The 72,089-nt window shown below is 36.7% G+C and overlaps 1 protein-coding gene and 1 long non-coding RNA gene across 2 annotated transcripts in view; one reads left to right on the top strand and one right to left on the bottom strand.

Moving 5' to 3' along the window:
- Window positions 1-7,517, top strand: part of LOC131076983 (uncharacterized) — an 8,491-nt gene extending 974 nt beyond the window's left edge. Inside the window, exons 2-3 of the long non-coding RNA XR_009113508.2 lie at window positions 2,304-3,033; window positions 7,307-7,517. This is a non-coding gene — a long non-coding RNA (uncharacterized LOC131076983). The remainder of the gene's footprint in view (window positions 1-2,303; window positions 3,034-7,306) is intronic.
- A 5,541-nt stretch (window positions 7,518-13,058) lies between these two features.
- LOC131076984 (tRNA A64-2'-O-ribosylphosphate transferase) lies at window positions 13,059-70,535 on the bottom strand. Its single transcript, XM_058014337.2, has 7 exons — window positions 70,078-70,535; window positions 46,197-46,385; window positions 45,309-46,094; window positions 44,895-45,001; window positions 44,196-44,304; window positions 44,022-44,081; window positions 13,059-13,398 (listed from the first exon to the last, which is right to left on the bottom strand). Exons 1-7 carry the CDS (start codon window positions 70,364-70,366, stop codon window positions 13,247-13,249), a joined length of 1,692 nt encoding a protein of 563 aa, XP_057870320.2. The 5' UTR covers window positions 70,367-70,535; the 3' UTR covers window positions 13,059-13,246.
- Window positions 70,536-72,089: the final 1,554 nt, after the last annotated feature.

Here is a 72,089-nt window from a genome sequence, read left to right as displayed (position 1 = left end):
ACCTACCTTCCAACTTACCAATTGATCTTTATATGCTTGCAACTATCTAAAACTCCTCCAGACTACCATGACTACCCTCTCCCTGATTTCAGGTCATATGAGAAGCGACTTGAAGGTGATCAAATACCTTAAGAGGGTGTAGGAGATTCTCTAATACTAGTAGCTACCAGTTGTTTGATTCACTAAAGCATCTTTCTCTCATGTTTTATGCATATCTTGTTCATCTGATTCCCTACGAGGTCTCTGTCAAGTTCAGTCATCTATTAGGTCTGTCATCTGTATCCTGCAAACACCGACAATCATTCATGAGAACTTTAGTGACTATTATAGCACCTCACTATTGCATGTTGTATGGTCTTTTCATATTTACCATCCTACTGTCATGCCTCTACCATGTATTTTTGTCATTTAGTCCAGATTTTGTCAAAATGCCATGCCCTTGTCCTAGAATCTCTAATTTACAAATTAGTTCACTGTCACGAAGCTCTACTACCATCTAGGATTCTGATTGCTTTTGATTTCTAACTTTCTTTCCACTTTCCCTTGTGCTTATTTTATGATCCTTGGACTATTATGCACTGGTATTTATTACTGTCATCCACATGGCCATTATTTCACTTGGTTTAATTTATCACATTGTCATATAATCTGTCAATGGCCCTGTCATATGCACTAAACCACCTCTACCTATAGTATTTTGACTCATATTTCTCATACCTTCATAGCAGTTTTGTTCACTATCATGATTCATTTAACAATGTCTTCCAACCATGCATACCGTATCAATATTCATCATTTTGGTGTTCACTCAGACAGAGGAATTCTAAGGAGAATTTCGATAGTGGTACTTGCTATCTTTTCTCTTTGTATTCTATGCTCTTATTGATTATTGAAAGCTTTGACCCCTGTCATACATCTTTCATGATGCACTCCACAAGTCCCAGTACACTGTCACTGATTCTTTGTCCTACTTAACCTTTTCAACTCTGTCATTGTCTAGATCATGCTCTCATGATTTCAATGTATCATGATGGATATACAATTTCAGTCAAGGCATGCAAGTTTAGTGAACTGGGCATGGCAGACTTCTTACTTTAGGATTTTCAAGGATAACAATTCTTGCAAAGACTATCACCCTTTTCTTTTATGGATATTTCAAGGAATGAACTGTACTGTAAAAATGAAATGCCAAATCAATGAAATCATCCATCTAGAAAGTTTGCCCACTATTATTTGACATGAGGATTGTCATCACTAGGACTATTATCTTTGTGCGTTTGTTTATTGAAGATGTTCATGACTTATTCATAGTTCACCCTATGATGTTGTGTTCACAGCTTGATACTGCCCCTCTAAAATTTATCAAAGCATTATAATCGTACTTATGAAATTCATGACCTACCATTCTACTATTCATGTAGTAAAGTCAACCTCTTCCTTTTCACCGTTGCATAGTCTCTTTCATTGACAATAAAGCAAAACTCAACATAAATATTCATAGAAGATTTTTATAGTTGACAGAGGCAAAAAAATGATCACAAGGGTTTTAAATTTATAATAATCCTAATATGAGGTTTAACAGTATTAAGGACTTCACTCAAACCCTATTTCTATCTTTCGTACCCTTTTTTATGGAGTTTTTTCTTAGCTAGGGTTTGGCCAAGTTTTGAAGTTTACAAAAGGCTCTCCTCGTCTCAACACCACTATACCATAGAGAACAATGACGACCCCAAACTCATTCAAGGAGCATGTGGGAACTTGACATTCTGTAGATTACCATCTTATGGGTTTACTCATTGAGGGGCCTATGCATGACTTTTTAAATGTCCTCTTGAATTATGCTATGCTACCTTGCTTCCTGTAAGCTTTGTCATAGGTGACTTCTTTGAACCCTTCTTCAAAACTAATATTGTTAGAACCCCTTCTTTAAACATATTAGATCGTCAAGCAACCAATCTTAGCACCTATCTTCCTAATGATCAAGCCACATGTCCTTCTCTTACTTATCTTTATATCAGAGATCTACCAACCAAAACAATGCATATTATGGAGTTTTCTTCATAATGATGATACAAGATCTTTGATTACAGGACTCTTGACCAAACTTTGGATAGGTGTATTTCGTACATTATTTATCACATGGTTTGAATGTTCATAATAACAAAGATTCTGTCACACCCTTAAGACCTCATGGGAAATATATCTTAAGCTCAAAGGAGGGGCAATGTACATTTGAAATTTTGATTATTATCTGTATAGAAATATTGTGGCTAAAATGATTTAAATTTTTTTTTGTCTAACAGGACTGATTTTGGAAAGGAGAACCAGTATGTATATTAGCTTATTATGGTATCCGTGGACCAACAAAATTTGCAGAGGTAGAAGAATGCTCAACCAATATAAGGGAGGACAGAAACCATATTACTGAAGCTTAAATGGAAGCATGTTGCACGCATTGCTGGAGATGGTGTAGCTCCAGGAAGACAGCAATGATGTGGATAATATAAAGCAGGCATTTAGCAAATGGCTACTTATGCTAAAAGTGGAGTGAATTTTAAAGTAAATTAAAATTTGTTGTGAACTTGAATTTATATATATTTAATAATAATGTTAATATACAAATTTTTTGTTTCATTCACATTGATGTTAACAGTTTGATTGTTGAAGTCAGATTCACTTCAGTGACTTAATGAATGTTTAGAAAGTTCTGTTTACATCAGATTCTGTTTTGTTGGTTTCTTTGTTCATCATTCTATGTTTTTTGTTTTTTTTCTTAGCTTTCATTCTGTTTTTGTTTGGCATGGCCATGCCGCCTCTGTTTTTATTGTCTGTAAGTTTTACTCTAATATGTTTGGTATGTGTTTTTCTTTTGTATTTTTATGTGTAGATTGTTTTCAAAAAAGCTTTTTTGGTATTTTGCATTTGTCTTTTTTCGTGGGTGGTGATTTTTCAGGCAGCAGTGATGATGAGGAGGAGGAGGAGGAGGAAAAATGAAGCAGAACTGCATATCACAAGCACCAGGGAATACAACAGGTACGAACATTTGAATTTGCATTTGATTATAGATTTATATTTTGCCAGCCTTTTGTCTCTGGCATATAATATGTAAAGTCTTTTCAAACCTGAACTAGAATATCAATTTTGAGCAATTGCAGAACTCAAGTCCACAGTTTAGCTGAGTATTAATTTGTAAGTGTCCATAGTTTAACTGAGTATAAGTTTGTAAGTATACAGTTTAACTATCTACGTCACAGGGATTATTCAGTTTCCCTGCACCTTACTTTTTGAACGATCACAACTTAATGGAGTTAGGAATGCTCAACATTCCTTGCTAAAAAGTAAAAAAAAAACCATTTCACTAGAGTATGTTTTCAATGTCAATTTTTTTGTAAACTAGCTAAAGAAATTTAATATTTGCCAATGAATAAATCATTGGATTCTGCAAATTAAGCCATGTGATCAGTAGGATATAGATTTTGTAGGACTGTTAGAGATTGGGATATTGGTTTTGTAGAAGCACATGTTTTGGCAAAACATTCTTAGGTAGGATACATTGGTTTTATCAAATCTACTACAGTGCTGTTTACTGTGTGGGTAGAAGACCAATTTGTAAATATAAAATCTCATTTTTACAGCTATTTTATTAAGAAGTTTTAGATGTCCTTTACATTTAACCCGAGCGACAAACTTTGGGAACAAATGCTGTGCAGTTCTTATGATGGACTCTTCAATAGAATAATATCATGGATCTATTCTTCTCGTAGCAAATGACCAATCAAACATTTAATAAGATTCTCAGTTTTTAACATGGGATAAAGACATGGGATCAGGAAGGTCTATTGCTATGTCCTTGAAAAAGTTCTTTGCCATGCCAAAAATATATTGATTCTTTGCTTGAGAAGTTCTTTACATGAATAACTTGTGTTCAGGTTACTTTAAGGACCAATATAGGTTGAAAACCTATCATAAAATATTTAAAGAGATCTATAATTAAGTTGTCAGGTAGAATTCGATGTAGATTGGCATGCTCAAGTTGCAAAGAAAGGCCTCTAAGTCATGTATCATCCAGAACTGCAACTTGTTTCAAGTTTTGAATTGTTTGATGTAATGGGAGAATATATTCGTATTATTGGCAGCACTAGAATCTATACTCGGAGTGTAGAAGCTGACTATTTTTCATGAAATATAGTTGACATTGGGATTCTCAACTTTATGACATACAATTATTTAAGACCCAAACCATAAATTTGTCGTTATCATTTTATTGGATCGAATGGAATGAGGAAAATCTCTTTTAGTATGTTGGATTGCCATAGGCCTCACTGGAGCACTCCAGTTGCTTGGCAAGGCATCCAATATAGTAGATTATGTGAAACAAGCTGAAGAACCAGGATGGATAAAGTAGAAAATCATTGAGTTTGAATATGGGAGTTGAAGGTTTTTGCTAGTAAGAGGCAATCCTTAAACGGAGAAAAAGAACATATGTTTCATCAAGAGGATTAGACCTACATTAAATCATTGTATAGCTAGGCTGAAAGGTAAAATTTGAATGAAAGACTTTTGCATGCTTTCAAATATTTTGGACCTTGCTATATAATTTCAAGCTATGGAATGGGTGAAAAATTACAACAATGATATTAAAGGAAAGTTTATGTTCCAGTTGTTCTTGAGGGTGATTTTTCTAGCAAAAGTCACACTACTGTTTGGAATGTCATGTCCCCTTAATACATTTGGAAGTCATTCATTACCTAGGATCCATATGATTGAAAAACTTGAAACCATTTTGTATCCCCATAATAAATTACACTAGACGTAGACAAATCCAAAATAAATTGGTTTCAGTCTCATGTGTGATGCATAATATGGGGATCATATCGTGGCTTGTTGAAGTATCTGAGGCCCCAATTGTTGTGAAGGAGTTTTTTATGTTTGATTTCTCATTATGGAAGACATATCTTAGCAATCGAGTATCAAGTACAAGGATCATGAGTTTTGGTTCTAATGTGCATATGAGAGAGGTTAATGAACATCTTTGTAAAACGAGAGAATGTGAAAAACACATTATAAATTATCTCTTAGCCGTTTTTGGTATTACAAATATTTTTTACCATTTTACGCTAAATCTTGTGTTCAATCTTTACAGTAAAATTGTAATACTACAATTTGTTTTTGTACATATTTACTAGAAAACATTAAGCACAATTTTAGTTTTATTTCCAATTTTTGACTTACTATCTCTCAATATCTAAGCAATCTTTGTGATATTTTTTCTTCTTTTGGGTCTGCATAATTTTTTTTTCCGAAGTATTTTGATTTGGATCCAATCTTTATTTTATTTTTTTTAACTGAAGTTCTTGTCTTATCTTTTTGTTTTCACTATTGCAATATTGATGATAAGGAGGATGATGAGGAAATAGCCAAGCAGTCAGCGAAAGCTATAAAAGTTTGTTTATCTGAAGTCCCAAATAAACAATATGTACCCTTTTCTATTTGCTGAAGAAGTTGATAAGTTTGCTTATTAATCTCATGTTAAGCCACCACTTTGAAATTACTGCGAAATCTGGGAAGAAAATTTAAAAGAATATTTGAAAGGAAGACATTCATGCTTATCTCAGAATACTTAGCATAAAAGTAGTAAGTAAATAACTGTAAGATTTTATCTGCTTGGTGCACCTTAAAAAATAGTATACTGCATTCCCTAGTTGCTAATATTTAGATGCACTACTTGAAATCAAAGGCCATTCAAGTATGCCTGACATCAAAAGAAAACAATTCTACCTCTCTTCTTTACTACTTAGTTTTGTACTTATTCAAGAAGATTGTTTACAAGTTGCTTTCAATACGTAGTTGACACATGTAATGCCAAATCTCAATTTGTATGGTCTTCAAATTAACATATCTCAGAATGCAGTAAGAATTGTTGCTATGTATGCAATTCTGTATACACATGAGATAATTTATAACAACTTAATGCTAAAGGGTGTCAAATTCTGTACTTCTTGAGGGGTGGGGGTGCTGATGGTGAAGGCATGTGTTCTCCACATTGGAGGTCATTAGTTTGAAACCAATGGTGGATAGGGCTATAGACCTAGTTGAACAATATATTTTGCAAATGGAAAAGCAATTCCCATGTGGATACCACAAGTGATCTGTCAGTCACGAATTGGTGTTTCACTTAGCAGTGACATGAAAAACTATGATTCCCAAACGTGGTTATTGTTTGCAGATTAAATGCTCTCTTTCTCTCTTACAATTATAGTCTTTACTTTTCCATCAATCCCTACTTTAGTCCAACCCAACTTCATTCCATTCACAAAAAAATCAGGTCTTAAATAGAGTTGTACCACAATGAATTGAGCTATTCTTTACACAAGACATTTGGCTTCAGAATCTCATCTTAGACTTAAAGTTACTACAAACACGGGCATTGGGCCATTTTCAGTTCAAATCAGTATTTTAGCTCCCAATATTTTCTCCAAACCAAGATGCCTACCAACTACATTCCAAAATTAATGAGATGAGTAAAGGCTCTGTTATGAACTTTTTAGTCTGTGCCAACATTAAGTGTTGGGTAGTGGACCTATCACACTCTGTTTATGTAATTATGAAATCTTTGGGATGTGGGATTTAGCCCACTCTGTTTATGTAATTAGGAAATCTTTAGGAAATCTTTGGGATGAGTAAAGGCTTTGTTATGAACTTTTTAGTCTGTGCCAACATTAAGTGTTGGGTAGTGGACCTATCACACTCTATTTATGTAATTATGAAATCTTTGGGATGTGGGACTTAGCCCACTCTGTTTATGTAATTAGGAAATCTTTGGGATGTCGGACCTAGCTCACTCAGTGTGACCTAGCCCACTCTTTTTATGTAATTAGGGAATATTTGGGACATGGGACCTAGCTCACTCTGTTTATGGTAACTCATACTCAGATATGTACAGTTGTTTGCTAACACCTTTTTATCAATAAAAAACAACTTTGCCTTCTCTAATCTATTCTTTTGTGCAAAAGAATATATCACGTCACAGATAAGTGATGTGATTTTCTGTGATTTGTATGCAAATCCTCAATATATGCCACATTTTCTATAGCAACTTTATAAAGAAGTAACATGTATTACACAGGTTATAGTTTGTGTATGGATTTGAGTCATTTTGGGGTTGTGAAACTTTTATTTTTCCTTCCATAGAGTGTTAAAATATAACCTTGCTATGAAATGTTGATGTATTGACATGTCAAAACCTGAGTTGTGTGAAATAAAACTTGTTTATTAGGGTGTTAATAAATTTTCTTTGTGATTTCAGGAGAGCAGCAACATTAGTTAATGTTTGGATTTGGTTCAAGCAGTTGATGTGGCAGAAGCAGTTGGCATTCATTGATTACTATAATGATAAATAACTTTGCCATGTATGTAGAATGAGTACAAAGTGATGCCTAGAGTTTCTCAATTGTTATTGATATCAATGCAAGACAATTTTTAATATTACTATTGCACTTTTGCATCATTTTCTGAAATCGTTCAACTTATTTGTAAATGAATATGTAAATAGATTTGTTGTTTAATAAATTTTTTGGGGGGAGGGGTTGAATTTGCCCCCTCCTCAAGGTTGAAGAGAATGGTCATTGGTCATGGCCATTTTTGTCAACTTGGTGTTTCTACATTGTTTTTTTATTTTTATTTTTTATTGCGTAATTTTTTACTTTTTTTTTCTAATTTTATATTAAAGCAAGATATATGTGAAGTGTATGTTTGAACAAGATGTGTGAGCTGCAATAATGCTACATGAAATGTTTTTTAACTTTCACATTCACTTATCTCAGTATTTAAACTTTAGCATTTATTTTGAATATGTGAAACAAACAAACTATATGTGAAATGTGTTTTAACTTTGACAACCACTTTCTTGTGTTTGTAATTTAGTACGTGTGTAAATTTGAATTTTTATGTTCACCTTATATTAAGAATATTGTATGTTTGAACTCTGGCATTCACATTTTTTGTACTTGTACTTAGTGTTTACCATTTGTGTGGTTGAACTGACTTTTTGCAAAACCTATTCAAATTAGGCATATGTTCACATTTGTGTGTTTGTATTTTGGTATATGTTTGAACTTTGGGTATATTTAAACATTAGCATCTAGTTTGTATACGCGTGAAGTGTGTTTGAACAACTATGTGTTAAATGAATAAACATTGTGTAACTTTGGGATTCACTTTGTGTGTGTTTGAAGTATTTTTTTGTGAAATGTGTTACATTTGGTATGCTTGAATACACTCCATGTGTTTGAAAAAATCTGCATGTTTATTTTATTTGTGGTTAAACTTTGTCATTCGTTCGCTTTTTGTTGGTGTGAAATAAGTTGTAACTTCAAAATTCATTTTATATGAATTGTGTTGTGTTTGAAATTTAATTTTGATAATTTACTTAATGTGATTTGAGCTTTCATTGATGTTAACTTTGTTTTTGTGTGTTTGAGCAAGGTCCATGTGTTTTGTTTCCATTTGTGTGTGTGCGTGTTTGAGCAACGTCCATGTGTTTTGTTTCCATTTGTGTGCTTGAAAGATAATTTTGACATTACCTTTAGTGTTGTGTGTATTTTAATTAGTTTTGGAATTCACTTTGTGTGTTGTTTGCATTTTAACTAATTTTGGAATTCACTGTGTGATGGCTTTTCTATTTTAACTAATTTTGGAATTCAACTTTGTGTGGTTTGTGTTTTAACTTCGTGTTTGAGAAAATTATATGATGTTTTATAAATTTAGCATTTAGTTTACGTTTGTGGTTATACTTGGTGTTTTGTTCTAACTTTAGCAACCATTGTGTGTGTGTGTGTGTGTTTCGATTAAGTTTGGACTGTATGAAAGAACTTTAATTTATACTTGGTGTTGAATCTGTATAGAACAGATTGAATAATGGTCAGTTTGTGTGGATGAATGCATGTGTAATTGCATTATGTATGAAAGTTAAATTTATGTGGTGTGTATGTGTTTGAACTAACTTTGACATTCACTTTGTGTTGTGTGTTTAAACTAAATTGATATTCACTTTGGGTCACATGTGTGCTTCATGTTTGTGTATGAAAGTTTAATTTATGTGGAGTTTATGTGTGTATGCGTATGTGTATGAAAGAACTTTAATTTACACTTTGTGTTGAGTGTGTACAAAAAAGATTCAATAATGTTCACTACTTTGTGAGGATGAATGCATGTTGTGTTTTATTCATGATATGTATTTGCATTTATATGTATGAAAGTTAAATTTAAGTGGTATGTATGTGTTTGAACTTTGCCATTCACTTTATGTTGTGTGTTTAAACTAAATTTGATATTCACTTTGGGTTGCATGTATGCTTTATGTTTGTCATGTTTGAATGCACTCCATTTTTTGTATGTTTGTACTTTAGCATGATTTATGACTTCAATGTTCACTCTGTGTTTGTATTTTGGCATATTTGAACTAAATTTGATATTCACTTTGGGTTGCATGCGTGTTTCATGTTTATGAATGAAAGTTAAATTTCTGTGGAGTGTATGTGTGTATGAAAGAACTTTAATTTACACTATGGATGAATTTGTGTAATTGTAGTCATTGTATGTATTTGCATGTAAATGTATGAAACATAAATTTATGTGGTGTGTTCGTGTTTGAACTAACTTTCGCATTGTTTAAAATAAATTTGATACTCATTTTGGATTGCATGTGTGCTTTAAGTTCGTCATGTTTGAATGCACTTCGTGTGTAGTATGTTTGTACTTTAGCATGTTTTATGTGTAATTGTGCATTCATTGTATATATGTATGAAAGCTAAATTTATGTGGTGTGTGTGTGTTTGAACTAACTTTGGCATTCACTGAGTTTTGAGTGTTTGAATTGAATTTGATATTCACTATGGGTTGCATGTGTGTTTTATGTTTGTCATGTTTGAATGCACTCCATGTGTAGAATGTTGTACTTTAGCATGTGTTCAAATAAATTTTCCCATTTCCCTTTATGTTGTGCATGTGTTGTGTTTTGTAAGCAATTACATGATAGATATGAAAATGATAAATTGAAAATACAATTTACTCTTATCATTAACAAAATAAATTCATATTTAACGATTTTGAATCCACTTTATGTGCAATAATTGTGGGTGGTGCACTCTCACACATCTATGTGTTTTAAACTAAAGTAGGATTCACTTTGTGTGGATTGTGTTCAAATAATTTTTCCATTTCGCTTTATATTGTGCGTGTTTGTTTTATTAAATAATAAGTTTGAAAATAATAAATTGATAACACATTTTACTCTTAGCATTTATTACAAAATAAATGCCTATTTAAAAATCATTGTAAATCTAAAAAAGATGTTGATTTCTCTTGTTGGAATATGGATGCAACTTTAATTGTATAGCATTAAATTTGATTGAGGATGGATTTTGATAGTCTATTTGCATTAGTTCGATTAAAGGACAAATGATGGACATGATTGAATTTGTAGAATTTTGGAGCAAAAGTCAATTGAGAGATGAGGAAGATCCGAGTTAACTAAAATGATTGTAGAGTAAACTTGAGAAAAATTGAAGTTTCCCATTTCAAAATGATGAGAAAATAATAAATTATCTAATTTCATTGATGGATAATTGTCAAGAACAAGTTTCTATTTGAAGATGAAACTATAGATTGATGACTAACAAAAGAAGTTCCTAAAATGAGACAAAATCAACTAATCTGAAGGAGTTGGCTAACTTAAAGATGCAGTTAACTATTAAGATAGAAAAAGGAATTAAATAGTTATAAATCATTTAAGAAAATAAATAAATGATTGTTTTTTTGTTATTTGAGAGGTGTCATCGAGACTTGGCCTATAACCCTGTTGTCGAATCAGTCAAGGTCAGGCAAGATTAATCCTTTGGGCCACATGATGATCCGCAAGGGACCCACCCTGGTTGTAGCTAGGTAAGTTGGCTTTCTCGTTTGGACGAGGTTTGAATGTGTGTCGATATTCCATGTCTTTCAATGGCTTGACCAACCGGTCTACACCTCAAGGTCAATTAGTTTATGTATATTAAATTTAATAATATATATAAAATATGCCTAAATATATCTTTCTTGAGGCGCCTATTAGAGTTTAGGGTGAAAAATAATAAAAATAGGTGCCTCTAATAGGGTTCAAGGTGAAGGTAGGGTTTTATTATGGTTAGATTAGGGTTAGCTACAGTTAGGGTGTGATTATGGTTAGGGTTTAATTATAATGAGATTAGGGTTAAAATTGGAGGTAGGGTTTACTTCCAGCATTAAAGTTAAGTTTAGGGTTAGGTTATGGTTAGGTTTCAATTATGATAAGATTAGGTATAGGGAAGGCTACAATTAGGATTATTATTCTTGGACAATGGTTGGGGTAAGGATTGAGGTTCAATTACAATCAGCATATGGTTAGGGCTAGGGTTCAATTAGAATCAAGGTTAGTAATACAATTAAATTAGGGTTCAATTAGGGTTAGAGTTAATGTTAGGGTTTAAGGATAAAGAATTGTGTTAGGGTTATGGTTCTATAATAAAGCTTGGTTTCAAGGTTAGTATTAAGGTGTAATTAGAGTTATGGGTTATGTAAGAAATTGCACCCATTTCAACCATAACCAAATAACATACTCAATAAAACTTCAAGGGCTGAAATGTATGAAATTGTACCCATTTCAATTCCAATGTCACTTAAGCTCCTCCATTCAAAGCTTATAAAAACCCATTTATTGTGAACTGAAAAAGTGTATCTCCAAATGTCTTGATCCAGCGTATGAATTAAGTGCAAGTAAGCATATGTAGAGCACATTGTCGAGTTGCTTGCAAGTGTTTCAAAAATAGTCCACTATTAATTGCCTTTGTAATGCTGTGAAGGCAAACTTGTACAATTGGATGAAAATGATAAACAATTCTCGTGTGTATTTTCTAATCTTCTTTCAATTCATGTTCTTTATTTGATGCTTCTGAATAGCTACGCTTCAAGCTCAACACTTAGGCTCTTGTTTTATAATATTAAGATTGTCTGTCTTCTTGAACAATTTTCAAAAGAGGCAATGAATTAAACAATCAAGTTGGTAGTTAAATGATACAAGATTTGTGTAGATCAAAAATGGCCACAACTCAAACTAAATGATCCTATTGACAACATTTAATCATGCATATTAAAATAAAACTTTTTGGACATGTTAAAACAATTGAAACCACTTAATGCAGCTTATCATGAAGTTTCAAGCTTCATCTTACAACTAAGTAATAAGAATGTCTTTCATGCCAAAAGATTTTATAAAAATATGTTAAAAATCCTAGATTAGCTAACATGTTTTATCCATCTGAAAGCATTATCATGTAAGCTTCCTTAAAATACCAAATTTAAAATTACAATATTATTTTCCTCCTTCCAAAATGTTTACGATAAGTTATGCCCCTTCAAATTCCACTTTTGAGTTTTTAAAATTTTAAGAAAGCAAAATCTAGGTGTAAATATCATTCTATAATACCTCTCAAATTAAAAAGAATGATTACATATCAGGAAAGGTCAATATATTATTTTAGTTCCTCAATACATCTCCCTATTTGACGTACAATTCAACATAGGACACTACCAAATTCGTATGATAAAACCTGCACTCTCATTCGCCAAATGATATAGGAAGCATACCTCTAAATTTGTTTTCTTGTTGCCATATGTAGCATTATCTTTTCAATGCCTGTTTCATCACTTCAACCTTAAGGTAATTCTTAAGAATTGTTACATCAAATGCTATGTTGCCACTCTCTAGGTCCATCAGATAAAACTCAGAAACAAGTGCAAAGTGTAAAGATGCAATGAATCATTCCTAGCTTGAAACTTTCCCAATGCAAAAATAGTAGGGTTACACTAGCAATACATGCAAATCAAGTCACATAGGCAAATGCTAGTATATAAACGCTTTTCAAGCTTTACTAACCAAACACATCATTACCATTAAATTAATAAATGAGCTTGAAAATGATATATGCACATGGAACTATATCTAATAAAATATTCCATAACTAGGTCAAAAGCGGGAAGAAACATTTCTTGGAACTTTACTAATTAAAAAATTGCTCAAAAACTGATTAATTAAAGGGAGCAAGCTTTAACTGTAACTAAGGGGATCTTTGCCCACTAAGGGTAAAATCTGCGTGGTTTGAATTTTTTTTTTTTAAAGTAAAACATTAAAAGCAAAAGTAATCAAAAAAATAATCAATCAGACTACGAATCACTATTCTCTTATTAAGAAGTTAAAGACTTGTCTCAGGTTTCCACGTGATGGTCTTGCATTAGTAGCAAAATTGCAAATGTAAACAAGTTGTCGCCGAACATCCCATTTAGAAACCGCTGTACTTCCAAAACTCCTTCCATTATCAAAGGTTCCTACAAAACAAGACAGATGCACTGAGCAAAATGCAAATTTGGCCTTGACCAAAAGGAAATAAGTTAAAATGGCTAATAGATTTAAAATTTATTTCAGGGCATATAAAGGTCTAGTGTTATTACATTAATGATATGAATTGCCTAATCCACTATGCCCACTGCACACCTCTCCAGCTATGAATACGGTGATCTTACTATTTCAAACATTGTCATATTTTATTTGTGTTTTGGAGCAAGTGAGAAACCACATCATAGCAATACAATGGATGTATAACCATTGCCATACACGAGATGTTAACAAAAATCAAGCCAATTCTAACACCACAGTAGTGACTGAAGGCACACTTGTACATTTCATTGCGAGTTATAAGACACCAAGTTTGAAGGTACTGACTATCAACATATTTTTCATTAATTAAAAAATGAATCAACACACCTGTAATGTTGAACAAACCTCTAAACTTTCCGAGAGAATAATTCATGTGTGTAAAATTAAAATACCGTACACCTCACATATGGCCAAAACTAGCATTACAATAAACCGATGAACCCACATATTGCTTACCTAGTCTAAGTCCCTAATAAACATCAGAAATTAGAACCAAAAGAACATTTCAAAGGTCATTCATTGGTTCGCAATTTAACAGGTGCCTTTTGCCTAATAGGGCTGTGATTTTTATTTTAACTGATATTTTATTCTAATCTATTCCTAGGCATGCGGAGAGTATCTTCAGATTTAAATAATGCTTTGACATTATTCATCATTGTTTTTTATTAGGTAAGCATAGTTTCAAAAGGGCCCAGAATCTTTTAACCAATAAACAAGTGTTCCACGAAAATGCGTTTCCCCTCCTCCAGGCCCAAGTCCCCCCGTCCCCGAAACCCGTCCCCAAAACTTTTTTCTTTTGTCCCCCCGTCCCCAAAGCCTGTCCCCACGTCCCCCCGTCCCCAATGACCATGGAACAATTATTATTATCAGAACAACCAAAAGGAACAACTAAAAGACTGCAAAAGAGACAGTATTAAAATAAAACCAACCCACCCACCCAAGGTCAGGGCGGTTTTAAAAAGTTGGCATAACTGTCTCCTATCACATTGTCCGCTTCGGTCCAGTTCGTATTATGTCTGTTCAGTTCCTCTAATCGCCTACTTTGCCTACTCATTCCTTCTATATATGCTCGTTATCTTTCAAATTTTTATATCAATAAAGCAATGTATCTGTCATTTGGTATTAGAGCAGCCATGATGAGAGGTGATTGAGTGGGAAGGTGTTTGTTGTACAGCATCATGGAGGGAAAGACATTGGCTGGAAAAGATGTCAGTGGAGGATAGTGAAGAGAATGGACAGGCATTCCTTGAGGACACATCAAGCTCAAGGCATGGGCAGTGTGTTCTCATCAAAATCACACCACAAAACTGTGTTGAAGTTTCTATAAAGATGTGTTCTAATACGTCGATTAGTGGCATGAGAGAAATGAAAGAGTTATACATTATTAGATATAAGCTATAGAAAAGGCGCTGAGATCTCAGAAATCTTTAATTTGTGTTGTACAAGGAGAGCTGGCGTAGGGATTGTGAAGTGGAACAAGTGCAGAATAGATTTGCAGTCATCAATTTCCTTTTGCTTGAAAGTTTCTCAAGTCTTCTCGACAAATTCACTTTGTGCATGTGTTGTTTTGAATTTCACATTTTGGTGTGGACATGGAGACACAAGCAAAGAATGTGGAATTTGGTCTGGCAGGATCTCATTGCATTTATTAAAAGATTCTCTAGTCTTCTAAAGCATCCCTTGCATGTATATCCTGCAACTGTGCATTCCATGAGAGTGTAGGTATGTTTGTCATTGCACCAAAAGCTCAAGCTATCAATGCCCACTACAAATGCCAAACTTACCCAGATCCACGGGAGACGGTTAAGCTATGTCGCAAAACCCGAAGGAGGTGCTGACCACCAAGTCAACAATCTCCCCCTCAGCACCAACTGAGGGTTCCACACTGACAGAATGAAGGAGACCTCCCAAGATTCAAACCCGTGACCCAAGGCTCTGATACCAATTGTAGGTATGTTTGCCGTTGCACCAAAAGCTCGAGCTATCCAGATCCACAGGAGGAGGCTAAGCCATGTTTTGAACCCCGAAGGAGGTGCTGACCACCAAGTCAACAGATAGTTCATTCCATGCGAGCTTTCAAATTTTGTTTGCATATGACCATGCAAAGAGATCATTATCACAAGGTCCTTGGAGATTGGGCAAAGACAATGCTGTGTGACTGAAGATTTGTAAGCGGTGCCACTGTCATAGATTCTTTGGAGAAAAGAAAGCATTCAGATTCATCGTGAAGGTAGGAATAAGGTAGTTACAGGTAGTTATAGACATATGCACCTTAAATCTTATTAATTTTACTCTGGGCCAAAAATTAGAATAAAGTTGAAGTGATTTGATAAGAACATACAGGTCACAGGTTTTAAAAAAAACAAAGGGTGAGCCTATAAAAATTTCAAGAAGGAATAAGATTAATGATTCCTATTAGTGTTCCAAAAGTACCCTATAGAATTCCCAAGGGATGCTATCATTGGTTTGATCTTAGCAATGCATTTTTCAATGATCACATTATTTTTCAGGGATAAGATTATTTGTCATGGATCATAGTATTTGTCTATAGATGGGCTTTTTAGTAATGCAATGCTCTATCTTGATGGTGTCGATTCTTCAAAGGTTCTTAATGTTTTGGTTATGGGGCAAGGTGTTGGTGTTACATCATTGCAAATGTATGATACCATGGAAAGCTTGAGTTCTACAATTGTAGCTTTCAAAGTGAAATATTTGAGATATTTATGCAATCTATGAGATATCTTCGAGTAGATGAATACAAGGATAGGCATTATATAATGCCCATTAGAGGTTCCATTTTTATTGCAATAATTGCTGCTATCTTTAATACTCCTCTTGATTGTTCGGAGGCTGGTGGCACCAGAGGATGGAGGAATTTCCATCATCTCAAGTTACTTCTCACTTCAAGATCATGTCTTGCTTGAGAAGCGTTTTTGGTGTTTGTGTTTTCCTGTTTTAGCTTTCTTTGTTCGTGCTGACAAATTTGAAGAATGTATTGTGAAGATCGATTTGGGAGACAAATTCAATATTTGGTGTTGAGCTCAATATAGATTGTTGTCTAGCAAACTTCTGAGATTATGATCAATAATTATACCCTTCCAAGGTCATCAAACAATTACGGAGCTCTATCGTAGCTCAATAAGGATCATTGTTGAATAATTCAAGAGTTTGAGATTGAGAACTCAAGAATTCATCTTGAAGCTACACCCTTCTGAGAGTCCCTAAACTTGATGGAGCCCCACTTGATTCAAGATTTGTTTCTTCAAGAAAAGATTTTCTCAAAAAATGTGTATCATATTATGCAATCAAAAAGTTTTCTGATGTAAGCCTTAAGGGGGGTCCCTTAGTACTTTTGCAGGAATGATGTAATAAGGAGGAAATGTTGGTGTAAATGTCTACTATCACATTGTTCGTTACGGTTTAATTCATATTTTGTCTATTCGGTTCCTCTAACTGACTGCTTTGCCTACTCATTCCTTCTATAAAAGTTTTCTATCAATTGAGCATTGTATTTGTCAAAAAATTGTTTCAAAGAACTTTTCTTTATTGCAGAACGAGGGGACTTCTCCCCAAGTCTAAATTTTTGAGATGAGGAGTCATAAAATCATTGGCCAATCCTTCTATCAACCCCAAAGCATTAAGAGACGTGTCCATCATCAAACAACCCATTGCAGATATTCCCTTTAATATCTACTTCCTGAACCACTTGAAAGGAAGTAATGGAATCCTCCTTAGAAGCTGGCATTTGATCCTTCCTCCAAACAAAGTGTTGGTTCTTATTTTTCAAGCAAGTAGTAGAGGCATGACCCACTTTACCATAAGAATGGCAAATAACCGGAGAGTCTTCATAATCAATCTACTGCACCTAAACTCCATATTTTGAAGATAAAGTAATGTGAGTGGTGAGCACCTGATTTTTTCCCCAAATATCTAGAAAATAACAAACGCTTCATAAATTTGGTGCTCTTATCAATAGCACAATATTGCCCAAAACAACTGGCAAAAATCATAAAAATGATTGCATTCCAATACTCCAAGGTGAAAAATGGTAATTGCATGATGTTATTTACAAAAGAACAAACATTCTTATAGCAATTACAAGGAATGACGTTTCCTAAACGAAACAATCGTCAAAATTAGAAATAGCCTAATTGAACTAAAATTACAATTATTGACCATTAAATAAGATATAATAATATTATTCTAATACCCTCCCTTAATTGTCAATTTGTCAACTACACCAAGTTGCAATCTGATCCTCAGTTGGAACATACTGCAACTGAACTAATATGTCTTCAACAAGTTGTCTAATGAAATGACAATGAAGTTCAACATGCTTTGTTCTTTCATGGAAGATCGGATTTTTGGCAAGTTTGAGCACCCCTTGATTGTCACAGTAGAGGGGTGAAGGACCTGCTTGAGACATTTGCATGTCTGAAAGCATCGTTTGAAGCCAAACTACCTCACAAGCTACTTTAACAATTCCCCGATACTTTGCTTCGATCAAGGAAAGAGATACTGCCTATTACTTCTTGTTGGTCCATCCGACTGCACCTATTCCTAGACTAAAGACATACAAAGATGTAGACTTCTTGTCATCAACAGAACCTACCCAATTCGAGTCTATGAAACCAATGAGTCTAGGATCTTTGCTTTTGCCATACAGAATGCCAAAGTCAAAAGTGCCCTTCATATATCTCAACACACGCTTCGCTGCAACCTAATGTTCAAAGGTAGGGACTTGTTGTGACGTTTTCACACATCGCCCCATTGCAAATGGAGACCCCCTACTTTTTAAGCCCTTCTGGTCTTTTGGCTTTGTTTTTTGGGTCTTTTCGCAACAGTCTTGTCAGTCTCTTTGCTTTGCAAGTGTTTGAGGGTCATATTGGTCAAGTTTGCTTCTCGTTTGGGCGAGCTTGGTGAAGTCTAGGGCCTGATTTGTCCTTTTTAGGGTTTTTGCCTTTTGTCCTAGATTTTAGGGGTTTCCGTTAGGGTTTTGGAAAAACTGAGCATGTGACCAGAATCAAGACCCTTCAAGGAACCTCCCAGTTAAATTTGAGCCAAAACAAAGCAACTTTTTTTTTTAGAAAGTTCCTATTTTTTAGAGATTTTATTGAGTCCTGGAATGTCATCATTTTGCCAAAAGTCAAACTTACTATTTTTAGTAAGTTTCTATTTATAGTAAGTCATTCCTGTGTCCTGTCTAGGGGTCTAACGTTGACACTTTAAAGGTTTCTATTTTTGGAAAGTTTGTTTCGACATGACCATTCGGGCAAGGTGACAAAGATTAGGCATTTGCAACTATTTCTAATTTCGGAAAGTCAAAAAGTAGACAAAGAAATCCCTGGAGGCCCACTCCTGGAATGGAAAGCTCTGGAAATTTGTCCAAGTCTGGAAAAATCATCCCAAATTCTTACAGGTGCCAAAATCAAGGAGGCATGGAGAATTCACAAATTTCATTGAATCCTCCACCAGTGCAAAATTCCACCCAAGATGAAGGACAGGCAACAAAATCAAGAAGGCATGGAGGATTCACAAATTTCATTGAATCCTCCACCAATGCAAAATTCCGCCCAAGATGAAGGACAGGTGCCAAAATCAAGGAGGCATGGAGGATTCACAAATTTCATTGAATCCTCCGCCAGAGCAAAATTCCACCCAAATCCTCAGCTGGGCGCTAAAATGGAAGGGCCGTGGAGGATTCACAATTTGACAGAATTCCTCCTCCACAGCAAAACTCCGCCCAACACTCAAATAGGGTGCTAAAATGAATGATGCATGGAAAAGACTAAAAATCTATTCCTCCTTGAACAAGTGAGAATTCCACCCTAGGCCAAAGGAAGGTGCTAAAATTAAGCTGCCATGGAATTCACAAAAAAAAAACATCAAAATTCTTCCTTCCTTGGAAAGGTGCCAAAAAGAGATATCCATGGAAACGGTTGAAAGACTCAAAATTCCTTCACAAGTGAAGAATTGTGCCTTGACCAAGGAAAGGATGTTGAAATGGCTAAGTCGGAAAAAAAATCAAGGCACGCAAAAATCGAGGGATCAAGGATGAATGCTTCAAGATGAAATTTCCTCCATCAAGGTCAAAATTCCATGCCCGGTCAGGGAGTTGAAGAGAAATTTTTTTTGAGGCATGGAAATAATGAAATTCCTTCACCAAGCTGGATTCCACGTTCAAGTCAAAGAATGAAGAGAAATTGTCTAAGGCATGAAAATCCAAGGGTCAAGGAAGAATGAAAAGCAAAAATCCCCTCGACTATTTTTAGACACCAAATCTTATCAGAATCCGAAATTTTTTGCAGATTTGGACTCGTGGGAGAGTTCACTCTCTCCTAGACCCGGATCCTAAATTTTTGGAAATTTCCTAAAAAATAGGAGATGTGAAAATTGGTCAAAAAGCTCCCTGCAAACATGATGAATTCAAAGAGCACAAAAATTCCTTCCTCAGGGAAGAATTGCGCCCAAGAAGAAGAAATTCCAAGAAAGGTGAAAAATTGACTAAGTGTTTGAAATTTCTTCCTTCAGGACATAGTTCTTGGAAATCATGATAATTGGCCAAGGCATGAAGAATTTCCCTCCTCGGGGTAAGGAACAAATTTCTTTCCAAAAGAGAATTCCTTCACAACAAGAAATCACACCCAAGGATGAATTGAAGATAAAATTTCTAAGGCAAGGAAGGAATCAGGGATGAACTGAACAACAAATTCCCCCCCCCCAGGGAAATTTCTCTTCCTCCTAGACTTGAAACCCTAATTTGTGCAAAATTCCTAAAAAATAGGAGATGGTGAAAATTGATGGAAAACCTTCTCCAAACAAGGAAAGTTGAAGAGACTTCAAGAAAATTCTTCCCGAATCAAATTTTCTCTCCAACAATTCTAGATGTGCAGGAGTGGATATACGACGGCAGGGTCTACTTGCATGGCAATCCGGTCATTGCATGTTGAATTTATGGCAGATTCCTTCTGCATGCAACCGTCACGTTCAGGAGATGATGGTGCATTTATGGCATCATGGGCGATTTTTTGCATGAGGGTACATTCATTGCATAGTGGGCACTTTTTAAATGTAATGGTTAATTAATGCTTTATGGGTGCCATTTTCGGCAGGATTGTAATTAATTGTATATGGGCTTTATGGAGTATTTATTGTTGATTCCCACCTTGTTGCATCTTGAGTGGAGAATCTTTTGGGCAAACCCTGATTAGGGTTTTGCATGTAGCCAAAGCATGAAGCCTATATAAAGGGGTGACCCCCCTCACTTGTAAAAGGAGGGAGCTTTGTATGAAATTGTTGCAATAAGTTTTTTGAAAAAATAACAGTGAAACATTGTTCTTTGATGGTGTCCACTTAAGTTATTTTTTCAAAGCTTGCATGGTTTCACCTTCCTCACTTAGAGTAGAATTTTATTTTTTCAGTTGTTAGATAAAGTGCTTTGATTTCAATGGAGAATATAATGGTGTCTGATGGATTTCCATTATTCATACTTTTTGCATCTTGTTGATTGTAAGTTGCAGTGTAAAGTTACCCTGAGCCACTAAACTTGTGCTAAGTTCGATTGTGGACAGTCATTTGGATTGCGTCGTATTGGGTATTCAAATGCACTATCTCGATTTTAAAATCCTTCAACATCCTCAGAAGATTGCACCAGTTCTTACGGAGTTGTAGTTTATCTTGGCGAAGCAAAGCTTGGTTATAATTGGAATTTGTCCACCGAAGCATTAACTGTTGATATCACTGCCCTTAGGAGTAGATTTAGATCCTTCTAAACCCTTTTCCCCTTTATTTTCAGCTCATTTTAGTCCATTCGAAGCAACATCATCGCAGAATTGCCATATCCAATGATGGAGTTCCAGCCACAACAAAGAAGTGAAAGAACGATGCAAACATAAGGCCCCTTGGATTACCCGCAATCACATCAGCCAACTGAGTCACGTCTGTAGCATAAAGGAACCTTGGAGTCGATTGTTTGAACTTCTTGCAATCTTAGCATGCAATCGTACTTTGATCAAGAGAGAGTGAAGTGACCGTTAGGCAACTTTATTCTGTGTTTGACGGAGTCATAAAAAACAGGTCAACGAGACTATCATGAAGCGAGAGAGGTAACTCGCAACATAACTCGGGTCAAGTCTAGTGGTGGCGCGATAGATGAGACTGCCCACTAGTTGCCTAAACAAGGATTCATCCACCACCGATGAATCTGATTTGGCTGACAACTTCAGCCCTTTCTCCATAAGTGTAGAGGCAAGTTTACAATCCTGCATCTGAAACTTATCAAGTAGAATCCTAGCATACTTCAACAGAGAGATAAAGATACTACCATCAGTCTGCCAAACCTCAACACCTAAACAGTAATGTAGAAGTCCCAAGTCTGTCATGTCAAAGAATTGGCACAAACTCTATTTGATTTCTTCAATCAAAAGTGTTGAACTACCAGTGATAATCAGATCATCAACATAGAGGACAAGCAAAAGAATATAATCACCATTAGTTTTGCCATACAAATTGGAATCGGAAGGACTCCTCTAAAAGCCTTGATCACTAGGGTGCTTATCAATTTTAATGTACCAAGCCCGAGGAGCCTGTTCAAGGCCATAGAGTGCTTTCACCAGTCTGCGTACCTGGTGTTCTTTACCGGCAACCTTGAATCCCAGAGGATGCATCATGTAAACTTCTTCGTGCAACTCACCATTGAAGAATGCACTCTTGACATCCAGTTGATAGCCTTTCCAACCAAATTGGGCTGACAAGGCAAGGACGAGCCGAATTGTACTCATTTTGGTTGTAGGAGCAAAAGTCTTGTCATAGTTAATGCCCTCTTTCTATGTGAACCCCTAAGCAACTAGCCATGCCTTGTACTTATCAAGGGTTCCATCAACCTTATACTTAACTTTATTACCCATTTGCAGCTAATGGGCTTCTTCCACTATGCCTTTAGCCTCTATGATGTTCAGCTTCCATAGCATGTTCCCACTCAGGTATACCTTTAGCCTCTACATATGTTTGAGGCTCATAAATACTATTAATGTTGGCCATGAGAGCAAAATTAACTGTATGTTGTTGTTTGCTCTTGTTTCTAGACGATCTACCCTCAATGAGCTCATCATCATGAAGATCACCAAAAGTCTTGGCCCACAACTTAGGCCAGAGAATAGAAGTACCAACATCTAAAATAGGTGGATCAACATCACCAGGAATGTCAATAACAAAGTCATCAGGATGCTGCTCAAGATTCTCCTGACGAAAGTTGGGTGGTGCAACTGCCTATCTGGGAGACCCTACAAGAGAAGTGACAGATGTAGAGCTTGGAATAGTTGTATACCTCCCATTAGGTGGACCTAACAGAAGACGGACACCCAAATCGCTAGCCTTCAGAGGTTGATCCTCAGGGCTCAAAACAGGAGAAGAGAGTTGAAAACCACAGTCTTCATCAAAAACAACATCTCAACTAAATATGAAACGATTAGTGTCCTGGTGAACATGAGATTTTGACTCTTAGAATCTAGCTTTGTGTGACTGGCATCTGAGATCCAAACAAATGCAAAAGAACCAAATACTTTTAGGTGACTGATTTTGGGCTTCCTACCAGACCAGGCTTCCTCTGGAGTCTTCTTCTTGATAGCTTTGTGGGAGACCAGTTCCGAAGATAGACAACAGTGTAAACTGCTTCGGCCCAATACTTCTTTGGAACATTCCAATGCTCCATCACAGAACGAGCCATCTCAGTTATTGTGCGGTTTCTCCGCTCAACAACGCAGTTCTACTAAGGGGTGTAAGGTGTGGTAAGCTAGCACTTAATGCCATGTTGTGCACAGAAGTTGGAGAAATCAGAAGAACAAAATCCCCCCCCCCCAATTATCTTATCTAAGAGTTATTATTTGTTGTCCAGACTCTTTTTCTACCAAGACTTTAAACTTCTGAAACATGCTAAAAAACTCTAATTTTTGTTTAAGAAAATACACCCACATTTTGCAACTAAAATCATCAACAAATAACAGAAAATACCTGGACCCAATAACTGAAGGAGTGTTCATCAGACCACAAATGTCAACATGAACCAATTGCAATACCTTAGAAGCTTGCCAAGAATCACAGTCCATGAATGGAGTTAGACGCTGCTTTCCAGCCTGACAAGCTCCACAAACTCCCTAATTTTGAGTTTGAATCTCAGGTAGACCAACAACTAGATCCTCCCGAACTAGCTGAGAAAGTGTGTGAATGTTTAGATGGCCATATCATTAATGCCAAAGATTGCTGATTGAAGAACTTTATGCTACCATGGCATGCTCCTAAAAATCACCAGTGTCAACAAGTCTATAAAGACCATGATCCTCAATACCCATAGCAACTGTAATGCAAGTCTCCCTATCAACAATGTTGCATTTGTGCAAACCGAATACCACATCAAGCTGAGGAGTGTCTCATAATCTGATTGACAGAGAAAAGGTTGAGTTCCATTCCTAAAACGTAGTATACATTGAGAAAAATTAGATTCCTCCCACTAGATGAACTTTGTATGTTGCCCTTGTCGACAACAATATACTCTTCTCCTCCTCCAAAGATCATAAAATTGATGAAAGGCTGAAACCTTGTGAACCAGTCATGTCGATGAGTGAAGTGTCGAGACACACCTGAATCAATTTACCAGGTAGAGGACTTCAGATGATCTGCAGGTCTTTTAGCCATAAAGGCGTAGAAGGCATATTCCTTCTACTCAGTGTGCTCGGCAACATTCACTTTTGGCTGAGACCCTCCTTGCTTCTTTTGTTCAAAAGACAAGAATGATCAACAATCTTTCTTCATGTGACCATATTTGTGGCAATAGTTGCCCTAAATGTTCTTTTTCGAGCCTTCTGATGACAGAGCAAAATTCTTCTGCTGAAAAGATTCAGATTTGCCTTTATCCTTGTGAAAGGATTTGGCTGCAAAGGCTTGCTCTATGGAGGACGAACTAGCACTGCTACCAAACTATCGTTTCCAACGATCCAGCTGCAAAAGTTTAAAGAAATTTTAAGTCAACATTAGTCGAGGTAATGTTGAGCATTTCGATAAAGTGCTCATAAGACTTTGGTAGACTTTTCAGAGTGATGACTACCATGTCTTCTTCCATCTTCCGTCCAATCACCTCTAGCTGATCACGGATGTCCTTAATCTTTGCCAAATGCTCTTGTAAGGACATTCTCTCATCCATCATGATGGAGAACAGCTGGCTCTTCAAAAAGAACACACGACTCTCTAAAAAAATTACGTATCAATTTACTGGAAGTTAGCTATTTTTCCATGCTAAACCATTTTGATAATTTTGTAGATGAAGTACTTGTATTTAAAAAAAATAAAAAAATGATATAAAGTGAATTTAATCACGAATTTTTTTTGAACTTTTTGCCCTTGCCAAACTTCATCCGAATTTTATTGTTGCCGAACACAAACTCAAACTCGAACGTTGTGACTTACCCCAAAACTACTGTATCAAGACGGCGATATTCGAAGATGGTTATCTTTCACTACTTCCAGGTGTTATAATTGCGACTATTGAATCGTTGATTGCCTTCCAACATTATGTTGGTCAAGGACACCATCTTGCACACATTTTGAGACACAAAAAACGAGGCAAACAAAAGAGGCTGAAAACTAAAACCCAATCAAATGCTGATTGCACAAAATTCAAGGCATGAATACCAATGCACTGAAGACGACAACACAAAGGCACAAACTCCAATACAAATCATGTACAAAACCCTAACATGAATCCCAAAAAAATCTGCCAAGTATAAAACCCTAGCCGCAAGTCACAAAGGATCTGAAAAACTATAGCAAAAAAGATATAAAAATATGCTTTTGTTTTTCGAAACCCTAGCAGCGTTGCAGCTTTCAAATGGTTTGAAAAACCCTAGAGATAAAACATGAGCTCTGGATTTGCAGCAGAAAACAAGATCATGGAACAGATTTTAGGGCCGCCAAAACATTTTTGGCCTCGAAACACAAAAAATGCCCAAAAAAATCGTGTAGAACCTGTCGTGGCCAGAGAATGGTGTCCCAAAAAGAGACTAGGGCGCAACGCAGCTAGAGAATGACGTCATGCAGGGATGGAAGTTCATTGCTTGCAAACCAGAAGCTGTCACGATTTTAAATCATGTCAAAACACAAACAATAAAAAATGCGACGAACAAGAACTATAGATGTGAACACAAACTCGCAAGACAGACGTGTGAGCCAAAAAGGTTGCGAAACCATCGCACACGATTTTCAAGAAAAAACGTGAATTATAGTCACAAAAAACCTATGAATTTGCTCATAGGTTGTGGGCAACAACAAACATAGTCGCAAGCCACACCCATGAACACGTGATTAAAAAAACCTTCCAAAATGGCACACAATCAGCTACGAAAAGAGGCAAGTAGCTTACACTATAGAAATGCACACAAACGCGCGAAAAAAAAAAAAAGATGGAAAGAATTTTTTTTTATAACCACTAATCAACTTTCTGAAAAAAATTGAAAAAAAAAAATCCCTTTTGCCTGCTTTGAGACCATTAAAATATGGCAATTGCATGATGTTATTTACACAAAAACAACATTCTTATAGCAATTACAAGGAACAATGTTTCCTAAACAAAACAATTGTCAAAATTAGAAACAGCCAAATTGAACTAAAATTACATGTAAAATACATTATTGACCAAATAAGATACAATAATATTATTCTAATACAAGGGTAGCCTTGGCAAACAAACCCAAATAAGAAATTTGAAAAGTTCTTTCATTGGGTTGAAATCAAGAGACCAATTTTGAAGACCACGAACATTTAATCCCAAAAACCAAGGGCCATCAAGAAGGATCTTAGAGCAATCCTCCTAACAAGTAAAAGAAAAAAGAAAAAACCATTCAACACTGCAAATACCTCAACCATGCCTTGTAGTTTCGAAACCTGAAGGATCCATCTTCTAATAGTATCAATATTGGGATGATTACCACAGAATCTCCCAAGCAGCAAGCTCGTAAGCCAAGCAGACAACTCAGCAAGGAGAGAATCAAGAACATCAATTTTGATCTGTGCATTCTCCTTATCCTCAAGAGGATTGCCCAAACCAGAACCCCCGAAGAAACAAACTTCCTCCAAAACCATAGAGGTTAGATCAAGAATAGCAACCAAAGGAGAAGAAACAACGGTTGTAGGAACACCAAAACTCACACCCTTCCCAATACACTCTAGAGAAGAAACAATATCCACAATAGCATTCACAATTCAATCCTCCAACTCAATGAGAACCTCTAATGCCCCCATTTTCAGGTTCTTTAGTAGTGCAATTGTCATTGACAATCTGGGTTTCTGTCAACTTGTTCAGATGGGTAATTTGATGTTACCAATGAGCTCAGATGGTTTAGAGGAGTCATATGATGCTTTTAGATGTTATTTCCAACATTTGGGTTGGACTCCAAGATTCTTGGAGGGACCGTCTATTTTTAGTAAGTCACCAAATCAAGTTTGTTTATCATCACTTCATCACGATCACTCCTACACAGTTAGATTTCAATTCTGATGCATTTCAACCATTGTGCTAATTGGGTGCATTATTGAACTAAATTTAATTATTTTCACTAAGGTTGCCTTTATAAATAATTTTATTTTTCGACCACCTAAATGTTATCTCATTTGAAAAAAGATGGGATGCTTAAAAGTGACTTTAAATGCCAAAATTGTTTTAAAAGTAAGTAAATCATTTTTTAGAGTTAAAAGGCTTATTACAAGGGGACTTGGAAGTTCATTTGGTATGTTGAGTTTATTATTTCTAATATTTCTCTCTTAAAAAACTCGATGTGGTTTCTTGAGTTGGATTTGGCTTAGCTCAAGCTTTGTGAGGACAAAAACCCTTGCAAGGAACAACTGGTCTTCATTGTGCAAGATTTCAATTGTATTTAGAGCCTTGAAGGAGAAGATTGAAATAATTATTTGTAGTTTTATTTCTTTTATTTGTTGGTCGTACAGCCTAGGAAATGCTGTGAGCAAAGAGGAAGGTGGTGCTTCGAGTTTGAAAAGGTATTTTGTCATGTCCCTGCCATGAAAATCAAACTCGCACCATCTCTAATAAGAGAAAATTGTCTTGTTCCAAGACTTCACAATTTTCCGAAAACTCAAAACCGAAACCAAGCATCAATTTGACCCTACTTCGAGGCAAAGAATGATGCATGCACAGCAATCAAGGCATATATATGAGGAACAATCTCATTGTCAACTAGGGCCTCAACCTCATTATTGGTTAATGTTGTGATCTCAACCCTAGGGGAGCAGCGATCTCTATTAGAATAATATCTTTCTCTTTGTGTTATTAATGGTCATTTAAGTTGTTTCTAATTTCGCCTCTAGTTAAAAATTGTTTCTTTTAGAAACATCGTCTTTGTAACTCTATTTAAAGGAGCTTTGTCTCCTTGATTAATTGAAAAACATCGATTCTTTGAAATCCATATGCTTTTGCATCTGTATTATGGTATCAGAGCAGAAAGAAAAATTTTTGTTTTTTCTAAAAAAATTTCGAATGAGATTTTTCATCATTGAAAAAACAAATCTAGGACCTGTGATTTTTTCAGAATTCGAAATTCGAATTTTTTTTTTCTAAAGGGTTTTCTTTCAGGCAGTTTTTTCTACTGATCTTCGTGTTTTCTGTGGCGGATTTCTTTTTAACTAGACCTTCGTCCCGCGACACCATTGATCCTCTGCACGTGACGCGATTTTTTCCACCTGCAAATTTTTTTTCTGCCATTTTTGGACAGAAAACTGCATTTTCAATTAGGCTTTTTACCCTTCAAATCAAGTTGAAATTTTTTTCTGATTGCAGATTCTTAGTAGGGTTTTCGAGAGCTCAACTGGGTTGTTTTTAGAATTTTGTGGGTGTATCGTTTTCCATGCCTTGAATTTTGTGCCAATGGATTTTAATTCTGATTTCAAATTCTTTTTGGGTTTTTCGCAAGGATTTCTAGGTTGTCTTCAGATTTTTTGGGGTCAGCCGTAAAATTTTCTCAAAATCTATGTCAGCCATACTTCATCTGTTTTTTTAAGTTTGTACCTGTATCTGCCTCTATTTTCTGCATTGGAATTTGTGCCTGGACTTGTCTCAGTGCATTGAACCTCCTACCTCAAGTTTTGTGCACTTAGCATCTTCTCAGTACCTCGTTTTTCGTGCCTCGAAAAGCATGAAGATCGCTTATGGGCATCGATGTTTGTTTCGGTTTTTAATATTTTTTTACCTGAAAAAAATTCTAATGAGTTTTAATATTTTTTTCCCTTAAAAAAAGTTTGGGTTTTTAAATATTTTGTCCCTGTAAAAGAAAATCATGGGAGGGTTTATGATTTTTTCCTCAAAAATTGTACTTTGTTGGAGTCTGTTTTTAGTCGCACCTGGAGTTGTTGTGCGAACATCTGCACTAGTCTCTTGTTTGCAGTCTATTTTCTAGCATCTTGCTCATCTGCAATAGTTTGGAGGGTTTGCCAAATTTTTCCTCAAAATCGTGACAACTGTTTTTGGTGTCTCTAGTTACAGGGACGAACAGTTCTCCAACATCAGGTTGAACGGTTGGTGTTGTTTTGGGTATTGGTGGCAGACTCATCTCAAGTGGCAGAGTTAGTGACAGGCTCTTGTCTTCTGTTGTAGCGTGTTCTGAGAAAAAGGGGGCAACTTTCTCTGCTACTTCTCTTAGTAGTTAGAACGATGACCATTAAGGGAGGGTATTAGAATAATATCTTTCTCTTTGTGTTATTACTAGTCATTTAAGTTGTTTCTATTTTCACCTCTAGTTTAATAGAATATTAAAATATGTTAATTTTAGTATTAATGCTCATTCAGTGTATATTCTATTTTAGAAAGATCGTCTTCGATCTTCTCAGCAGTTTCTTTTAGAAACTTGCTATTCTTGTAAATAGCTTGTATTATTTATGAGCGTTTTGCTCATTCTGTTCATTCAATCAATTCTTTGAAATCCATTGCGTGTTTCGCACTGTTTTATGGTATCAGAGCTACAGGAGGAATTTTTTCGAAAATTTTTTAATCCTAATTTCTCATTAGTGGAAATTTTCGAAATTATTTTTTGAAAAATTTATCAAAGTTTTCTGGGACGGAATCGTCGACCTGCAGGTTCGTTGTTTTCGGCAACTTCTGTCTGCAGGGTCGTCGTGCGTCGTAGCGACCTATGTTCGCGCAGGGAGGGTCGTCGTTTTTTCTTCGGCGTCGTGTTTTCCTGAGACCGGTGTTCGCGCAGGGTCGTCGTCTTTCGGCGTTCAGTCTGCAACCCTCGACGATCGTGGCTCTATTCCTGGTGGTGTCCGCGGCTTCGTGCAAACCCTGGCTCGTTTCTGACCTCGGCGTCGCGACCTCCGCCTGCAACTTCCCGCGCGACCTGTTCCCGTAACCTGCAACGCTCTTCGGCGTCGCGACTTCAAACTCCGGCGTCGCCGTCGCCACCTGCAACTTTCTCCTGCGTCGTCCTCTGCAAACTTGACCTGCATCTTCGGCGATAGTTTTTTTCTGCAAACAATGGCGCCGACCACTGCAATTTTCGATTGAGGTGGTTACCTCCGGTTTTTATCGAAATTCAGTTTTTATTGCAGATTCGTGGTGGGTTTTTCAAACCCTAATCTGGGTTGTTGTCCATTTTTTCTGGGTGCCTCGATCTTCGTGCCTCGATTTTCGAGCCCGCGAATCCAGATTCTGACAGGAGAATCCTTCTGGGTTTTTTGCACGCTTTTCTGGGTTGTCCTTGGATTTTTCTGGGTCAGCCAGGAATTTTTCTTGGGAACCGTGCAAATGGCTTCTCTCAACAATCTGATGTTAGAAGGCAGTCAACGCTTTAATGGTCACAACTACAACATCTGGAAACAGCGTATGATGACCATTTTTGAATATAGGCGTCTTGACCAGCTTGTTTTGGGAAAAGAACTCAGTCCTGGTACACCTGGTGCAGATCAAGATAAGTTTGATGAACGCAATCGGGAGGCAGTCATGCTTCTCAAACTCTCAGTAACTGATGATCAGTTACCGCAGATTCCTTCCGGCAAGACAGCTTCTGACATCTGGAAGCATCTGAAGGAATTGCATGAGACATCCGACAAGAGCCGAGCATTCTTTCTGAAGAATCAGTTGTTCTCCATTATGATGGACGAACGTATGTCCTTACAGGAGCACCTCACGAGGATTAAGGACATTCGAGATCAACTCGAAGCTATTGGTCGGACTATGGAGGAAGAAGACATGGTTGTAATCACTTTAAAAAGTCTTCCGAAATCATATGAACACTTCATTGAAACCCTCAATATTACTTCCACTAATGTTGATCTGAAGTTTTCAGACCTATGCACCAAACTTCTACAGCAGGATCGCTGGAAACAGCAATTTGGTAGTGGTACTACATCAGCCTCCTCGGAAAATGCCTTCACAGCTCAATCCTTTCAGAAGGATAAAGGCAAATTTCAGTCCTCTCAGTCTTCTCAGCAGAAAGGCTCTTCTCAGACACAGGATGGAGCTAAGAAGAAAAATGTGCAGTGCAATTACTGTCACAAGTACGGCCATATGAAGAAAGATTGCCGTCAGAGGCTCGCTTCTGAACAAAAGAAGCAGGGAGGGTCACACCAGAAGGCGCATGTTGCAGAACATTCCGAGCAGAAGGAGTCCGCCTTTTATGCTTTTATGGCTAAGAGGTCTTCAGATCATGCCAGGTCTTCTGCTTGGTACATCGATTCTGGTGCATCACGTCACTTTTCTCATCGGCGTGACTGGTTTACAGACTTCTCACCTTTCAGTGATTCCGTTGTATTTGGCGGAGGTGAGGAGTATACAGTTGTTGGCAGAGGCACTGTTCAGATACAGTCTGGTGGCAGGACTCTTCTTTTTCTGAATGTGTATTATGTTCCTGGAATGGAACTTAATCTGCTTTCTGTCAGCCAGATTATGAGGAATTCTCCTCAACTAGATGTGGTGTTCAGTGCTCACAAGTGCTCCATCATTGATCGGGAGACTCGTCTTACTGTTGCTGTTGGTCTAGAGGATCATGGCCTATATAGGCTCCTTGACACTGGTGATTCTCCTGAAGTGGCTCTGGCAGCTCGTGTTTCTCCTCTTAGCACTTTGTGGCATCAGCGATATGGACATCTCAACATTCAGTATCTCTCTCAGCTGTCTCGGGAGGGACTTGTTTCAGGGTTACCTGATATTCAGACTCAGCATCTTGGAGTATGCGGCGCCTGTCAAGCTGGCAAACAGCATCGAACTTCATTCCCACATGGAAAGTCTTGGCGCGCATCTAAGGTACTTCAATTACTTCATGCTGATATTTGTGGTCCTATGAATACATCTTCTGTTACTGGTTGCAAATATTTTTTGCTTATTGTAGATGATTTCAGTAGAAAGATGTGGGTGTACTTTCTTAAACATAAATCAGATGTATTTAGTATCTTTCAGAAGTTTAAGTCCTTTGTTGAAAAAGAGTCTGGACAAAGTATCATTACTCTTAGGACAGATAACGGGGGGGAATTTTGTTCTTCTGCATTCTCCAACTTCTGTGATACCCATGGCATCAAACGCCAGTTGACTACACCCTACACTCCTCAGCAAAACAGTGTTGTCGAGCGTCGCAATCGTACGGTTGTTGAGATGGCTCGTTCTATGTTACAACACAGGAGTGTTCCGAATAAGTATTGGGCTGAAGCAGTATTTACTGTTGTCTACCTTCTTAACCGTTCTCCTACTCAGGCTGTTAAGGGGAAGACTCCAGAAGAGGTTTGGTCTGGTCGGAAGCCTCAGATCAGCCACCTGAAGGTTTTTGGCTCTGTTGCCTATGTTTGGATTCCAGATGCTAAGCGCTCCAAGTTGGATTCCAAAAGCCAGAAACTTATGATGACAGGATACAGTGATCACCATAAGGCCTACAGACTGATAGATATAGACACTGAACGTCTTATCTTCAGTCGTGATGTTGTATTTGATGAAGACAGAGGATTCTTTCAGTCCCCTTCTTCTGAGCAGATTTCTGATGGTCAGCCTCACAGTGTTCTTATTCCATTAGGTTCGCCTGATGGGAGGGATGATGCAGAATCTATTTTCGATGATGCACTACCTGAGTTCCCTCCGGAGAATAATCCTCCTCTTGCTGCTCCTGTTCCTGATCCTGAGCCTCTTCCAGCTCCTCCAGATGTTAGCACTTCTACTCTCCGGCCTAAATGGTGGGCCAAGACTATTGGTGATCTCAGGGATACTGAGCTCATTGAGGGTAGAACCTCCCGTAATAAGAGCAAACAGCAGCATACAGTCAATTTTGCTCTCATGGCTAACATACACAGTGTTTTTGAACCTCAGACATATTCAGAGGCTAAAGGTATACCTGAGTGGGAACAGGCTATGGAAGCTGAGTTCCAGAGTCTTCAGAAGAATCACACTTGGGCCCTTTCTGATCTTCCTTCAGGGAAGAAGCCCATTAGCTGCAAATGGGTGTACAAAGTAAAATACAAAGCTGATGGAACCCTAGACAAGTATAAGGCTCGTCTTGTTGCTCGTGGGTTCTCACAGAAAGAAGGCATTGACTACGAGGAGACTTTTGCTCCTACAGCCAAAATGAGTACCATACGGCTCGTTCTTGCCTTAGCAGCCCAGTTCAGTTGGAAAGTCCATCAAATGGACGTAAAGAGTGCCTTTTTGAATGGTGACTTACAGGAAGAAGTCTACATGACGCAACCCCCAGGATTCAAGGTTGCTGGTCAAGAACAGAAGGTCTGTAGACTAGTCAAAGCACTCTATGGTCTGAAACAAGCTCCTCGGGCTTGGTACATGAAAATTGATAAGTACTTGACAGATCATGGCTTTCAGCGGAGTCCATCTGATGCAAACCTGTATATCAAGCATACTAGTAATGATATTCTGTTTGTAGTTGTCTATGTGGATGACTTAATCATTACTGGCAGTTCAGCACATTTGATCACTGGGATCAAACAGGATTTGTGCCGCACTTTTGATATGACAGATTTGGGACTTCTACATTACTGCTTAGGAGTTGAAGTTTGGCAGACTGAGACTAGTATCTTTCTCTCTCAGTCCAAGTATGCCAGAAGTCTTGTGGATAGGTTCAGAATGCAGGATTGCAAACCTGCCTCTACTCCTATGGAACTCGGGCTCAAACTTTCAGCTCAGTCATCCTCACCAGTTGTGGATGAATCTCTGTTCAGGCAACTAGTGGGCAGTCTCATCTATCTTACTGCTACTAGACCTGACATCAGTTTTGCAGTGAGCTACATTTCACGCTTCATGACAGCTCCCAAGGCTGATCATTGGTTAGCAGCGAAGCGTGTGCTGCGTTATGTGAGTGGCACTTCTGATTATGGACTTCTGTACACTCGGAGTTCTGATCCTATACTCAGTGGTTACACAGATTCTGACTGGGCAGGTTCGGTTGATGACCGTAAGTCTACAGCAGGGTATGTGTTTAGTTTGGGATCTGGTGCTGTCACATGGACTAGTAAGAAGCAGCAGGCAGTGGCTCTCTCCTCGACGGAAGCAGAGTATCGGGGAGCAGTTAAGGCATCTTGTGAGGCAGTTTGGCTTCGGCGAATGCTTGCGGATATGCATGTCTCCCAGGCAGGTCCTACTCCCTTGTTCTGTGATAATCAGGGAGTGCTCAAACTCGCCAAGAATCCAGTCTTCCATGAAAGAACCAAGCATGTGGAAACGCATTGTCACTATATTCGACAGCTGGTTGAAGACGGATCCATCCAGTTGCTGTATGTTCCTACCTCGGAGCAGCCAGCAGACATATTCACCAAGCCCCTTGGTCCTGATAAATTTGTAAAATTCAGGGGGTCTATAGGTGTAGTTAATAGATTGAGCATTAAGGGAGGGTAATAGAATATTAAAATATGTTAATTTTAGTATTAATGCTCATTCAGTGTATATTCTATTTTAGAAAGATCGTCTTCGATCTTCTCAGCAGTTTCTTTTAGAAACTTGCTATTCTTGTAAATAGCTTGTATTATTTATGAGCGTTTTGCTCATTCTGTTCATTCAATCAATTCTTTGAAATCCATTGCGTGTTTCGCACTGTTTTATAGTTAACAATTGTTTCTTTTAGAAACATCGTCTTCGTAACTCTATTTAAAGGAGCTTTGTCTCCTTGATTAATTGAACAACATTGATTCTTTGAAATCCATATGCTTTTGCATCTGTATTAATCTCTATTAGTCTACAACCACATGAAATTGTCATATCCCAGGCAAATGATTAAACATAGTGAGAAATCATCTTACTATTGTAAGACTTCACGATTTCTCTCCCCAGACTTCCATGGTAATCTGGTTTGTGGTTGCTTAGCAGATCATAGAGAATTAGATGACAGCTTATTCATTAATCTGCCTTGATCGAGTTGGATGACAGCACATTCATTAAATTGTCTTGATCAAATTTACCTTGATCAAGATTAAGATGACAACCCCCTAATACAAGCAATTACTAAAGAATATTAATTAGACAGCGATTAATCTAAGAGAGGAAGTGCAATTTACAAAGGGGCATACCCCGAACCAAGGGACACAATAATGGAAGAGACACACCCTACCGATGGAAGGATATTTATAGTGAAGTACCAGTGGTTCAAAAGGGCAGAAAACAGAAGGAAAAATGGAATCACAAGGAATAATACCCAGCAGTGCATTCTATATACAGGTTGTGGTATGAGATTCCTAACACATAATACAAGAAGTGTTGTTTGTACATATCTTGCATAGTCTCATCTTATGGTGTATTTTCCTTATAATTGTTTATATATATATATATATATATATATATATATATATTGTCACTACAAATAGAAATGTAATAATGATATCTGCAATACATCTATTATATGAAAAATATGTAACTGCATATGTTCTAAATGTTTGCAACCAAGATAATAGGAGAGGGGTTTGCAAGTAGGGAAACAGCATTGGGGTCATCTTCTAGGCACACCACCTCATGGTATAAGACCAAAGAGTCCCATGAGACCAAAGAGGTACAAAGGATGCTGCCTTTGGGCCTATAAGGATGGACTTCCTGGGCACCCTATTGTAAAGGGCACCCTATTGTAAAGAGCCCTCATACTCTCTATCTTGGTAAATAGATAGCATTAATCATAAGGAATAGGATAATGGTGGCAAAGTTGAGGAAAACAATGACAGGATACCTCACTAGGTATTCCAACTCATTTGGATGGCACGGGCCACATGAGGCCAAGGGGGATAAGATCCGCTCTTGAGCCTAGGGTAGAGGGTCTCTGGAGTACCCCTCTTAGTCATCCTATCCTATGCCCTTATATGATTGAATTCTCTCGAGCATAATTTAATCTTGTAATTAGGACTATGCTTTATATATGTATAATTGGTGTTTTCTATTTAATAGATTATGATTATGGTATTTCCTAACTTACCTATTGGGTTTCAATAAAATTAACAGGTATCTCTAAACCTTACTCTACCTCAATTAGGGCAAAATTTGGGTACTTATAATTTGGAAACATTAGATTTTTGTTGTTGTTTGAAGGTGTTTAGGGTCTGCACTAATATTTCTATCCATTTGATGACCTTTGGAGAAGTTATTGAAAATTGGCATCCAAACTACAAGTGCCAGTTAGCTGATTTCAATACAAATCAGTCTATTTCATTGCTGCATTCTCTGGGTATGTTTGAAATACATTTGTAATGCTCTTTTATGAATTGGGTTGTTAATATTTTTGAGAACTATTGTATTATCAAATCAGAAATTAAATTTGAAATATCTCAGCCCTTATGGGTTTTAACTTTTTTAATATTGTCAATTTCCTGAGTTGTTTAATTGTTGCAAGCATTTATGTTTTCTGCACTTTCTATCTCATTCAAAACAAATGCAAAACACAAAGCAAATAAGAAAACAAAAACTCAAAGGCAAAACAGGGCAACATATTACAGTTGTATTAGAGCAAGTGCATCCTACCATCCTGAAGGGTCCAATGAGAAAGATGAAGACTTTTAAAGAGCAACTACTAGAAGGGTTGATAGAATTGAAGCAAAGTTATCAAAATGTTAGTGAGAGTTGGCAAGATTATGGCAAGAGTTTAAAAGAATTGCACAAGCAATTGCATGAGCATCCTGAGTGGTTAAGGTCTCTCTTTCCAAAAAAAGCAGAAGCAAATGAACTAATGAGAAGTAGGAAAAAGAATCGAGGTTCATAACAAAATATTCAAATGACTTGGTGCATGAAGAAAAGGACATGATAGCAACCTTGGGTCCAATTTTAGTATATTGAAATAGATCAGGTAGGGGACATTACATTATCAGGTGATGATTATAAGACTAATAACTACTATGATGTTTCTTATGATGAGTTATCTAATATTCTTTCAAATGAAGGGCTTGAAAACAAATCCTATTTGTTATTGCTTGGAGTTGATTCTAAGCAAAAGCTTGATGAGATTGTTAATCTTGTTGTTGAGCATCTTCATCAAGTTGATGTTGAAGAGGCACATGAGTCATGGGACAACTATGGAGTTATTGCTGATATATATGACATAGGGTCCGATTTTAGTATTCATCATAGCAACAGTATACTTTCTTTGCACACTTTCTTTGCATGAACATGATTGGAAGAATCAATTTGTGGTATGCATTGATAACCCATCGTTTGAGATGGGTGATGATGTAAGATATGACAATCCACCTTTTGAGTTTGATGATGCAACAACTCTTGGTTGTACTGCTGCACTTGAGGAAAATAGTAAGATATGTGATTTGGGAGAAGATTCAGAACCTGAGCTGGAATATGTTTTTCAGCTTGCTAATGATCTGTGTTGACATTATGAGGTAATTGGTTATCAAACTAGGAGACCACCAAATATGAAACATGCAAATGAGCAGATATATGAAGATTGTATAGGGGGTGATATGACACCTAGGAGGCATCATCATTCCTTATCACAACAAGAATTTGAATGTAAATTGGGTATGCAATTTGATGATTTCAGTTGGAAATTCTTTCTTTGTTGGTACTTGCATTGAGTTGCATCATTCTTGCATAAGATTTGGTTTTGTGTTTTGGAGTTGGCCAACAAGTGGGACTTTTCATAAATTATTTTAGTTGTCGAGGTGCAATGAATGTTCCTCAATTGTAGTTGGTAATATATCCTCTTTATGGGATGAACTGGCTCATGGAGACCTACACATTTCAAAATTTGAAAAGTTTCCAAACAATGTCATTAAGCTTGCTAAAATTTTCAGAACATGTGATGTCCCCTAATGGGACCCTCTTATATTCTGACCTAGAATCACAATTTTAGTGCATAGTAAATACAATAGAGGGACACTATTGTCAACTAAAGCTTGGTCTAGAACCTGCACAACAAGTTAGTCAACATTTCCATTATTCTATGATAGATCATATATTCAACATTCTTTATATATTGCCCAGTTTATATGAAGGATTCAACAACCCTTTCTCTACCTACACCTGTCCCCATTATGGAGCTCAAGGAGAATCACACAAGTCATCTCGATTCTATCCCTCTCCAACAAGCCCAAGAGCACCAAGGACCTTGTCAACTTGGCATCTTGGTCCACACTCGGGATTGGCATACCTGCTGGAGCCTAGTACTCTTGCTTCCTTGTATTCTCCCTCCATAATTGGATGGGGAGATTGAAAGGTATTACAGACTCCATCATATAATTTACTTAATAGTCATATGAACAATTAGTGATAGAAAGGTGTTATTACACTGTCATACATATTGCAGTCTATATTAATATTACTACTTAATTATGCATAAGAACATTATCAAGCGTCATATATTAAGCATACAAATTAAGCACATCCCCATGCATACCACCAAGAACAAGAACATTACTGCCTATAACTTAATAACACTTCTGATCTGATCTGATCGATGGTGATGCCATTGGAGGCTTTTGGTTCCTTTCCTTTATATCTCTCAATGTGAGGGAGAGGTCACAGCTCTTCATCATGTATGCCCTTTGGTAAGAGACACACCCTTTCACCATTAACACCCTTTAAAAGAGTACAACTCATCATATTTCTGCCCTTTGAAAGGGACACAACCTTTCACGATCAGATCTGCACTTCTGATTCCCAAATTATCCCCCCTTCGAATGAGTTTTCTTCTCCCTTTTATGCCTCATATTTGGTGGGGTCACAACTTATCATTTCATGCCTTTTGACCATTCATTAACTTTAATCAAATTTTAATTATATTCTTTTATATTTTAATTTAATTTTTATTTTTAATCTTTTGTATTTAATTTTATTATTAAATTATATTTCAAAGTGGGGACATTACAAAACAGCTGCAAGGAACGGAGAATTCAAGCTTGTTCCTTATGAAACTTGGGAGAAAGGAGGCCCTAAACATGACATCTACATTTTTGACAAAACTTTCTCGGGTTGAATGTTGTTTTATATTATGCTAATCTTTCTTTGGGATTGGTTTTGAAGACAACAATTGCTCCTTGCACCCTAGTTGATGATGCTTTCATGGATTGGTTACATGAGATTTCTAAAAAGAGCATGAATTTCCTCGATGTGCTTGATGTTATGGATGGCACTTGGAGTTGTGATGTGCATCTTGCTAGACATTTTGGAGATCAATCTTGGTTGGGTATCTATGCTTGGGATCTTCAACAAGGTTTGATGGAGCTTATTGGGAATGGTAGAAATGTTTTTTGGAGGGATAAGGATCAAAACTTCAGAATTGATGGTGCAGTTCATTTCCTTACCAGCCATCTTGTGATTCCATTTGTTCATCTACAAATAGATTGGAGACAGATTTTAGGTAAGGATTGGAGCATCGAACGAATGGTCACTCCTAGAAGTGTTACTTGGCAAAGAATAATCAGAATTTCAATTTTAGGCTTGCTTTTTGGTTTGCTCTCATTTAGGGGAGTTGGCTCATTATTATTTGTCAATAAAGTGAGTTTTTTCAGTTGGAGATTGCCTGGAAGTGTTTTCTAGCCATTTCTGAGTTGATTTCATGCAACACAATGCTAAACATCCATGCTTATACTTGGGAATTCATTGGGTACTATTGTTGTCACTCGCATAGAGCACTCAAATCACGTTGTACTTTGCTGATTTCAGATTTGAATAGTAGTGATTATTGTTCGCAGAGAGTTCATCTTATGAAGGGTTGTTAAGTAAAATATGATAGATTACTCTTGGAGTACATTCAAGACAACAAACCTTCATGCTATGGTTCATTTTTCATAGACACTTGGAGTTGGAAAAGTGAGAGTTTTCAAAAGTCTTCGTGATTGTATAAGATTAGCATTGAGGAGACGTGTTAGATCCATGCGGTGTTATGTTAGTGAGTTTGTTGGATTCTTGCAAAGGATTGCTTTCCTTCTAGCAAGAAGATTGGAGGAGTTTTCTTTTGCAGTTATGACTACGCGTGACATCTTGAAGAGATATACTGAGGATTGGGGTTGTGGGCAAAATCCCAGCGTTAGCACTGTTGTCCACTTAAAGATCAGCCTATACATGACTTCAACTATTGGAACGCAGAAGAGTTTGATGACTTCTTCAGACCAGCAGTTAAGTACTTTATGGTTGTGGCTGGTCGGTAGGGGTAATTTGATCATAGGAGATGACTCTGCAACTACTATCGTACTCATCTCACCTATGTTTTCAGTAGGATTTCAAATTGATTACCGCTGTCCTTACATTTCCATGTTGATTATGGTAACATATTTCAATGTGTAGATTGATTTTGAGCCTTGGCAAGCTTCAACACAGAGCTGGTTGTGAATGTTTTCCTAGACACAATTCATTTTTTTATTGCTTCCACTATGGTGAATGATGGTCACTGTAGATATTGCATGGAGATGGTATGCACATTTTCAGATGATGCCTTATTGATTGCAATGGATAGGATGTGTTGTTGTGTTCACAACCTTTCCTTTCACACTTGGAGATTAAGTGTTAGTGACATGATTGTGGTTGGTGGCAATAGAGGCATTCACTGGTTGGGAGTTTGCAAAGTTGTGCCAATGATTGGTTTGCTTCATTTTTGGGATGTTATGAGGGGATATGTTGAGTTTTATTCTATATGGCTAAGCAGATTTTATTTTCCAATGCCCAAGATTGAGTTTGGCAATTGGATTGTTGTATTGGATTTCACTGAGATGCCTTGGCAGGATATATTTCTTAATTTAGACTTCAGTCCTTTCAAGTATTTCAATTTGGGTTTCAAGGATGGTTACATTTTTGAGATCCAAGAGAGGAGAGCGCAGTTTGGCCACGATAGTCTAATAGTTATGATCATAGTGGTGCATCTAGTAGAATGCGAGAGCTAGTGTTGACTTTCTGGGGTTTACTCCTATGGTGCATCGATTTGGCTCTCTTAAAGAGCAATTCTCTTAAAATTTCACTGAGTATATGCAATATCTGATTGCTCTACATACATGAGGTTTCTTGTGTTGGTACCTTGCAAGACAGTGTCTAGTGCAGATGGTGCTACGGATCACCTAGGTTGACTTGGGAAGAGCCAACTATAATGTCCCCATTTTCAAGTTCTCTAGCAACGCAGTTCCTGTTGGCATTCTGGGTTTGTGTCAGCCTGTTTAGAGGGGTACTTTGATGTTACCAGTGAACTCAAATGGTTTAGAGGTGTAAGATTTCGTACGTAGTACAGTCCTCTTCAAACAATACTGCTCCACGTATGGTGTAATTTGTACGCCCTCCTTAGAACGTACGATGGTGACCATACGGTATACTCCCTCAGCCAGTCAATGTGCGGTGACGGGTCAATGACTTTGACTGTACGATGAGTGTTGGTCGTACAGTGGTATGTTGTGCTTTGACCGTACGATTGGTGATGTATGGGCTGGGCGTACGGTAGTGTTGGTCATACGGTGAGTGAATATCCGCCAGCTCTGCCCCTCGAGCCCTCCAAACACTTAGACAGTTCGATGTTGCACAAAGAAATGGAATGAATTATTAATATTCCAGACACAAGACTTTTAGATGAAGATTCGCACTTGCCAGAAGAAATAATCTAAGGATTCACACATGCAAAGAGAAATTATATTGATAATGATCGCACAACAAATTACACAAACTCAAACTCCGAACAGAAGCAAAATAGGGTGAGGAGAAACTCCCACCGATACTGCTGATGTCAAGTAGGGAGGATCTCTCACCTCCAAAATGGCAAACAAGCTGAACTCCAACCGGAATTCGCACATACAAAGAAAATACCAAATTCGCATACCTACAACAATGACTAACTCAGCCATATATATGGGCTCCAGGAAGTTTCCCGAAGGGTTACAAACGGGCCGACACCAAAAAGTTTATAACTAACTAATTAATAAAAAAGGCCCGAAATATATTATTAAATACGGGGCCGTATAATAAATTATTTAAATTGACTATTTAATTATATCGGGGACATTACAAGAGGAGTCACATGATGCTTTCAAATGTTATTTCCATTTTTCGAATTGGGCTCCAAGATTCTTGGAGGGTTCGATTTGGGCTCCAAGATTCTTGGAGGGGGCATCTATTTTTTGTAAGTCACCCAATCGGGTTTGTTTATCATCTTTCATCATCAAGATCACTTCCATGCAATCAGATTAAATTCCGATGCATTTTGACCACTGTCCCTAATTGGGTACATTATTGAGCTATATTTAATTATTTTCACTAAGGTTGCCTTTTTAATTAAATTTAATTTTTTGACACCTCAGTGTTATAGTCTATAGGTTGTTGGAAAGGGAATGGGAAGTTTTAAATGATGGGAAGCTTAAAAGTGACTTTAAGCACCAGAAATGTTTCAAAAGTAAATTAAATCACTTTTTTGGAATTATAAGGCTTAATAAATTAATAAAGTGATTTTCAAGGTATTTTCTAAAAAGATCCCTCAAAGGCTTATAAAAAGTGGAATTGGGAGCTCATTTGGTATGTTGAGTTTATTATTTCTAATATTTCTCTTTGAGAAAACCATGCCTAGTTTTTTGAGTTGGATTTGGTTCAGCTTAAGCTTTGTGAAAACAAAAACCCTTGCAAGGAACATCTTCTACATTGGTGAAAGATCCAATCAGGAAGATTACTCGATGATTTCACACAGAGATCACAGATAGGCTTCATCATGAAAGATTTCAGTTGTATTTAGAGTCTTGGAGGAGCAAATTGAAAGAATTACTTGCAAGTTTATTTCCTTTATTTGAATGGTGTGAGCATAGAAGAAGGTGGTTCTTGGAATTCGAAGAGGTTTTCATTGCTGTTTGGAGGCATTTAGGGTCTACACTGCAATTTCTATCCATTTCATGACCTTTGGAGAAGTTATTGAAGATTGGAGTCCAAACTACAAGTGCCAATTAGCTGATTTCATTGTAAATTCAATCTATTTCATTGCTGCATTTTTTGAGTATGTTTGAAATACATTTGTAATGCTATTTTATGAACTAGGTTGTTCATACTTTTGAGAAATATTGTATTATCAGAAATTAAAATATTGTATTATCAGAAATATTGTAATGCTATTAGTTTATAGAGTATACCATTAAAATCAGAAATCAAATCTAGAATATTTCAGCCTTGTGGTTTTCTGTATATTGTCAATTTCTTAAGTTGTTTACTTGATGCAAACATTTATATTTTCAGCACTTTCTATCTCATTCATCAAACCAAAAACAAACAAAAAAAACTCAAGGCAAAACAGGACAGCATATTACAGAACCTCTGAAACCCTAGGAACAGCACCAGGAGGTGAAACAGCAACCTCAACAAACTCAGACTGAAACCCCCTCTCTTCCACATCCGAAGATATGGGCTTCGGCAGATGCACAAGATTGTGTAACTTCTTGGAGGACAAAACACCCATAGAAGGGAAGAGAAACCCTTTTCTCAGACCCAAAAATGATTCACCATCAATGACCACCACCAGAGGTTCCTCAGCAAGATTATTCACCTTGAAACAGGATTCCATGAGGATATCTAGGAGAAGTTCATCCTCCTCTTCATCTGGACCATTATTCATCATTGTTTGTTCTCTTGCAGACTGAAAGGATATAACTTTGTGGTTTGCAGTGTGAGTCAGTTATGCCTCAATTATTCAAGTCCAATATGAAATGATTTGAAGCCTGAACTTTTAATTCCAATTATAGAACTTAGAAGTCTCTGAAAAGATGAGCATTGTATTTTGCACTGTGAATTCCTATGCTTCAAAAATTCTGGTTCCAGTGTAAGAACTTTTCTTTACCTAAATCTCTATTAATGCAGCTTAACAGTTAACCCACTCAGTCCATTTAAATTCCTGGGTGAACATTTGCCATAAATCCATCAAGTCGTCAAGGAAGTTTCCTTCACCATTTTGTAGAAGTTTAATAATAAATTTTTCCAACTTAGCATAAAAAAGGCAGCTGTCTTTGTGCTTTTAGAATAAAATTTGAATCCACATAAGCGTACAACTGATGCTAGATTAACACAAAATGGGAACACATAGAAGGAAAAAGAAATCGGTACCTTTAACATCAAACAAAGACATAAGGATCGCCAAACATATGCACACGCTTATGTCTTCACCTGGGAAAGGACAGTTAGAAACTTAGAAGCATATATAAGAGGTTGAAAAAATTAGTCTGGAAGAATAAAAAAAAGTCTGTGAAGGCAAACTGCATGAAAACATCATCATAATACCATTGGAGCAACAAACTAGAAGTGTTTGTCCCCTCTCTAATTTTTTCCTTGCAAATTCTACTGCTGAAGGAAGATTATTTTGCAAGTCAAAACGATCAAATTTAGAACCCTGGCAAACAAAGAAAGCAAAATGAACACAATTATTTATTCTGAATCAACTTTCCTCCCATCAGTTGTGTGTGTTTGTGTGTGTGTGCATGTGCATGTGTGCGTACGTGTTCATGTGCATGTGCGTGTGTGTGGTGTGTTCTATATTTTTTATTGGATGGGTGTATGTATGTGTGTGTGCATCTGTGTTCTGCATTTTATGTGAGTGTGTGTTGTGTGCTGTGTGTGTGTGTGTCCATGTAGATCCAGATTAAGTGTGTGCATGTGTGTGTTGTGTGTTGGATATTTTATTTATTTGTATGTGTGCATGCATGTCCAAGTTAATTGTGATTGTATGTGTGTATGTTTTGTGTTTTATGTTTTATGTTTTGTCTTTGTTGTGTGTGTGACCGTGTACACATGTGCATTCTTGTGCATGTGCATATGGTTTTCCATGTGTGGGTGTATCCAAATTAATTGTGTTTGTGCATGTGTGGGTGTGTGTTGTGTGTTATGTGTTTTGTGTCAGGCACGTGTGTGTGTACATACACTACAGCACATGCTAAATATACATAATAGACCAACCTTAATGACATCACAGGAATCACTCACCAGAATAGGCAAATGAATAAATGTGTCTTCACCATTACGTGGAAGAAAGCTAGTAGTGTCACAATTTAGTATACTGTCAAACTGCCCAGATCCATCTCCTAACCGAGCTTTTGTTTGAAAATCAAAGAGAAAAGATTCAATAACTTATGTGAGATGAATGCATAAGCACAACTAGAATGCATGTTAGAAGACTACATGAAACTAATATATAAACAAGGATCACAATCATAAAATTCTGATTGACTCCAATATAGTAAAACAAAAAGAGAAGACACAAGATACCACATGCCTTATATTAGGGTACCAGCTTCTAGATATGCATAGGAAAGGAATGCATACAAGATTGAGCAATATGGAAATAGTGTCCATACAACATCTTTTAGAAGTTAAAACCTCGTGCAAAAATGAACATACCATATTCGCTGGTTGAAATTGCAAGTCTAGTAGTTCCTATCCAATAAAGATTGAATTGTCCCTGGGGTAGTTGCTGAATTCCATGTTGATCCGGCTTTCCAGTTCTCTCTACAGAGAAAAACCTTCCCTCAGTATTTACAACAGATTGGAATTCAGCATTAAATCCTTCCTCCAAATGATTAATTACATCGGTTGTTATTTTCTTCAGTTTAAGTTTGATCTGCAAAGCCTCCTGCCCTCTTTGAGCTCGATATACCCTATCCCGTTCTACAATATCTGCAACCATTTTGTTACATGCCTCCGGTCCACCAGAAATAAGATCAAAAGAATGTTTCCAAAACAGGCTAGGTGACAATACACGTGCCCAGCTTTCTTCATCATCTGCAGCTCCTGGGATATACCTCCAACTGTACTCATCATCACTCATTCTCTTAGTGTTTTCCATAGAACTTGATGCAGAAACAAGAATAACAGGAGTAAAATCCCAAGAATCCAAATCAGGGACTTCATTAAGCCAAATAACAGTCTTCTGAGATATCCATAGTGGGCGCAAAGGTCTTCTTAGAGATTTGGCAAGAAACATTAAATCAGTGCCAGTAGCTTCCAATATTTTTGTCCATCCCTCAATACGACTCTCTATATTAGCCTTTTCGCTGTCAGAAACCCACAATGGAAGATGCAATGAACAATCCCAATCATCTAATTTATTTACAAATGCCTTTCTATGCTGGTAAAGGTTTGGTTCAGCGTTCCCATCTGCATAATTCATCCTCTGATGTTGGCAATCTGTTTGAAGTTGCAGAGGAAAACTATTAAAATAGGTGGGAAATGCTGCAACACTTTAGAAATTAGAAAGCATATAAGCAGATAAAATAATTTGTTTCCCACCTTGAACATTTGACATTTCAGAGCATGTTGACTGTAAAGCTTCAGAACATTTTGTCAGATTGGCACGACGAAAATCTTGAATTGCTCGATTTAGAACACATATCCATATCGGTATTGTCTTTGACATACTATCTGGAAACCGTTTGCCTTTCCTCGTTGCATCCACAATGATACATCCTCCTTTCTCCGCTGCACTCATTTACTGCAGATTCACCTAAGCACTTCTTAAAAGTTTCTAAATCATAACTAAAGAAGTATAAACAGTTATTTCTTGACATTGTTCTATCAGAAAAATAATAGCAAAGAAGAGACAAAATCAACAGTAATTGTTATTGGAAGATATTGGTTTAAACTTCAAAATATACCACTCAAATCAGGTATTGTTATTAGATGGTATTAGTTTATAGAGTATACCATTAAAATCAACTTTACAAAACCCTAAAATCTTACTTCAATATAGAATACACTACAGTTAGTGTATCAAATAAGGAAGGGAAGGCTGTCCCTTTTAACAGTACCACACACCCATCAAAAAGATATCAACATCACAAAAGCAATTATATATGCAAAAGAGAATTGATTTTCAAACTCTATGAGAACTAAGGAAGACTTGCTTCACAAACATGATCTGACATAGATCACATTAAATATAAAAAACCATGTAATACAGAAGAAATAAATTAATCACTTACAGGAATGACAGCACTGGAAAAATGATTGCATGAGAAAATAAAACAAATTAAAAAAATCAAAGATTCCCTCCATTCAAAAAAAAAAGGTTCTACATCAACCAAGTATGAGATGGTTCAGAAGCTATTTTTGCTTTCCTCATTCCACGTAAAGTGAAATTAACAGGGGTCAAACAACAACAATCTCCACTTTAGGGTTTTTTGCAATTATTCACTTATACAAATATTCAGCATAATTTCTTCCAGCAGCAACTGCAATCCCAGTTACCCAATATAATTTGTGATACTATGTTGTTGTTGTAATGTCCCCATTGTTACGCCTTCCAATTCTGACTGGGTTGGCCTGTTCCTGGACGTCTCCAGTTTCTCAAAGAATGTTTTGGAGTTGTCTGACACTTTTTAAGGTGATTTTGGACAACTCGCCCAAGACTTACTATTTTTACTATGTGTTAATTTCGACACTGTTTGGTCAGTTGGGAGTCTGGGTTGACTTACTATTTTTAGCAGTTACTATTTATAGTAACCGCTATTTCTAGCAGCTGGTCATAGTTCAATCTCCTCCCAGCTTCAACATGCAACATCTTCAATCAACAGGTTTTGTGTGTAGCTTCCAAAGCTCTTTTTGGACACTTTTGTCCACACTTACTATTTATGTCACCAAGGGTTACCATCCCGATCGGTTGGCAATGTACTATATTGAGAATATTGGCAGATATTACCATGGTTTGATCTTGGCATTTATCATGGTTTTGTGATTAATTTAAAATAACATTACTATTAAAGTTAAATCAAAGTTTTAACTTTAACGTTATTAATGATATTTAAGTGACTTTATTTTAGCACCAACTTAGGGAGTTATAAGGTTATTAACGTGACTTTATAAAATTTATTTTATACAGTGACTTTTAATGGTGGTTTGGGAGACATGGATATTATAAAATATCTCTCTAACTCGGAGACATGTCTCCACCCCCCTGAAACATGTCTCGGAGGCTTTTCGAGCTTCCTAAGACCTCATTTTTGGCTATAGACTTCACTTCCACGTCTCCCACCATCTCCCCATCTCTTGCTAGGTTTTTGGCCATCTCCTTTGACCAAAGGCATGTGAAAAGGTCAAAAACAAAACAAAAATGTCATTTTCCATCATTCAGCAGCCATGGTGGATGAAGCGGTTGAATTAGATGGCCTTAATGAATTACCCCTGGTTCTAGTACCATCAAAGGAACCTGAGTTTGAGAGTGATGATTATGTGGAGAGCATCATAGATGAGGAGCTTGAGAAGGGTGATAAAAACGTTGAAGAGTAGATGATAGATTTCTGATTTTTGTTTTATGTTCGTGTATCAGCATCAACTATCAATATTTTTGAATTTCAATATGTAATGATAATCTAATAAGAAATATGTAGTGTGAGTTTTGAACTCTTTGACTCTTCGACACAATGAGATTTGACATTTTGATTTGTGTTTTTAAACTTTAAAGTTAATGTTAAACTTTACCCTTGTTCTTGTTTTCAAAGTCCTATGTCATGATATTTTTTGGAAATTATTAAGTTATATTAAAGAAAAAATTTGGTGTCTCCAAGTACCCCCGTCTCCTATTTTTGAAAATTAGTCATACCAGTCTCCAAAGTCTCTAAGTACCCTTGTCTCTTGGTGACCTTGTAAAATATTAAAAGTCCTTTTAATTTAAAATGTGCAAATCCTAATTAGGGCATTGGGATGAAAACTTTATAAAAAGGCACTTGGGAGCTCATTTGCACATACTTGGTTAATATGTTCTCTCTAAGAAGCTTGAGAGCTTTGGCTTTCATTACAGAAAATCTAAAAATAGAAACCCTTGGAGTTTCTCGGTGGATTGGACGAAAAACCCAACTCCACATTGAGAGGTGAATCCACCCAGGGTTCATCATTAAGTAAATTTGTAGGTTTACATCATTCCAGAGCTTCAACCAGCTAGGGTTTGTGTTACATCCCACTTGTGCCCTAGTTCTTAACATGCAGTATTTACGCCCTGATATATGTTGCACTAGTGCATTTATGCTATACTTGCAGGATGTTTAACGTGCCCTAGTTTTCATGTTTAAATGGAATGAATGTGCCCTAGTTTTTCAAGTTTTAATTGAATGAATGTGCTCAAATGTTGATATCTGAATGATGTCAACTATGCTTATAATGATGATATGATGGATTTTATTTGGTAAATTGATGAATTGATAGTTAATATTGTGACATGATGTTTTACCATTGTCAATGAATTATGAAATGTCGAAACAGGACAAGATTTTGGATCTAACTGATTTAATTGGCCAAGTGTGTGCATGAGATCGTCGTCCTCCACGAAGGGAGGGAAAGTATCATCAGGTTGGGAGGTAAAGGAAAGGAAGAACTCTATGTTGTCTGAAACCCTAACCTGTGCCAGGTAGACTTTTGAGTGACCTTGTCAAACCTTGTTGGTCGTTGCGTCAGGTAACCCTAGATGGCCCGTGCAGAGATTTTAGGGTTCATAACCCTAGGTTTTGTTTGCGTTTTGAGGTAACTCGTTATTATTATTTTGAGGAAATTTTAATTAACTATTTTATTAATTATTATTTTTAATCTCGCAGAGTCTCATGTTTAATCATGTAAATATATGAATAGATTTTACAAACTTTTGAAAAGGTTAAGCAACCTTAAAAATTAAAGGAATGGGAGAAGCCTTATGATTTTAAAAATAAATAAATAAATAAAAATAAAAGAAAGGGTAAAAACCTTATTAGTTGATCCAAAAAAAATATAAATAAGGGACCCTTCTTTTGTCGCTAAAGGTATTAGTGACTTTAAAAAAAAATGAAGGGACTTAATAACAATGTATTGTCAGACACTTCATTATATTTTTTATCAAATGAAAGGAAGTTGCTTTAGTGGAAAACGTAAGGCATATTAATCAATAATATCACCTAACCTTGAAATATATTTGGAGGCATTAATGAAATTTAATATATTCATAAATCGATATGAATAAAAGACTTTTGACTATCAGGGCATTTTAACGGGAGCCGAGAAGGTTCTCTAGGAAGCTTGAAAGGAGAAAAACATGGTTAGATGGAGCATGATTTTGGCATGACTCCTAGTGGATTTGGAATTCCGCCTAGTATTAGGGCGTATGGAGAAGGAAAAACGTGTTTCCAAATACATAAGCAAATTTGGGGAAAGAGGATGGCATTCTTATCTTTTTCATCCGCGAAAATAAAGGTTTTAAGCTCTGCGAATTTCATTTTCGGTTTGGCGTCTTAGAGTTGACGGTTTGTTGTAGGGAACAGTGCTGGGAAGCACCATTCAGGCATTCTTCATTTATAATAAATAACCAGGTCATGTAATCTGGCTTATACCCTGCAAATTTATTGTTTCTTCTTCCTCTTCTTATTTAAGTTAAAAAAAAAAAATAGATAGAGGGAAAGCACAAAATGCAGAATGTTCTTTATTATGTCTTGAATTTCTGGATTATTCTCAATCTGCGGTTTGAATGTTTGAAAGTGTTTGAGTGTGGGTAAGGGTTAACCTTTATGCAAATTTAAAATGAAATACGTACTACTTCTGCACTATTCTGTATTTAACCAGTTTTGCTTACTGGTTTTGGAATTTAGGAAGGTTATGAGTGAATAAACTGGTTCTCATACGTGTATGCTTATGTAATACATGTGTATACGTCTGTATATATATATACATACACATATATGTACACACACACACACACATATATATATATATTTACATGTATAAGTATAGCTCGGTGAATGCCATTATTATGTAATCTCTATTGTGGAAATACTGTTGTATACCATACTTAACAGGGGGTTTGCATACCCAAGGTTGCATTATGAGAATTTAACTTCATAAATGAATAATCTCACATTTGACTAAACTGAAATAAAAATCTGAATAACAAAACCTTTGTTTCCTTCATAAAAATTTGTGGGCAATCTGTAGCTATCTGAGTTCCTTAATAGAACTTTTGGTTCTGCTTTTATATCTATGCCTGGTTGTAAAATATACTCTTATTGTTAAAAACCCTTAGACTGTAGCAGCAGTCTTCTTGAAGTTTGAGTAAATTTATTCAGAAACCCTTGAATAAGAGCAGTTTGTTACGTTTGCTTTAAGTAAATTATGCCTAAATCCGAAGTATCTGGTAATACTTAACATATATGTGAAGGTATGGATAATCGTGTATACTTGTATATGTACATTGACATATACTGGCAAGTGTATATCAGTATGGTTTATAACTGGTAACACTTAACATGTATGTGAAGGTATTTGTACATGTGTATACTTGTAGATGTATATTAGCATATACGGTAAGCTATATCAGAATGGTTTATAACTAGTAATCAGCAGAGTAATCTAGTTAAAGATTTTTAACCATACCTCTCGGTAGAGAGAGGATGTTCATCCTTAGACTTGAAATAAGAAGATTTCTTATCTCTTGAATGAGCATTTTCAGATTTGTCTAAGTCTGATATAACATCAAAACAGCATCAACAGACAACCTATCTAATTGAGATTCTCATCTCGGGACTATGAAATAAACTAATACCCTAGCCTAGGAAGGTAGTGGGTAGACGAGCACCGTTGTACTTCAATGCAAATAGCATCACCATTGAGAGATTATTCTCAAGATGCCTAGACAGCAGAGTCATGTCAGGCATGGTTTATATTCCATACTTATGAGTTAGATGTACAGCTGGCGGCTCTTATGCCCCCTATTTTCCCATGTCAGAAATTTAGTTGAACCATCACAAATCATTGCAATCTTTAATGAGAAGAAATAAACAGTAACTTTAAGAGTACTCAAGCTGATAACAAATGAAAATCTTAACATACATGTGGTCGTAGTTCCTATATGAGTTCAGTCGAACCCATTTGATTTTAAATCCATGCCGAGAAGGGTGTGATCATTGACAGCGCATTAATTTGTGCTTGCAGTGTTAAACCTTGGCCAAGGTGGTACTGCGTAATGCATACATCTGTCTGATCATTAGTACTAGATACACCTCTAGTTAGGAGCGTCATACTAGTAGGGAGTTACCCTTAGTGTATGACCGACTAATGCGTGTAGGTCCTAACACCAAGTCTCAGATGGCATTGAATTTCACTTCCCGTTACCTCCCTGCGAAGGATCGGGCCAATCCAGTTGGATATGGCACGGGGGACTAAATAGTCCATGGTTGGGCGGAAAAGTGCCCCGATGATACTTTCCCTCCTCACTGGTATCTTGGTAAAGTTATGAAGTTCAAAATGTTAGCATCAGATGAAATGTACTTTCTAAACCCTCTCTCTTTCAATTAATGCAATGTTATTTATTTTCCTATCTTACGATGATGTTTGGTTTAGATCATTGCAATTACTTTCAGTTAATGTTATCTCAAAAAAAAAAAATCTCTTCCTTTTCATGTTAAGTTGTAATGATCATGTTAACGGTTATATTTGTTAATGGTTATATTTGTTTGAGCAAATTACACCTTTGAAAAAGAAAATGCGTCATTTAAATTCTTGCATGTTACAGTTTGAAGTTTATTTGCAGGTGGAAGACACATTGCTTCAGATTTGGAGGTTTATTTGCCATTTTTTCATAATAGCTTGAATGGCTAGGGTTTGGAGGTGAATGCCATGTTTTGGAAGGGCTTTATGTGATTGTTGGCATCTGTCACCATTAAGATTTGTGTTTCACACCTAGCAAAATTTATATCAGACCTAGGTGTGTGTAGAGTTGCTTGAAGACTGGCTGTTGAAGTTTCTTTAGCACTTCTTCATGTGTGTCTCAGTTTAGCTACTGCAGTAGTTATTTCTTTGGACATAAACTCCAGTGGATTCATTCATATAATTCATCTCTGCATTATGCTTTACAGCTTCAACTCAGACTCACTACTGTTATGAATTTCTGAACAAGGGACTTCTAGTTTCAGACCTCAAGATGTATTGAAAACTGCCATTATGATCTGTCAATGCAATCAGATTTATGCAAGGTCAGCTATTGAACTTTGTTATGTTTATTTCAGTTAGCACAAGTAAATATGTTAATTTCAAATCTGATTTATTGAGGAAGGAATCAAAAGAGATTACATGAAAATTGTTTGTCACAATTCCTATCCATCATAAATGACCAGCAAACTGATGAGAAGTTGAACCTAAACATTGAGCATACAAAAATCATCCAAGACATATTGCAATCTAAAAACTATTGCAAAGCCTGAAAACAACAACGAAATCATCAACAAACTGAGTTTGTTCAAGAGCAGCAAGTTTATATTTTACCAGTGAATGCATGCAAACTGTTTGTCAAAATTACAGTGAGAGGAAAGGCAAAAAATTATAGCAAACAGGGGTAGAGCATTACAGTTGTTTAGTGCATTGTTTCCTTTTTTCACAAAGATAGGCTATATGAATCGGAAGGGTTGTAAGCCATTTCTCTCTTACAAGCATCAAATGGAGGGTGCTTCCAACAAACATAAAAAGTGAGAGCTTCTTACAGAAAAATCATGCCCACCATATTCTACGTCCACCTGTTGTGACGTATTCACACATCACCCCATTGCAAATGGGGACCCCTACTTTTTGCTTTCTAGGGTTTGTTTTCTTGGTCTTTTAGGTTCTTGTCTATTAGCCTTTGCATTTGGAGAGTTGTCATAGGGATCATAGGATTAACAGGCTCTGCTTGAGCTGAGGTGGGTCAGTAGGTGGTCCAGGTCAAGGTCTCTTTGAAAACCTTCCCCAGGTCAAGTTTTTCTCTTGTTGCTAGGTTATGTCATGTCTGAGTTTGAGGTGGTCAATGAAGCTTTGTGAGTGAATATCATCTTTGGGGGATTGAGATTGATCCAATTGATGAATGATGAAGTTCTAGACATTGAAATGATGTGAAGTTGACCTGACGCCTTGGACAAGTCTAGACCTGGAGATTTGATGAAAAGGTCAAAATTTGAGCTTAAAATGTGAATTTCGCTCTTGACCCTTCCAAAGGGTCCAGAGCGAAATCCTTGGAAAAGACCTAATGAGCTCGAAAGGCATTGAATTGATATCACCTTGAAGGCGAATGGACCTGATTAAGATGAAAGAACAATCTAACAACCAAGTCAAAGGGCAAAGTTGATGGGAAAATGAGAAAATTTAGCCCAATTCATGAATTTCGCTCTTGACCCTTCCAAAGGGTCCAGGGCGAAATTCTAGGATAGGTCCTGTCCTTACAGGGGTACTTGGGCGAAATGGTTAAAATGTCCTTGTAATCCAAAGTTTTGAGCCAGGAACTCCTCAAGGTGGTTTGTTAAAGGTAAGAGCAATGTGATTGAGGTAGAAGCTTGGATGTTTGAGTGGTGTCCAAGGCAAAAACTCAAATTTTGCTGTTGACCCTTCCAAAGGGTCTAGAGTGAAATTTTCCAAAGGACCTAAGATTTCACCTAAGTCATTGGATGGTTGGGTAAATTTGCATGACTATGAAAGGAAATGCATCAAGGGTTGAGTCTAAGGCGAAGCCAAGTGGAAAAGAAGGTGAATTGAGCCTAGAAGAGAAATTTCACTTATGACCCTTCCAAAGGGTCTAGAGCAAATTCCTCCATAAGACATTCTACCTTGCCCAAACCTATGACCAATCCTTGTCCCCGGCATTATTGAAGGCAAAGCACTTGTTTGGATAAGGAAATGTTGGAGATAAAGTCAAGATTTGAGCCTAAGCTTGAATTTTGCTCCTGACCCTTCCAAAGGGTCCAAAGCGAAATTCTTGAGAGACCTTATTCCCTCACTAAAATATTGATGTAAACACCACTTTGAGAGCAATTTGACTTGATGATGATAGGAGAAGGTTTGAGAAGTTAGATCCAAGGCAAAGAAAGGAGAAAGGGGGTGTGAAATGAGCTCAAGGATGAATTTCGCTCCTAACCCTTCCAAAGGGTCCAAAGCGAAATTTCCCATAACCCCTATTTGTCCCTTGTTATGACCAAGATCTTTGACTTCTAAGGCATGGTTGGGAAGACTTTGATGCGTACTTGCCTTTGAAAGGTAGTTTAAGCAATGAAGTGGTGAAAATGGACCTAAAATGCAAAAATCGCTCCTGACCCTTCCAAAGGGTCTAGAGCGAAATTTCCCATAAGCACCCTTTTCTTCCTTGTTCAAACCAAAATCTTTGTTCCTTGGGCATAGTTGGGAGTGGAGTGATATGTTCTTGCCTTTTGAAAGTGATGGAGATGAAGGATTTTGGCTCAAAGTATGAATTTCGCTCCTGACCCTTCCAAAGGGTCCAGAGCGAAATTCCTAAAAAAAACCTATTTTCTCCTTGTGTGAGGTCAAAACCTTAGTTCCTATGGCGTGGTTGAGGGAAGATTGGTATGTATTTGTCTTGCAAGGTGGATTGGAGTAAAGGATGAAATTTGAGCTAAAATGCAAATTTCGCTCCTGACCCTTCCAAAGGGTCCAGAGTGAAATTCTCAAAACCTCCTTTTTCTCCCAATTTTGTGTTAAGCCAAACGTTGATGGGGGTGAATTGGACTTGAAGATATCCCTAGGCATGCATTTGAATGAGTAGTGATCTCAAAATATGAAGAGTTTGTCCAAAAGCATGAATTTCGCTCCTGACCCTTCTAAAGGGTCCAGAGCAAAATTCCTTATAGGTCTTATCCTTGGCCAAGGTCTAGAGCGAATTTCTCCTTTCAGGCCTTCTTGAGGGTCAAACATGTTGGTGTTGGAAATAAGCAAGACCCGGACCGACGATGGACTAGTCCAAGAGGGGCCAGTAGCTCAGTGGTAGAGCACACCAGCAGCATATGGAAGGTCCTAGGTTCGAGTCCTAGCTGGTCCATGTCTCAACATGGTATCAGAGCTAGGTCCAGGCTAGGAGTCCCAAGCACACGAGAGGTGTGGCTTAAGGGGGGCTGTTGGTGTTGGAAATAAGCCACACCTGGACCGACGATGGATTGGTCCAAGAGGCGCCAGTAGCTCAGTGGTAGAGCACTCCAGCCTCCAAGAGCGTATGGAAGGTCCTAGGTTCGAGTCCTAGTTGGTCCATGTCTCAACAAAACAAGTGTTGCCTTCATGAGAGAGAGATCGAAAGGTGAGAGTCAAGATAAAATGAAGTAAGAAGGAGGAGGAATTCAATCTAAATGACAAAAATCGCTCCTGACCCTTCCAAAGGGTCTAGAGCGAAATCCTTTGAACTCCCTATTTTTTTCTCCTTGTTTAAGATAGGCAAGAGGCTAATTGTGTGATCATGATGGGAGAAGGTTTGAAGGTTAAGTCCAAGATTGTGAAATGTTGAAAATGAGGTCTAATTGAGCAAAATGACAAAAATCGCTCCTGACCCCTCCAAAGGGTCTAGAGCGAAATTCCTATAGGGCATGTCCCTAGAGATGATCCTGAGCGAATTTCATTTTAATGTCTTCTTGTTGATGATTTAAGGTAAGAAATGCCATGTTAAGATAAATATATCATGTATACTTAATCATCTTTTGGTTTGTTTTGCAGATGGAGGAGGATCAGGCCTGGACAAGGGAGACCTATTCTAGTCCCATCATCAAAGACACTTCAAACGCATGGGGGAGGACTTCAAGTGTTGGAGAAAAGCATTAGGAGATTTCAAGTGTTCAAGGAGTTCCAAGCTATCCTCAAAGACTTCATTCTACCATATGGAGAAACCACAAGGTATCAGAAGAAGAATCTTATATAACTTCAAAATGATATGAGGAAGAGTGACTTGACCGTGAGGAGGCCTCATCAAACACATGGGAGTCAAGGAGGTACATCATTCATCACATCAAAGACAGAGGAAGATCAACCAAGACATAAACGTCAGACAAGGTGGCATCCCAATCACTATTCCTCCAGCCAGATTGGTCCACCTCAGCATGTCCAGATTCAATGTATCTGACTCACCAATGATGGCACAAACTTTGATATACCTACCCCGATTTCTTATTGGTCCACACTCATAGAATGTAATTTTCTCATTAGCTAAGGAGAGTTTCTTGTAACAAACCCTAATTAGGGTTTTCGTTGTAAAATCCTAGCCATTGATTGTAAATCAATCAGAGCCATCAATTTGTAAAGAGCTCCCTATATAAAGCTCTAGCTCTTCATTTTGTACAGGTTAATAGTTAGAGAATAGTCAATAGTGAATAGTCAGCAGATAGAATAGCATAGCAATTAGAGTAGATTAGGAAGACAAGGCAAGAAATTGTTGCCTTGATTGTAAATGAACTCCATTTTATTGAAGTTATGGTGAAATGTGTCGTTTCTTTGCAATATGCATGGTCTCTTGTTGAATCTTCATTTTAGATGACAGATAATTAGATTGAATGAAGGAAGTTATTGAATGCACTCGCGTGGAATCCACCTAGTCCAAACCACTAGCCTCTTGCTGACTGTAAGTGCGCCCTGCGTGGTCAACTGGCATAGAATGAGCTTAACCTCAAGTCGTTACGCGTCTATTGTTCATGCATTAACTTGAATGGTGATCAGTGTCTGATGGTGTACGATTTGAATATATTCGAAGCATCCCTTAGAAGATCGCACTGAGTTGGTGTTAGATTGTTCAGCCTGATGGTGAGACCCAACCTAGTAGGATTCCAACCAGTCGTTCATTTCATCTTCTTGCATTCTAGATCTTAGATTAGACTCTCTAAACCCTACACCTTTTGCTATTTCTTCATTCTCCCGATGAGTAGATAGGACTTGAGTTCCAGCAAATCAGATGCTCGGGCATTCGGATGTAAGTCCCCTTGTGATTCCAACATAATCACATCAAACCAAAATGAGCTTATCCACACGTAGAGACCCTACATACAAGAACCTTGGAGTTGCCTCAATTGATCCTTAGGTGAAATCTTCAACATTCAGGGAAACTTTGTTCAAGAAAGGATAAGATACCTTGGTATTTTATTCTATGTTCGCATGTGCATGAAAAACACATCAACACCACCTCAATGGCAATCCCTTAACTGAGTTGCTTTCTCATTATCAGTCCACGTAATGCCCCTCTTTAAGCAAACTTAATTTGTGAACAATTAGCCTAGCTTCCAAGTTTCCCCCAGGCTAGTTGGTGAGCAAGGGGGAACTCCACAGTTCTTGAAGAGCAAAGGATCAATTTAGAAGAGTTGTTACTCATGGGAATGAGTTCAATTGGTGGCACGGAGCCTCTTGATGCTTTCAGAATCCTTTTCCAACTCTTGAGAGCTCTCCAAACTTCTTGGAGGAGCAAGCTATTTTCAATACATCACTCAGTTGCTTCAATTCATCGTCTTAAGACCTCAAGATCATTTTAATATGATCAATAATTATATCATTTTAGTACTCTCCCAACTCAGATAAATTATTAAGTTAATAAATAATTATTCACTTAAGTTGACAAATGTTGAAATATTAGAAAGACAACTCCGTGTAATAACTCATTGAAAAGATGTACAAGTGTGCTTCAAGTTGGACGCCTAGGCATGGGGGCATTTTGACACACTTAATTATATTATTTATTTTTCAAAAAAAATGATTTTTGTGATGGAGAAAGGAATTATTATATTTGTGCTATTGTTATTTCCTTCCGAAAAAGTTATAAAAGGAGGTTGAGAGCTCATTTGGAGGGTTGGCCATGAAATGTTATTTGCTTTTGTTGTTAGAGAGAACCTGAGTTCTTCCATAATTTCTTAAGGACAAAAACCCTCTTAAAATTGTTGGTTTCAAGGACAAAAACCCCCCTAGTTGGTTGGAGTGGTTTTAGTGAGTGATCAACAGTGCGCCTACAAGTGAAGATTCAATTGGTTGCTTCAAGAATGAAAGCCTTTGATGTTTTTTGATGATTTTGGTGTGTTAATGCTTTGTGTGTGAGTCTTTTCAAAAATTGGGAGATTATTGGAGTAATTAGAAGGGCCATACCATTGAAACCTTGCTATTCATAGTATGCTAAGGAAGGTGCTTCCAACAAACATATAAAGAGAGAGCTTTTTACAAAAAAATCATGCCCACCATATTCTATGTCCACCTCAATGGCAATCCCTTACCTGAGTTGCTTTCTCATTATCAGCATATGTAATGCCCCTCTTTAAGCAAACTTGATTTGTGAACAAGTTTCCCACAATCTAATTGGTGAGCAAGGAGGAACTCCACAGTTCTTGAAGAGCAAAGGATCAATTTAGAAGAGTTTCTAGTCATGGGAATGAGTTCAGTTGGTGGCATGGAGCCTCTTGATGCTTTTAGAATCATTTTCCAATTTTTGGGAGTTCTCCAAACTCCTTGGAGGAGCAGGCTATTTTCAATACATCACTCAGTTGCTTCAATTCATCATCTTAAGACCTCAAGATCATTTTAATATGATCAATAATTATATCATTTTGGTACTCTCCCAACTCGGATAAATTATTAAGTTAATAAATAATTATTCACTTAAGTTGTCTACTACGAAACCCGGGGACGCGTCCCCTACCTGAAAACCCCCGCCCCAATCCCGGGGACGTTTCGGGGACTTGGGGACGGCTAGGGGACGTCCCCCCCCCCAGTCCCCAAATTGTCAGAATTTTGAGGGGAAGTCCCCGGGACGGGGGGACGGCTGGGGACAGATTGGGGACGGCTGGGGACATCCCCCACATCTAGAGCTTGGGAAAAATATTAAAAAAAAAAGTCGTATTTTCAATTTTTATTTTATTTTTCTAACATGGGCCCTCTATATTGAAAAAAGTTAAAAACGACTATCAATTTTTTTATTATTGAATTTGAATAGTTATGAAATCAAAATACGACTATCTATATTTTATTATTTTTCTAACATGGGCCCTCTATCAAAAATTAAAAGGCAACATTAAATTTATTAATTCATATCAAATATTTATAATTTTAAATTAATTCATATTATAAATTTTAAAAATTATAAATAGAAAATAAACTAAATAATAAAATATTAAATAATAAATATTATACTTTGCTTTTTAGTATTTACTTAGTACTATTTTGATTTCCATATTGCAATTGACAATGAAACAATATGGCAGCAGTGTGGCCTTTGGGCATTTTGTATGTTATTTCTTTAATATATATTATGATATGCATATTGACAATGTGAATGAATTGAAATTCTGAATTATGAGTGCATATTGAGTATTGAGTCTATTGATAATGTTGTATGTTCGATATTTGCATTCTAAAATGTTTTCATAGTATCATACACATGCTATATCCATTTTTTCATATGAATATAATGTATAGATGCATGCTTTATCCATGTTTTCATATGAACATTTAGAATTTTCCTATATATTTTAAATTTTCCCTATATTTTATATAGCCATCCCCTTTGCCGTCCCCCCCCCGTCCCCAAATTTGGCCAAAAAAAATTGCTGTCCCGGAAACTCGTCCCCCCGTCCCAGAAACTTGGGGTAACGTAGGTTGTCTAATGTTAAAATATTAGAGAGACAACTTAGTGTAGTAACTCATTAAAAAGATGTATAAGTGTGCTACAAGTTGGACACCTAGGCATGGGGACATTTTGACACACTTAATTATTATTTATTTCCAAAAAACGATTTTTGTGACAAAGAAAGGAATTATAATATTTGTACTATTGTTATTTCCTTCAGAAAAAATTATAAAAGGAGGTTGAGAGCTCATTTGGAGGGTTAGCCATGAAATGTTATTTGCTTTTGTTGTTAGAGAGAACCTGAGTTCTTCCATAAATTCTTCAAGGACAAAAACCCTCTTAGAATTGTTGATTTCAAGGACAAAAACCCCCCTAGCTGGTTGGAGTGGTTTCATTGAGTGATCACCGGTGTGCCTACAAGTGAAGATTCAATTGGTTGCTTCAAGAATGGAAGCTTTTGATGTTTTTTGATGATTCTGGTGTGTTAATGCTTTGAGTGTGAATCTTTTCAGAAATTAGGAGATTATTGGAGTAATTAGAAGGGCCATACCATTGAAACCTTGCTATTCAAACCACCTACAGTTTAAGGATCATATTCTATGGGGGCTTATTATGACACTTCTTTCTGATTATCATTATTGTCAATTGATAATGCAAACTTGTAGGGTTGTGAGAAAATTTGGGGCTCTTTTTTTGAGTCGTACCATATGATGAAAGGGCCATACAAATTGATGAGGGGCGTGGGAACTTGGTGAATGCAGTGCTCCACTTTGGAGCTCAATCTTCTTTGATTTGGAAGCAACATAGGCCATTTTTATAATGCCAAATATTTGTGCGGTGAACTTTGAAGGTTTGGTGAGTTTTTTGTTGGTTATTCCATTGTTGTACAGTGTACCAACAGATTAAAGCTCTGTGCCAGACCTACAATTAACCTATAGTGCATTACAATTCATTAACCAGTCTTTCTGGTGTTTCAGGGTTTCATCTATGTTTGATACTTAGAAGCATTTAGTTCATACTGTGTTTTCATGATGTGGTGAGCTGTTGGTGATGCGCAGGCAGGCTGTACAATGCTGATTTGAGTTATATCAGACATATTTTGAAGTTGATGTTGCTGCTGGCTGTGTTCATTCATCATAGCATTTCAGTGGGTTTGCTGTTTGGAAGGAGTATATCAGCATCTTAGAGTGTTTGCTGAGTATTTGTTATTATATCGAACCTGATCAGACTTTTCTTAGCAGCAAAAAGAGGGTAAAGAGACACCTTCACCAACATTGCACTTCATTCATACAAGGAATCTCACTATTATTTCATAATTGGTTGATTGGTTCATGGTATTTGGCACTTTTTCAGGGTGCTACAACACTTCTGTTATTATCCGCACTTTATATCAACAGTTATTCTACTTATACAGTGTTTGTAATGCATATTTACTGACTTCGTGATACTTCAGATGGTTATACTACCTAAGAGTTTTCAATTCTATGCATTTATATTGCAAACTAGGATGGTTTATCACCACTTCATATGCTTCTGTTTAAATGATACTTGCTAGTTTGTTATATGGTTTTGGCCAGCGGCCAAAACAAACTTTATCGGTTTTGCTTAGTATAAATGTGTCTGTATTCAAAAGAATTGATCATGTTAATATATTAATAAACTGCTGTTTTTACCATAAATTTCAAGCAAGCGATGTGTATGCATGTTTAGTTTGGCATAGAACAAAGTTTGCATTTCATCACCAGATGACCAAGGAGACAGGGCCCACTGCTTGAGTTATCTGGTGACTTCTTTCCAATTAGTATTGGTGTGGTAAAAGTGTGATTTAATTTACTACAGCATTTTCTTTCCATAAATATAGTTATTCGTAATTGATTGCAGTTTGGTTTAAAGTTGATTTTCTTCAGTTATATGTTGATGAGTTTATTGAAAATACAGGATGGGAAATGAAACTCTTATTTGTGAAAAAGGAAATTCATTACTTTAATACATAACTTAAGGCATTTCCTGTAACTAAGGTTTCTTTATTTCTGTCACAGCACTTCCTGTCACAATTTCTGTTACAGCACTTCCTGGCACAGTTCCTGTCACAGAACAGAAACGGGAAGATTAAACTAGATTTCTAATTAGACAATCATTGTGTTTATTATCTGCATTGCATTCTCCCTTAACTCATTATCTTCGGCCCTTCGGCAGATAGCTGTTGATTGTAATTAGGGATGGCGGATTCCAATTGCCTTGGGCAACATTCTAATCCGCCCAAGGGGGGCCAGCCCCTTCCCCAATGTGTAGGGCTGGGCCCTATACCTCACAGCATCAAATATAGACTCCACGCTACATTCAAGCCAACACGCCAACAAGATAGGGCCAACCCTATCCCAATACATTTCGGATTAAATAAATTAAAAGGTCTTTAATTTATAAGGCAAGCCGACATGTTTAGGAGTATTGCGCCACATATAAATAAACATAAACTTCATCACCATTCACTAATTTATGTTCATGCGAAATACTCATATCTGCCTTAGGCGAATTAAAGGAGAGATATTACAGCGAAATATGTCTGCTATACCAGGGAGTTATATCTGCCATTAAAGTGTGAAATTCATCCATAAGGAGAGTGAACTGAAGTGCTAAAGGCTGCAGACCAGCAAAGTGCAGGTTTCATATGCAATAGAATTCAGACCTAGTGTTTGGATCTGACTGCTGTTGGAAGTGTTGAAGGGAGCAGATTTGACAACTTGTTGCTTGTGAAAGTGCAGTCTTGTGAAAGACATCATCAGCCCTAAGTGCAATCACTTTCAAGTACTTGAGATAAGTGTTGTAATCTTCATATGAATATAATCCATAATCAGATCTGAGGATCTTTTCTGGCTGGGTTTTTCCTCCTAGGAGGTTTTCCCAGGGTAATCGTCTCTTGTTCTTATTTTGTTCTTTTCTTGGTTATGCTTAAATCTGGAAAACTATAAACTATTCATTTATCAATTTAGTTAGTAATTAAATTCTGATTTTCTGAGTTAACATTAATCTGAAAGTGTTAAAATTCAACATGGTATCAGAGCCAGGTCCAGGCTAGGAGGCCCAAGCACACGAGAGGTGTGGCTTAAGGGGGGTGTTGGTGTTGGAAATAAGCCACACCCGGACCGACGATGGACTGGTCCAAGAGGGGCCAGTAGCTCAGTGGTAGAGCACTCCAGCAGTGTATGGAAGGTCCTAGGTTCGAGTCCTAGCTGGTCCATGTCTCAACATGGTATCTGTTGGTGTTGGAAATAAGCCACACCTGGACCGACGATGGACTGGTCCAAGAGGGGCTAGTAGCTCAATGGTAGAGAACTCCAGCAGCGTATGGAAGGTCCTAGGTTCAAGTCCTAGCTGGTCCATGTCTCAACATGGTATCAGAGCCAAGTTGTACTAACCGTAATCAGATCTAGCATCCTGTAGCCTAGATCTTGCACTTTCTTGCTGTCGTAAAATTGATGACAGGTTCTAGGATCGAGGAGAGATTGAAAAGGTTTGTGATCAAAGGTTTAGCTTGATCACATCTTGGTCTTGTATGCTTGAAGATCTGACTCTTCAGCGTCATTCAAGCTAAGTATTTTTTGAGTCATTGCATTCTTGATTGCAAGATATATTATACTCAGCTTATCCAAAAGATTGAAGTATTATCATTTGGCTGACCTAGTCTAGGTCGTATTGATTTTATGATTCTAATTGCCTTAGTTGGTAGACTTATCTACTATAGAACATTAGTTAGATATCATCATGATCTTTGATTTGCATACTCTTTTAGAACTTAGAAGGTATTCCAAATTTCTGCTTGAGTGTTGCAAGGTATTATAGATAGATCCTTCGTTAATGTTTTGATTGGAATCGGGAATGTCTTGGACTCATCATCCACAGTTGTCATCTATATGACTATGATCTAAATACTTGTTATGTTCTCTGTATATGTAATTTAGATATTGTTATCATGTTAAATAATATGGACTGGTTCTATTATTGACTTTTGATCTAAAAGTTCTAAGTATTCTTGTGATGAATACTTATTCTAAGTGAGAAGCTATGCTTGGTTGAGTTAAGTTTTTTTTAAATGATCTTCATTCATGACATTTTTGTTGACTTGAATTCTACTTGACATGAACGACTTATGGAGATGTGTACAGTCATAAGGAGCTAATGATTGTTTGCCTTGGCATCATTGATATAAGTATACCAACTAAGGTGTAGGAATTTTATGTTCTATTAATTATGGAGATGAACTCTTAATGAACAGATCAAGATCACTTTGACTTAATATTTTGGCCTATGGGTAATTTTACTAATAGGTGTTCTTGATAGAAAAGTTTAGTTGAAAGATGATCTGCAATCTTGTTCGTAGTATGCAAGGGTTAATGCTAGCCTTGTAGTTCGTATAATATAGATCTTCTTCATGTGCCTTTTTAACGTATGGGATTCTTCTACTATCATAAACTACCTTGAGATCTGTTTTGTTTTGATCAAATATAAATTGTGCTTGGTGGTTAACAAAGAGTATAACTAATGAGTATTTTATCATTTTGCAGAATGATGTTGTTGTTAGATCAATTTTATCAATGCTCATTTGTTTTGATTCACTTCTGATTACTTTCCTCTGGACTGAACTGCAAATAGATGAACTAATGGATATTATGGCTGCATTTAGTCTTTGGTCTCTTCTTTCTTCTGATCTGAGTGAACTACTACCTTCGTTTATTGTTACACCAATGTTATAAGTTGTTCTAGTAATCATGTGTTTCAGAACACAGCTTTGAGCTGTTCCCAACCTTCAAATCTGACCATTGATGTAAAGAATGAGATCTACTAAATGTTTTATGAAGAAGTTATGTGTGGCCCCTTGTTGTTTTAGAAGTGTATTAAAGATCCCTTTTTCTCTTAATGTTTTAGTGCAAACCTCTTTTTGTTTGGTTTTGTAATACCAAAGATAATGATCAACTATGGACCTTAATGGAATTTTGAGTTATGATAATTGTAGATTCATCACTTCTCCTGTAAGAGGTTGATGGGGCACAGTTGGATGATTTGTGAGGTTTGAGTATTCTTTATTGTGCTTACTCCGTCATCTATTCCAAGAAATTGAATTTATATCTTGTCTTACTAACATTGCATAATGTTACTATTCATTGGCTGAAACTATTTTTACAAATCTATGATTCTAATTGTGGTTCCTCTTTGAAAGATTTCCCAATTGATCTCTTAGGATTTTCATTTTCTATTGATGACATTTGATTGGCAATCTTGTTGTGTAATCTCTTGATGGAAGTTATCCTCATCTTATCTTAATAATTGTGTTATGGGTCCACCTTATTGATTGAAAGATAGATGGACAGGATCCTTGAGATTAACATAAGAGATTGGTTGTGCAGAAGTTAAGAGGGAGTGCCTCCTTCTAAGTTTGGTATACTCTAACTTATGTTGGTTGATTACCTTTTGATTATAAGTATTAGCATGAAAAGTTTGGGTCAAGCATTTTTTTAAAATTTTTGAACTGACTTGATGCTTGGCTATCAGTCGGATGTTGAGGATTAAGAGGGAGCCCTATGATCTTCAATAAAACTCTTGGTATGAAAGAATACTTGATAAGCCTAGGGTTTTGTAAAGATTCTAACCTGTTCCTTAAAGTATTTGAAATGCTAATTCTGATTTCTTATGTGGATGATCTAACTCTGACTGATAAAGATAGCCTCATGATTTAATAAGAAAGAATTAGCTCAGAATTGAGATGGAAGATCTAAACCCAAAATGCATTACTTTTAGGTTAGAAGTGTGGCAAGGATCTAATGAAATTATTCTAAGTCAAGTTTTCTATTGTTATGTTAGAATTATGGATTTTGAGTATGTCTGCAACCAACTATGATTTTGCAGATTCATCTGAATAGAGGCGGGTTGATTGGTGAGTGCTTCAGCTAATCAAAGCTAAGCATATTGTTGCAGCCAAGCATATTTTGATATTTGCAAGACACAATTGATTATGGGTTGAAGCTGCTTAGGTTCAAATTGGTCAAAAAATGTTACGGACAAGGAAAGCACTTCAAGCATTCACCCGCTGCGATCTCTTGGACCTACAAGGACAGTCCTCAGTTGCATTGAGTATTATCGTAGCTAAATACATTGTTGCAAGTGTTGCATCAAGAGAAGCAGTGTGGTTTCTCAAAATTCTTGTTATGCTGTTTTGATTTATTGTCAGGGTTGTATAGAGATACCTGACAATTCAATGTTTTTATGGCAGGACAATCCTGTGTTGCAGATGTTCTCACCAAGTCTCTTGAAGCCTGAAATAGACTTGGAGCTGTGGAGAACACCGCCTTGGTTGAGAGGGAGTCTCAACCTTAGTGATACATTGTGTTGTATCAACCACCCTCTGCGGGCAATGTAAGGTGGTAATGTAATCTTCTCAGGGAGAAGAGTAATTGTTACCATCCTCTGCGGGCAATGTAAGATGGTAGAAAAGATTCTCTCCGCGAGTCTCAACCTCAGTGATACATTGTGTTGTATCAACCACCCTCTGCGGGCAATGTAAGCTGGTAGTGTAATCTTCTCAGGGAAAAGAGTAATTGTTACCATCCTCTGCGGGCAATGTAAGATGGTAGAAAAGATTCTCTCCACCCTCTGCGGACAATGTAAGGTGGATCCAGTCTATGCTTGTGTGCGAGCTAGAAGACTATGTTATGTAGTTCCATTCTATGCTTGTGTGCAAGATGGAAGACTACGATATTCTGATTATGTCTATTCCATTTCTTGCTTGTGTGCAAGATGGAGGATTATGTTTATTAGATTCCATTCTATGCTTGTGTGCAAGATGGAGGACTATGTTTTCATTTTATACTTATGGAGAGCAATGATTATGTATCTCCACTCTATGCTTGGGTGCAAGATGGAAGATTATGATGTTACATTCTTCTTTGGGAGAAGACTGAGGTAAAGACAATGAATGATGGATATGCGTGATCGATGGCATGGAAAGACTCCATGATGTGTATGAATAATTGTGTATGTATTCATGACTTGCAAGTGTGCATGTTAAAGTTTGAAGTCACCCTCCACAAGCAATACAAGATGGATACTATAGGATACTTGTTGTAATCCTCTCTCAAGGATATTTGAAATTGACAGCTAAATTTGAACATTGTATGTATTACTTAGGGCTGGGCCCTAATCTTGTAACCTGGTTGTAAGATTATCTTTCTCCCTAATTAAGAGGGAGTGTTGATTGTAATTAGGGATGGCGGATTCCAATTGCCTTGGGCAACATTGGAATCCGCCCAAGGGGGGCCAGCCCCTTCCCCAACATGTAGGGTTGGGCCCTATACCTCGCGGCATCAAATAAAGACTCCACGCTACATTGAAGCCAACACGCCAACAAGATAGGGCCAACCCTATCCCAATACATTTCGGATTAAATAAATTAAAAGGTCTTTAATTTATAAGGCAAGCCGACATGTTTAGGAGTATTGCGCCACATATAAATAAACATAAACTTCATCACCATTCACTAATTTATGTTCATGCAAAATACTCATATCTGCCTTATGCGAATTAAAGGAGAGATGTTACAGCGAAATATGCCTGCTATACCAGGGAGTTATATCTGCCATTAAAGTGTAAAATTCATCCATAAGGAGAATGAACTGAAGTACTAAAGGCTGCAGACCAGCAAAGTGCAGGTTTCATATGCAATATAATTCAGACCTAGGGTTTGGATCTGACTGCTGTTGGAAGTGTTAAAGGGAGCAGATTTGACAACTTGTTGCTTATGAAAGTGCAGTCTTGTGAAAGACATCATCAGCCCTAATTGCAATCACCTTCAAGTACTTGAGATAAGTGTTGTAATCTTCATATGAATATAATCCATAATCAGATCTGAGGATCTTTTCTGGCTGGGTTTTTCCTCCTAGAAGGTTTTCCCAGGGTAATCGTGTCTTGTTCTTATTTTGTTCTTTTCTTGGTTACGCTTAAATCTGGAAAACTATAAACTATTCATTTAATCAATTTAGTTAGTAATTAAATTCTGACTTTTTGAGTTTACATTAATCTAAAAGTGTTAAAATTCAACAATAGCCCCAATACATTTCTAAAGATTACAAACTCCCAAATTGACATAAGGAACAAACTGGAGTAAGCTACCAAGACTAGTTATCACCTTCAAATTTTAGATCCCATTTTTGTCTCAACAACATCTACTTTTGCTAAGAGAGTAAGAATTCTAGAAATTGTCACAAAGATTACATCTTGTGTATTCATGACTGATCTTGACTGTGATGATTTAATACTCCAAATATTTCACTATTTCTTTGCTACTGTCAGAAGTTATCATGATGAAAATATTATAATAGAAATGCATGAAATTATGTTTTTGATGATCAATGAGAGTGATGGCGTACCTCATCCACTTTTATCAGTTTTATTGGTTAATACAGAGAAGGATGACCAAGATTATTTGCCAGTTACTAATGTGTTAGCTGAAATTGTTGCTACTCTATGAGAAAGAAAAAAAAAAAAGTTGAAACCATATAAAACTATGGAGCATGAGGAAGAGGATGAGAAGTTCACAACAGAAATTTCTGAAGAAGTGTCTAAAGGCAAGTAGGATGAACATTCAAAACTTTCTTGTGCAGAAGAAAATGTCACAAATATTTTGATTTAGTGGCAAGACTTGTAGCCAGAAGATATGACATGTAAACCTCTTAATAAACTTCAGACCCAATTTCCACAAATCAAGCATCAAGGACAATGCCTTCCAAAGAAATACAGCACGTTAGGACCCTTGTGCCTTAACCTTCTATTATTATTTGTTTTGTGTGGATTGTCCTACATGTATCACATGAAGTTGCCAAAGTATAAGGAGCTCATATTAACTGTATAGATTTATCCCACAAGGGTTGTACCTCGTAGGTTAACTTTTGTAATGCTTATATATTGCAGTTGTAATGAAGACAGAAGCATCTTGAATCATATTTTGCATTACAATTTTGCCCTTAAAAAGGTTGTCACTCAAACAGACCCACAATACTTTGTATTTGATTCATGAATATAATCATATTTGTGGCTCTTCTTTGAGTTCATGGAGCATCTTGTTCTTTTTTCATGTTGATATTTATGTTTTGACAATCTTTTAACGATTCTATCAGAGTTCAGGAATAGGTGCAGAAGTAACATACTATCCCACTAATTAGTTAGGTCCTCGGTTCCAACACCACAGGTATCCCTCACGCCCAGATATAGGGGAAAATGGAAGGCGCACTTCAATATAATGTGAACTTGAATATACTCTAATGAGTTCATTACCCTTCCAGCTTTAAAAAAAGGAGACATCAAGATTTTTTGACCCTAGGCCTCGCCCCGCTTCTAATATTCAAGAAAACAAACATATGTTTCCAAATTGTCGCGTCATAATAATAATAAAATAATAAATTCATATGATAAAGTCAAAATTTAATTTACATGAGACTTAAGAACATGCTGATCATGTCGTGGCGAAATCTAATATGGGTAACTGAAGATTCATAAGTAGTGTAATAGGTTTTAGTGAAAATATGGAGTGTTGTAATATGGTGTGAACCTAGGGTTTCGGATCAGAAGTGAAGGTAAGATACCGCATTGTTGACAACCGACCTAGGCTTTTAGCTCAAAAATTACAGATGGAATGCTGTAAGGCTTACAAAGAAAAAACTCTCGGAAAGAAAAATACGCAACAAGCTAAAAGAAAAACTGTAAACTTATGCAGACTTCAAATCCGATTTCCGAAACCTCATAAAAAATAAACTAAAAAATGAAAGATTGTTGATGTGGAGTTTATACCAGCAATGGTAGCGACATGAATGTTGAGGCGGATGGGGTTGAAAGACCAGTTGCCAGTGTGGCCATCAGTTGACTTGAAATAGCAGGTGTCATCAAACTGCTGGGAATACCACAACCCGCATCTCAAATTCGCCATCAGAGGAAGCTCGGGCCACAACCTTCTAATCTCTGAAACGAACAGAGAGTCCTGATAGATGGATCGGAGAGCATTGTAAAGAGACTGATCCGTTCTCTTTATTTTTCTACATATTTTGTATATGTTCAAACTGTTATCCTCTGCACCATCCATTTTTTTATTTTTCTCCTTAAAATTTTGTAAACCTTGGTAAGAAGATTAAACGACTTCTATGCATGGAAGCTGAGCATAGTTGGTCGATTGGAGCTCAGAGGTACTTGGGCACTTACTGTTTTCCAAAGCAAAAATTTAAGGTATAATTTTGTTTGTTTGGAATGGAACTCTTCACAGACTTCACACTGATTTTTTAGATCGAAATAATTATTATTAATTTGTTAAAGTTTAACGTTCTTAAATTTTGATTAATAGTACGCATTAGTTTTCTCCATTCTATGAAGATGATTTAAAGTGTTTTTAGTTTTTTATAATTTTTAATAATTTGATAAAATTTGTATTAAATATCTTATTTATATTTAATAAAATGATATAAAATAGGAATAAATGAAATCTAGAGGGTTAGAATAATTTATTTTTAGTTAATTAGCTCTAGAATTTTAATATATTATTGAATTAATAGTATTCTTGTTGTTGGCTTCTTTAGCATTTCTTCTTTGCATTTGAATGAGATTACATTGATAGTCTAGTTTTAGGATACTTTTCTTCCACATGTGAATGAATTCTCTACTCTTTTATTTGTGGTTTGTGTCTCTAGGTTTAATAACCCTAACAATTCTTTTAAGGAAATAAGTTCAATGTTCAAAATAATTTTACTAGATTTTTGCATAACTCATTTTTTTTAATGCAAACCCAAAAAATTTCCTTTACATTTACGTAATAATATTAACAACCTAGATTACAAATTAGGCCCACAAAATGTAAGATAAATTGTAGAACCTTTTCTTTTACTAAATGCATCTAAAATAACATTGCGATATTCTACAACAACAATAGAAATAACATTAAAATAATAGTCAAAAGATGCTACAATATGGTAGATACAATAAAATAAAACTATCATGCTTGAACTTGTGACAAACAACAAAATACATAAACTCAATGTAATTGAAATACACAACCATGAAGCCCACTCACAAGCTCTAGTTGAGATCATCTGATTGGGTCAAAAGGGGATTCATTCTCTGACTTGTGAAACCTAAGGGCTTTCATCCTCTAATTTCTTGTCATTTTCAGGACTCCTCAAATCTAATAGCTTGAATGTAAGTACCCAAAGCAATATTTTGCAAGGGTTTCAAGTATAGAATATGAATGAATGTATCTCACCCTTATTAAATTTGAAATCAATGACGAATATGAGATCTTACAAAAATATTAACTTAAGTCTCTTCAATGACCAAGTGTCAATGATGATACAACCATCACATTAATGAAGGCGTCTTCTTCTTCCACCTCTAACACTATAATTAGATATGAATTCATGCCCTAATATATAATATTATTTCCTCAGTAAGAAAATACCTTCTAGAGTAGTTGTGGTTTCAAAACTAGTCATCAATGGGGCTTTGAATCATGTAGGGAAGTAAGTAGGATAAATAGGTGAGAATGTCAAAGTTCAAAGGCAAAGGATACCCCATGATTCTTGCCACGAATCAAGAATTAAGGTTTGGGAATGAAGCATATTAGTAAAAATTCCAACTCATTGATGGAGGTAAGGGATAGAGTAGGGTTTGGCAAAAAGGGATGATAGGATGGAAAACTGAAAAATATTTTCAAAAGGAGGGAATAAAAGTAGGGAATCAAGGATTGGATGTAAGGCATACTAGATAGCTAGGTAAGGGTAAGCTCAAAGCTCTAATTTTTGTAATGTGATGGATCATGG

The sequence above is a fragment of the Cryptomeria japonica genome, chromosome 6 (genome assembly GCF_030272615.1).
Source record: "Cryptomeria japonica chromosome 6, Sugi_1.0, whole genome shotgun sequence".
In the NCBI taxonomy this organism is placed as follows: Eukaryota; Viridiplantae; Streptophyta; class Pinopsida; order Cupressales; family Cupressaceae; genus Cryptomeria; species Cryptomeria japonica.
Note: the sequence above shows the minus strand (reverse complement) of the source record. Positions and strands in the feature narration are given on the sequence as shown.

Excerpts from the sequence above, each read along its gene's own strand:
- LOC131076984 (XM_058014337.2), bottom strand. The coding sequence starts at position 70,366 with ATGGATGGTGCAGAGGATAACAGTTTGAACATATACAAAATATGTAGA. Across the intron at positions 44,305-44,894 it reads TTATTCATTTGCCTATTCTG|GGTTCTAAATTTGATCGTTT; the intron begins GTGAGTGATTCC and ends TTTGTTTGCCAG. Across the intron at positions 13,399-44,021 it reads GTCTTTGTTTGATGTTAAAG|GAACCTTTGATAATGGAAGG; the intron begins GTACCGATTTCT and ends CTTGTTTTGTAG.